The following is a 52,591-nucleotide window of genomic DNA, read 5'->3' as shown; positions in this document are numbered from 1 at the left end:
GATTCTGCCACCAAATGAGTCCCTTGTCAATGACAATTCCTAATATAAACAAACAAGTTCTGGGCTGCCATAAAACTCAGACAGAACATAAATGACTGCAGCTAACGTGCATCGGTCCCTGGAACTGGGTTTGACTGGAGGAAGGTTTAGCTTCTCTCTAGTGTAACCCTGTCACAGTGAGAACTCCTGATGGGAGACACTCGAGTCCTGTGACAAACAGAACAGAACACGCTATTTATTCAAGAGGCTGAAGCAGCCGGGGTGAACAAAGGGGGCAAGAGAAAATCAGACTCTCAAAAAAAAATGGCATTGGATGGCTGAGAATAGATAGATGGCCGATTTGTTCTTATGGGAGCAGAATGAAAAGAGCTTCCTCAGAAAGGGCCGAATCTCCCCCACGCTGAGCCCAGCCAGCACCCTCCTTGGCTGGGTGCCCCTGCCCCATTCATGTGGGCCGTATGGGAAGAAGCAGGCCCCGTTCTCAGCCACTCACGTTTCCTGTCTACCAGGGATCCTGTGTACGCTGATGGGAACCGGGTCTTTATCAGCATCAGTTTTTCAGAATTCCTCACACAGATGCAAACTCAGAGGGGGAACACAAAGAGTCCCCGGGAGGTTTGCTCTCGTGACTCACTGGGCCCCCCTTACTCCCTCAGGAACCCCACTCCCATACAGAGGTCCTATTGATGCCAGGCCCCTGTCAGAGGCAGAGGCCAGAAAGGAAACGATCAGTGGGAGCCTTTCACGTTGGGCTCACCAGACAAGCTCTGTGGCAGGCACAGGTCAGAGCCACTCAGCTCTGGAGAAGCAGCAAGAAAAAGAGGCCTCTGTTCAGATCCACGGGAGCTGCGGGGGTTCTGGCCAGGACGGGGTGCCAGGGGAAAGGGCAGCAAGGCTCTTCAGGGGATTGGGTGAGCATGCATCCAGCCTCTTCGTGGTGGGAACTCTAAGTATGTGCAGCTCACGCCGCTGCTGCAGGCACGAAACGTTGCCATTCTGGTTTTGTTTGCTCCTGGATTCCAGGCCACGTGAGCACAGGGCACACACGACAGTTCTGACTGCGTGCTTCCAAGGCAGAGGATGGAGGAATGGCCAGGACGGACCTGAGGGGCCACACAAGGCAAGGCCAGGGACAAGGAAGGGACCCGGTTGACAGGTCACTGAGTCAGGAGCATGACTGACCAGGAGTACTGAGGAAGGGGTTGGCACAGGGGGCCAAGACATTTTCTTTAGAGCTGCTGAGACTTCGGAGTCGATGAGCGCATCATAGTCTAACACCATCTCTCCAGTGCGTCCTGAAGAGGCGGGAGCGTGACTGGTTCAGTCTGTGTTCTCCTCCCCCGGTACTTCTGTCATACTTAGAGAAGAGCCGCGGTGCCCCGAGCAGAGGGCTGAGTTGCCTCCCAAAGCTCAAAACCTTCTAAGTGCTAGTCTAGGATCTGGCAACGGGAAAACTCAGTTCTATCAACCGAAGTCCTGACTCTCTCTGTACATTCTAAATAATGATACTATATTGTGCAGAGTTTCTATCGCCATGGGCATGTCTTAAGGGCTCTTGGGCGCTCTCTCTCTCTCTCTCTCTCTCTCTCTCTCTCTCTCTCTCTCTCTCTCTCTCTCTCTCTCTCTCTCTCTCTCGCCAGGAAGATGAGGCTAGTAGCCTTGAACTCATGATCCTTCTATCCATGCTTTATGATGCTAGGATCATAAAAATGTACATTATCATGCCCGGTCTCTCTCCCTTTAAAAATGCTCCAAATGAGTAAACAGTAATAAGGTAGGATAAACCAGAGAAAAGGAGGCATGGTGACAGGAAGTTAGAGGCACTCACTGTGTTCGTGAGTAGCTTGATTAGAAGCACACAGGCACTATGTCCTTTTCTTTAAGCCTTATACCCCTCAAGGAGCCGCACCATTTAGTGGAAAGGAAAAAAGAAAAAAAAGCAAGCATGTCTCCTCTGACCTTGTCTGTATGCCTACAGCACAAGTGCACTCTGGGAAGTAGGCCAGGACATCTTACAGGAATGACAGGTGCATCTTGGGGGCGGAGGGCTCTCTTGACAAGCTGACACCCCTGGGCACCAGACATGTTTACAAAGTCCACTGCATCTCAAGGATGGCCCCTGTCCCAAAGGGGTGTCTGACCAAGCCCTCCTTTGCAGAAGGATGCCCAGGCATCTGTGAGCAGACCTACCTGCTTTTTTCTATGTATGTGGTACTGAGGAATTGAACCTGGTCTGGCAAGCACTCTACTACTAGGCCAAACTCCCCCCCCCCCTTTTTTTGAAGATAGACTCTTACTTTTTTCCCCTAAGGCTAGCCTGGCCTGGCATCCACCTATGGCCTGGAACGATAGCTGTGTGCCAACATGCTCAGCGTTTTGATTCTTCCTTGCCCTACCTCTGCCTCCCAAGTAGCTGTGGCTACAGGCACAGGCTTCTGTGCCTGGTCTCCAAGGAGATCTTTAAGAAGAGAAAGGAGAAAGCAAATCTCCCAAAAGCTCCACCTTAGAGACATTTTTTTTTGTTTTATAGTATAACAAGATGTATTTTTTGTAAAATTAATTATGAATCAGTAATACATTTAAACATAAAACTTTAACATTCTGCACAAAGAACTTACAGACCACATTTACTTAATAACAAATTTCCAGCTATCTAATAAAATAGTCTTAAGAAGTACAATTTAATTTCCAAAACAAAGAGAACATTATGACAGAAATATTTATGCAATTGGCAGATTTTTGTGCTAACAGCAGACCTTAAGCCAAAACTTCAGGGGTTTATATGAAACAGGAACTTTTGGGCATCAGAATTTAAACAAACCTCCTCAAGTATTAGTAGTATGCTTTTGGTATCAGCCTTTTCCCCTTTTGATAATTTAGCATCCTTCTACTAATCAACTTTGTAATAATTGGTAATTCGGAGTGGGGGAAGCAAGGCAGTCCTGGGTTTGAGCTCGGGGCATGCTCTCTTGCATACTAGCTGGAGTGCTACCATTTGAGCCACATTTCTGAGATGTGGTCTGGTTTCTTGCCACAGTCTACTTTAGACTTCACACTGTTGCTGGAATCACAGGGGGCCCCGAGTCCAATTTCCCTCCATGGAGATGCAATCTCACAGACTTTTCTACCTGAGTTGACCTGAAATCATAGCTCCCCCAGTCTCAATCATCCATGCAGTTTGGTATTACAGGTACCTGCCATGTCTAAAAATGTGCTGAGGGGTCCCACAAACACTGTGCCAGTAAATGGGGGCTGTGTATCATTTGTGCCTGGCTCTGGTACATTTCTCAAATTACCATGTCAACCTTCACATGCTGATCCTGTTATCATTTCTTTTTTTCCTCCCAGTAAGCCTTGGGAAGTGAGTACACGGAGACGTGCTATAGTAAACACTGGTGTGATAGCTCATTCATGACTCAGGAAGTTTTTATTGAAAACCTCCTATAGACACAACCCTTTCCTCTAGAGAGCTCACAGGACAGGAGGTTAAGCACTGACTCGGAATCTCTAGAGGTATTATTCATCATCCACGATACACTACAGGTACTGATACTCCTTTGAATGGCAAATAAAATCTTCCATTATGTATTTGATTCTTTAGGTTCTAATAACTTATTTTGAAACTGATAGACTGACAAGGTCCATGGTTCACTTTCTCTGCTATTTATTTAGGATTGTCGAGCATTTTGTTATCTGTTTTCTCCAACATGCACTATTTTGTTACTGTGAGTTGACAAAAACAAAACAAAACAAAATTGTTTTTTTCTGTATACATGGTGTGAATTTCCTGCTCCTCTTCCCTGTTACTTTCCCTTCTTGTCAAAGCTTGGCCGCCTTCTGTTCCCTGGCTTCTTATCGCCATGGATGAGCACATCCATGCGTGCTTGCCAGGCGCAGTGGCTCAGGCCTGTAATCCAGCTACTCAGGAGGCTGAGATCCGAGGATTCACGTTCAAAGTCAGCCCGGGTCCTGCAAAGTCTGTGAGACTCATATCTCCAATTAATCATTAGAAAACCAGAAATGGTGCTGTGGCCCAAGGGGTGAGCTGCAGAGCTCCGGGACAGTGCCCAGGCCCAGAGTTCAAGTCCCATGACCCACCAAAAAAAAAAAAAAACAGTTGAGTACTCAATAAGTGTAACTCACTATCCTTTCCAATGAGGCTACACTGTACCTTTCATGTTGTCACTATAACAACACTCTCTTAAGTTTTTTGTCTTAAAAGTTATCAAAAGAGGGGCCGGGAGTTTGGCCTAGTGGTAGAGTGCTTGACTAGCACGCACGAAGACACGGGTTTGATTCCTCGGTACCACATGCATAGAAAAAAGCCAGAAGTGGTGCTGAGGCTCAAGTGGTAGAGCTCTACCCTTGAGAAAACCCAAGGACAGTGCTCAGGCCCTGAGCTCAAGCCCAGGACTGGCAAAAAAAAAAAAAAAAAAAAGTTATCAAAAGATTAGCCAGAGTTTGGCCTAGTGGTAGCGTGCTTGACTAGCACGCACGAAGACCCGGGTTCCATTCCTTAGTACCACATACACAGGAAAACAAAACAAAACAAAACAAGAAATGGTGCTATGTGGCTCAAGTGGTAGAGCACTTGTCTTGAGAAAGCTCAAAGACAGTACCCAAGCCCAGAGTTTAAGCCTCAGGACTGGCTGAAAAAAAAAAAAAAAACTAAGCAAAGAAGGCTTTTAAATTTCCACCAAGACAAATACTAGATTTGAGAGATCATTTTGGTATCAGACATCAATTTATATACTCAATGGTTTGATCAAAATACTCCATTTTTGATTTGATACTAAAATGACACAAGACACTTAATCATAACTGATGGAAGCCTGACACCTACTCAGTGAAAATTATCTTCATAATAAAGTATATATTTAAAAATCAAACTATGTGTACAAATCAGATGGTAGCAAACAATCACCTGCCATCCAAATCCATTTACTTTTAAAAATCAAGGACAAATAAATGTTAAGATTCATTACAATTTTAATGAATTTTAATCCAAGTGCTCTCAGAAAGAATGGTCCACCAATCATCCTCCATCTGAAACACAATGCTGGATGATCCATTTGCCTCCAATGAACTCTGGCCTTTTAAGGTGGCAATCCAATGACCTTCTGCAGTGGTGGTACCCTCGGTCCATAGGCACTCCTCTTCACAGGAAGAGCAACGAGAAAGGACTGCGTCACCTTTCATTGCTTTTTGACTCCTGGGTGTTTTCAGTGTATGCCCAATGCTTGATTTCAATTTTATAACAGCAAAATATACCCGTCCTTATTCTCAAAAGCAACTGTATGTTCCAAGTAGCTGACATTAACAACTTCCAACACCATTCCTAGGAATAATTCGAAGTTCTGAACCACGCTTTAGGAAAACATTTCCAGCTGTCTGTGCAGGAATTATTCCTAGTCCACCATTAGTAATAATTGCACTTGTGGCTGCAGGAACTTTAAATTCTTCTGCTGCAAACATTAAGACTGCTGTGAAAGGTGTACTTTCAGGAACAGAGTACTTTGTAAGGCGGCGTGATTTTAAACGAAACCTTCGACATAGTGGAGGGGGCCTGGGACCCAATCCTGGCGCCAAGTTCCCCGGACAGCCCACTTCCTCCGAAAACCCCTTAGAGACTTTTTGTGAAAGGGAACAGTAAGAAAACGTGGGATGTATTTAGGCCACAGCCCTGTCCACGTGGGAGGGACGCCTTGCCTCCTCCTTACTCATCCACAGGGTTCCTAGACTAAAGGCTAAAAGCAAGCCGTATTAACTATCTCCTAACTGGAATACTTTCAAGGCAGCCTTGCGCTCCAGGCTAAGCTCTTCATCAAGGCAGTGTGTGCTGGGTCACAGGGAGCCCAGGCCTTCCCCACAGCCCTCACAGGTATGCGCTGCCCTATTAAAAGTAACACCCGCCCTCACCTGCCCGGCGTTCCAGCTCTCAGCACACCCACTTCCCTTCTTTCTAAGAAATTTCTTAGATAGTCCACTTAGGTTAGTTACAAGCACTGTCTTTTGTCCAAGTTGCAAGAAGAAAGGAGAAAGGTCACTCTTCTCCTTAATCCCGTGCTATTTTTGGACCTCAGCCTTCTCTTAAGATTTTTTTTTTCCCCTTTCAGATGAAAAACATGAAAAGCCAGGCACTGTGGCTCACGCCTGTAATCCCAGCTGCTCAGGAGGCTGAGCTCTGAGGATGGAGGTTCAGAGCCAGCCCAGGCAGACAAATCCAAGAGATTCTTAAAATTGAGACTGATTATCTGCCCCAGGGGAGGGGCAGGGGCCTGGCTTGAACACCCCCCTACCCCCCCCACACCTTCTCACGACTCACTGAGCATGAAGGCGAGGACTGCGTCCACAGAGAAGACACGAACAGCAAAGAAACAGGCTTACACAAAAGGGTTTATTTGAATACTGACTACATTGCCAGGCTACACAAATGCTCTGAGAATGCATTTTTTTTTTTCCAGTCCTGGGCTTGAGCTCAGGGCCTGAGCACTGTCCTTGGACTGAAGGGTAGAGCTCTACCACTTGAGCCTCAGCACCATTTCCGTCTTTTTTCTAAGTATGTGGTACCAAGGAATCGAACCCAGGTCTTCGTGCATGCTAGGCAAGCACTTTAACCACTAGGCCAAACTCCCAGCCCTGAGAATGCAATTCTTTTGGATAACACTGGAGCAAGGCAAATGCCATTTCTAAAATGGAGACAAATAGTTACACTTAAAGAATTCCCTTATCTGACATGTTACAGTTTAGCTGAAACTTACTTAAGTCTAAGTATTTAGAATAGTTCAAAAGTAAGCAACCCATTTATAAAAATAGATGCAGCATATTACAATTAAATAACTTTAATGAAAACAGTGCCTGGCAAGGTTAAGGTTTTGCTTTAAAAAAAAACCCCTCAAACTAGTATTTATATCAGGGATCAAAGTGTTGTTTTTATTTCTAACATAAGCCATCTGACACATTTATTGTGTGTGTGTGTGTGCACATGTATGCGCACGCGCGCGCGCGCATGTGCCAGTCTTGGGTCTTGAACTCAGGGTCTGGGCTTTGTCCCTGAGCTTCCTTGCCCAAGGCTAGCACTCTACCACTTGAGCCATAGCTCCACTTCCAGCTTTTTGGTGGGTAGCTGGAGGTAGGAGTCTCCCAGGAGATAAGAATCTCATTTTCCTGTCTGGGTTGGCTTCAAATTCTAATCCTCAGATCTCAGCCTCCTGAGTAGCCAAGCCTCCAGGCACGAGCCACCCGCACCCAGCGAACACATTTATCTTTTAAGTTTGCCCACGGCGGGCCAGAGGTTGCCAGGGATATAGCCCTCCGTCCTCAGCCCCCCTGGAGGGTCACAACAGCAGCAGGACAAGTCTCAGGATCATCAAGAAGCTGAAGTAAACAAAGACAAAGGAGGTCACTCCGATACCTGGGGGGGGGGGGCAGGGGTAGGGGCGAGGGGCACACACACTACACTACGAGGTGTACGTGGGTATATGAGATCAGGTAGTACCAGGGTAAAAAAGTACAGCCGAGCCAGGTGTGCAGGCTCAGGTCCATCACTAAACTGCGTGGGAGGCTGAGAATAGGAGGATCACAGGTTGTGAGGCCAGCTGGCCAGAAACATTCATGAGATCCCATCTTCCCCTGCAGCTGGGCGCGTCTCGAGCTGCAGGGCAGGCTGAGAACAGGCTGTGCTGTATCAGAGAGGCTGGCTGTGGCCGTACAGCCCGTGATCCCAGCCACCACAGAAAGCCAAAAGTGGGCTGACTGTGGCCCAGGGGTGCTCAAGGGCAGGAAGGCAAGACCAACTGCTAAAAAGAACCATGAAAAACAGCCAGGGAAGCCTGGCTCCAATGGCAGAGTGCCAGCCCAGCAAGCACAGGTTCTGAGTTCAGACCCAAGCCCTCCCCCACCGCCAAATAAAGTACACCTAATAAAAACGATGGCAACACCAAAGTCAGATGAGACCATGGCAGTTTCTGGGGTTGACAGTCAGACTGGCGGGATCTTTTGAATGAGAAACTAACTCTTGGCAAACTGTCAGCACTTCAGAGGGTGGGAGAGGAAAGTCTCAGTCAAAGCAGTTCTCACCTTAAACCCGCCATCAGCCCGGCGGGCTTTATCCTCTTGGACCTCTTGAATCTCGTGCCCATCAGGGTGGCCAGGAAAAACGCCGCGTCTGAAACCAAGTCCCAACACCGTCAGGGCTTGTTTCTGGAAAGAACTGAACATGGCTTCAAAGCTCTCATTATTAAAACTCCACAGGCCAGGTGGTGATGGCTCACGCCAGTGCCAGCCAAACCAAGAAGACAAGGCCGTGCTCTCCCCACTGGAGCCATCCCGGCAGCTCCCGCTTCGGTGGAGTCCTGGATGGGAGGTGAGAGTCTCACCGACTCTGCCAGGGCTGGCTTCAAACGTTAGAGTTCTCAGCCTCCAGAGTCTAGGATTAGTTTACCACATATTGTTTTCCAGATAGACAAAGGTGGCCATGAATCCTAGACATAAATATGGAGGTGTCCACTGTCTTTCCTCTGTGGACATTCTCTTTGGCTTAATGGGCAAAAAGCTAAACTTGGGTCGGCTCTGGTTTTCTCAATCAAGACTTAATGCAGAGTAGAGTGCTAAAGCTGTGTGTAAATTAAATAACTCAAGGCTGTCTCTTTTTCAGATATGTTCATAGCAGATTTTAAAAAAATTATACTAAATGTGCATTTGAGAGAGGTAATAGAAAATCTAGGAATGATTCTTAAGCATTTTGCCATTTCTAATTTAATCTATTTTTTCCAATAACAAGAAATTGAACTAGAAGGCTTTATAGTAGTACTGTAATTTTTTTATCTGAGCTAAAAAGGAGCAAGAGTTGTTCTCACCCAATACTGGCACAAAGCCACTTAACAGCGGGCAGCACATTTTTTGGTAAACCTACTGTGAAGTGTCAAGAGGCTTATCTGCTACCAGGCAAGACAGATGCCTTACTTACACAGCGACAGCTTAATGTCTCGCTGGTCCCTGGAGATGCGATAAGCACCATAGGCAGACAAAATTCCAAAAAAGAGACCGGCAATCAGAAACACAACACCACCTAGGGAGAGAGGAAAAGGAGAAAGTTCACACAAAGAGAACCCCCAAACAAAAGAAATCCACCCCACTGCTTCAAGTACCCCCTACACACACCTTCAAATGGACTCTGAGCTGGGTATCTTCACTGGACAAAGACATTAAGCCCTAGAGCACACTTTCATTCTTGGCCCCATGTCACCAGCTTCCTCCCATGAATCCCTTCTGCCAGTTCCCTAGCTCTCTGACAAGACGGCCCCCTTACAGACCCCTCACAGGGGACCCACCCTCTCCCCTCTAAGTGCTTCCATGGATGTCTGCCTCAGGCTTACCTTTCCGCCTATAACTCCAAATGCTTTCTAGTATCACCACAGCTGCAAAACCAAACCCAATCAGATCCATTGGTGAGGGCACAGTTCTAAAGGAACAGGGAAGAACACAGGCCAGAATAAAGGAGCGAAGGGGAGCAAACCTACAACCTAGACCCAGATAGCTTAGCTCTCCAGCCCAGTGAAGAGAAGGTTCAAGCCTTACCACTCTCAGCACTGAGCTCTTTCTCAGCCCGCCGTGCCCCATCAACCTCAATGAGCTGGAGAGGAGGCGGGGCACCTCAGTGGCTTCTCCTTTCTCCTCCCTCAGCAGTGCAGTTTGCCCATGCTGTCTGTTGCTCTGGGCCGCCGGGTCCTGTAACACTATTGTACACTGCAGGACTCAGCCGTGGCCGATATGGCCACTTTGCAATCTCCTCCCTTCCACCCACACAACCCTGCGGCCCAGCCTCCGACCCCACCAGCTTTCTCCTCCTCAAGTAGCTGCCCTGGCCTCCAGCAGGCTCTACAGAAAATGGCTTCTGCTTCCTCTGGATTCCTGCCTGGACGTTAGCAACTGTCTTGTAATCTTTCATTTTTGTGCTAATATTCATCCTTCCATTCTTCCCACATTGAAGGACAGAAAAGGAAGAAAATGACTGCTTGGCGACTGAAGGTGTTGCTTACTTTGTGTGTGTGTGTGTGTGCGCACACGTGCAGAGACGAGCACTGGGCAAAGCTGGGGCTTCACCTCAGGGCCAGCGCTCTCCCTTAGCCTTCTCACTCAAGCCTGCTGCTCCACCACGTGAACAAACCCCCGCTCCTGGCTTTCTGATGCCTACCTGCAGACAAGAGTCTCACGGACTCTTCTGCCAGGACTGGCTTTGAACCTCCCATCCTCAGATCTCAGCCTCCAGGTAGTTAAGAGTCCACATGATGGTTGCATTCCCTATGTAGTCCAGGCTGTCCTAGAACTTGTGATCCTCCTGCCTCTGCCTCTTGAGCACTGGATTACCCCCAGCCAGGCTCTCTGTAAACGTTTACCTTGTCACTAGTTTCAGAGAGAGACAGCTCTTCTGTGCTGGCAGAGATCGTCACAATTAAATAAACAACACAGTGGAGCAGGGCAGTTGAGGGCCTGGTGAGAAAGCCGGGTTGCACAGCCCACATAAGCCACGAAGGGGAAGAGGACAGAGTGGTGGAGACTCTGGCAGGTGAAGTGGCAGAAAGTGCCAGGAAGGAAAGCCGGGAGGGGATGGAGGCAGACATCATCCTCACCACCCCAGCTGTACAGGGGGTTCTGGGGACAGGCTCTGTACCACCACAGCTCTACAGGGGTCTGGGGACAGGCTCTGCACCACTCCAGCTGTACAGAGGGTCTGGGGGCAGGCTGTACACCACCCCAGCTCTACAGGGGGGTCTAGGGACAGGCTCTGCACCACCCCAGCTGTACAGGGGGTCTAGGGACAGGCCGTGCACCACTCCAGCTCTACAGGGGGGTCTAGGGACAGGCTCTGCACCACCCCAGCTGTGCAGGGGCTCTGGGGACAGGCTGTGCACCACTCCAGCTCTACAGGGGGTCTAGGGACAGGCTGTGCACCACTCCAGCTCTACAGGGGGGTCTGGGGGACAGGCTGTGCACCACCCCAGCTGTACAGGGGGTCTGGGGACAGGCTCTGCACCACTCCAGCTGTACAGGGGGTCTGGGGACAGGCTCTGCACCACCCCAGCTCTACAGGGGGTCTGGGGACAGGCTCTGCACCACCCCAGCTGTACAGGGGGGTCTGGGGGCAGGCTGTGTACCACCCCAGCTGTACAGGAGGTCTGGGGACAGGCTCTGTACCACCCCAGCTGTACAGGGGGTCTGGGGACAGGCTCTGCACCACTCCAGCTGTACAGGGGGTCTGGGGACAGGCTCTGCACCACCCCAGCTGTACAAGGGGTCTGGGGACAGGCTCTGCACCACCCCAGCTGTACAGGGGGGTCTGGGGACAGGCTTTGCACCACCCCAGCTGTACAGGGGGTCTGGGGACAGGCTCTGCACCACCCCAGCTGTACAGGGGCTCTGGGGACAGGCTCTGCACCACCCCAGCTCTACAGGGGGTCTAGGGACAGGCTGTGCACCACTCCAGCTCTACAGAGGGTCTAGGGACAGGCTCTGCACCACCCCAGCTGTACAGGAGGGTCTGGGGACAGGCTCTGCACCACCCCAGCTGTACAGGGGTCTGGGGACAGGCTCTGCACCACCCCAGCTCTACAGGGGGTCTGGGGACAGGCTCTGCACCACCCCAGCTGTACAGGGGGATCTGGGGGACAGGCTCTGCACCACCCCAGCTGTACAGGGGGTCTGGGGACAGGCTCTGCACCACCCCAGCTGTACAGGGGGATCTGGGGGACAGGCTCTGCACCACCCCAGCTGTACAGGGGGGTCTGGGGACAGGCTCTGCACCACCCCAGCTGTGCAGGGGCTCTGGGGACAGGCTCTGCACCACCCCAGCTGTGCAGGGGCTCTGGGGACAGGCTCTGCACCACCCCAGCTGTGCAGGGGCTCTGGGGACAGGCTGTGCACCCCCCCAGCTGTGCAGGGGCTCTGGGGACAGGCTCTGTACCACCCCAGCTGTGCAGGAGGTCTGGGGACAGGCTGTGCACCACCCCAGCTCTACAGGGGCTCTGGGGACAGGCTCTGCACCCCCCCAGCTGTACAGGAGGGTCTGGGGACAGGCTCTGCACCACCCCAGCTGTGCAGGGGGTCTGGGGACAGGCTCTGCACAACCTCGCCCCGGCCAGGCCCTGCCCCGCTCCGGAGCCTCGGCGCTTCTTATTCCTCGCCTTTGCAGGACGCTACCGTGTAGGGAAGGAAATCCGTGCGGCGCGGAAGCTCACCTGCAGCCCGGCAGGGAGGCGGAAGGGAGGACCTGATCCCGGAAGCGAGGACCAGGTCCCGGAAGTGGGCTCCGCGCAGCTGCGTGGAGCTCCACAAACGGTCCCGGCAGAGTAGGGCTGCGCAGAAGCACGGGTGCGCATCCCCGCCCTCCAGGGCCCCGCCCCTCGCGTTCCCGGCCCCGCCCCTAGTGCCAGGCCCCGCCCCTCGCGCCTCGGCCCCGTCCCTAGTACGCAGTACCCTTGACGTCTCTGGCCCGCCCCTCGCGCCCAGGCCCCGCCCCTGGCTCCAGGCCCCGCCCCTCGCGTCCAGCCCCCGCCCCTCGCGCCTGGCCCCGCCCCTCGCGCCCCCGGCCCCGCCCCTAGTGCGCAGTACCCTTGACGTCTCGGGCCCGCCTCGCGCCCAGGCCCCGCCCCTCGCGTCTACCCCCGCGCCTGGCCCCGCCCCTCGCATCCCCGGCCCCGCCCCTAGTGCGCAGTACCCTTGACGCCTCAGGCCCGCCTCTCGCGCCTAGGCCCCGCCCCACACGCCCAGGCCCCGCCCCTCGCGTTCAGTCTCCCTGATGCACCGGGCTCGCCCCTCAAGCCAAAGCCCCGCCCCTCGCGCCCAGGCCCCGCCCCTCACGGCCCGACCGCCACCCCTCGCTCCCCGGGCCCGGCCCTCGCACTCTGGCCCTGTTTCCTAATGTCCGGTACCCTTGATACCCCGGGCCCGCCCCTCGCGCCCAGGCCCCGCCCCTCGCTCCCGGGACCCGACCGAAGGTTGCGGAGCCCGGGCACAGCGACCCCAGGCGCCAGGTCCAGCCCGCGGCAGCTCCCGGCTGCGGTCGCCGCGCACTTGGCCGGGACCCGCAGCCGTCTCCTGGCTCCCGGGGTGACCGCCCCGCGGACACGGGAAAACGCGTGGGCGCTGAGACTGCGCCGAGGCCCGCGACGGAGGGGCCGCGGCGGGGCGGGCGCGGGAGCGGCTCGGGCCGCCGGGTCCAGACCCTGCCGGACCCCCCCCCGGCCGGGGTGGAGTCGGACGGCCCGCGCGGGACCCGGGACGCGTGGTGGGCGCGCCTGCCTCCGTGACCCTCCTTCCCCTGCGCACACCCAGACCGCCCGACCGCGTCGCGGGCGTCCCCGGAGAGTCGAGCCACGCCAGGCGCACGCGCCTTGTGAGGAGGGTTTAATCCCAGGAGGAGGCCGTTAGGGAAGCCGGGGATGGGGAGGGGCGGGCGTGCGCGCGTCCCGGGCGGGGCAGCCGGAGGAGGCACGGCTGCGCGGCCGCACGGAAGCTGGCGAAGCCGACGGTTCCCGAGGAGCCGGGATGCACCCGGCGGACGCTGCGCTGGGCCAGAGCGGCTCAGAACAGGAAGATCTTCCTGGCCCTGGCCACGGCTTCCTCGTCCACGGGAGGCTGCCTCTGGCTGCCCGGCTGCAGGAACTTCTTCACCGAGGGGAGCTGGCTGATCCTGGTCTTCAGAGCCTGCCACGCACACAACAGCCTCAGGGCGGCGCCCGAGACCCCACCAGCCACACCCAGCCCTCCCCGCCGGCGGAAGCCCGCGCAGGACGCCCCGCGCGGCAGCGCCGCTCTCCCGAGGGAGGCTGACCGACCCTGGAGCAGCAGCACATGTTCATGCGCAGAACCTGTGTGTGTGCATGTGTGTGTGCGTGTGTGTGCATGTGTGTGTGCGCGTATCTGTGTGTGTGCGTGTCTGTGTGTGCGTGCATGTGTGTGTGCATGTGTGTGTGTGCGCGCGTGTGTGTGTGCATGTGTGTGTGCATGTGCCTTTACTGCAGCTTGAACTTAGGACTTGGGTACTGTCACTTGAGCCACAGCTCCACTTCGGTTGTTGTTGGGTTTTTTTCTGCTTAGGGGGGGTAAGAGTCTCACAGAATTTCCTGTCTAGGACGGTTTTGAACCACGATTCTCAGGTGTTAGCCTCCTAGGCAGCTAAGACTACAGGTGTGATGTACCTGTGCCCGGCCCATGATCTCTTTTTTTCATTATTATTATTATTATTATTATTATTATTATTTTGTAGGTCATGGGGCTTGAGCTCAGCCTGGGCACTGTTCCTGAGCTCTTCAGCTCAAGGCTACCGCCCTACCCTTGAGCCAAGCTCCACTTCCAGTTTTCTAGAGGTTAATTGGAAATAAGACTCTCGGGTCCTTTTGTACCCAGGCTGGCTTTGAACCTTGATCCTTAGATCTCAGCCTCCTGAGTAGTTACGGTTCCGGGGGTAAGCCACCACACCCAGCTCCATGATTTCTTTTAAAGCCTCAGAACAAGTGCCAGAAAGCTCAATTTTGGAGTCCCAGGGATGGGCTGTGCACACCTGGGGAAGACAAGGCAGAAGGCTCCAGCCCAGAAGTTCCCATCAGATTCAGGACGGGATAGCTGGCCTGGCTCGGGGGAGTGAGATAGGCTGGGTACCTGCAGCAGAGGGAACCCCGCGAGGATATTGGGGTCCAGCTCCTCCATGTTGTAGATCATCTCCACCAGGTGAATGTCAGCCTTACTCAGCCTGTTGCCAACGAGGTAGTCTTGTCCATGGCTCTTGAACACCTGTAGCATTGAAGAGACAAGACTGTGAACACACACACACACAGAGCCAGACTGGGGACCCTACTTCTCCCTGAGGCTCCCTATCCTGTTCTTCCTCCTCCCCTACCTCTGGACAGGTTAGAGTTGCAGACATTGCTCCAGACCCCGACTCACGAGGGCCAGTGAGGAGCACTGAGCTCTTCTCTCTCTCCCATTGAAGCCTCCCTGTGATATCGCCTCACTCATCCCATCTGCACCTTTAGAACTGCCAAGGCTGCATCCTCTTTCCATCTGCCAATCAACTGAAAAGGCGTGGCCCTAACCGTTCAGGCACAGCCTGTCTCCCTCCCTGTCTTCTCCGACATTAATTTTGCCTGTTGACACACCATGCCAGGGTCTCTCTGATTTCCTGGTTGTCTAGAATCTGAGGTAAACATGGGTGAACTTGAGCTTTGTCCTCCCCTTGGCAGCCCTGGCGCTGCCTGGTGACTTACACCGTGTAGAATCTGTACGATTTGTAGATTCCAGGGTTGCTCCTGTTTTAACACCTACTCTTCAATGCATGAAAGGCATATCTGCCTTATAGAGAGGGGTGGAAAAACACGCATATGATAAAGCTAGGAAATCGGAGTGGTAATTTACCGAGCAATGCAGAGTTCTTGCATGTTCATTAACTATTTCAACCTTTCTGAAAGTATAGAATTTTATGTAACAAAACTGAGAGCAGCTAGATACTAGTGGCTCACGCCTGTAATCCTACCTGCTCAGGAGGCTGAGATCTGAGGATCAAGGTTTGAAGCTAGCCTAGGCAGGAAAATCCATGAGACTCAGCTCTAATTTACCACCAGAAAATGGGAAGTGGCTTGTGGTAGAGTTCTAGTCTTGAGTGAAAGAATGCAGGAACAGTGCCCAGGCCCTGAGTTCAAGCTCTATGACTGACACAAAAAACAAAACAAAACAACCCAGCCAACCCACGAAACAAACAGCAACAAAAAAAGAGGGCAATTTGTGCTTTTTATTAAACTATCAAAATAATATTTTAGTTTTAAATAATTAGTAGAAAATGCACACAGGGCAGTGCCAATTGAAGGAAATGTTTTGAAAGATACTATCTTATGCTAATGAAAGGCCCCCAGAGAGCGCCTGGACCTACCTACCCCGGGGAGGAAGTGACTGGGCTGACCTTGAACCTGCAATCCTTCTGCCTCATTTTCCCAAATTTTGGGATTACTGGTGTGTGCCACCGTGCCCAGCTCTCTCTAAACATTGTTTTCCTTCATAATAATGAGATAGGAGCTAGGGACATGGCTGAGTGGTAGAGTGCTTGCCTAGCATGCCCGAAGACCCTGGTTCCATTCCGCAACACCACATACATAGAAAAAGCCAGAAGTGGTGTTATGGCTCAAGTGATAGAGCTCTACCCCAAGGAAAGTGCTCAGGTTCTGAATTCAAGCTCCAGAACTGGCAAATAATAATAATAATAATGAGACAGCTTCCACTTTCCTTTTTTTTTTTCTTTTTCTTTTTTGTCAGTCCTAGGGCTTGAGCTCAGGGCCTGAGCACTGTCCTTGAGCTTTCTCAAGGCTAGAGCTCTACCACTTGAGCCACAGCATCCTATCTTGCCATATATATATATGTGATACCAAGGAATTGAACCTGGGTCTTTGTGCATGCTAAGCAAGCACTCTACCACTAGGTCACACTCCTGGCCCCCCCACTCACCTTTTCTTTTCCTTTCTTTTTTCTTTTTTGTCAGTCGTGCAGCTTGAACTCAGGGCTTGGACGCTGTCCTAGAGCTCTTCAGCTCAAGGCTACCGCCCTATCCCTGGAGCCACAGACCCACTTCCTGTTTTGTAGTGATTAATTGGAAATAAGAGTCTCACTATCTTTAGGGCCCAGGCAGGCTTTGAACCGAGATCCTCAGTTCTCAGCCTCCTGTGTAGCTGAGATTACAGGTGTGAGCCACCATATCCAACTCCCACTTACCTTCTCAAAGGCAGGAAAATACCGGGTTTTTGCTTTCTCTATCATCTGGGCAATGCTTTCTTCTTTTTTGCCAGGTGGATGAAATGGGTACATAATAAACAGCTCGTTCAAATCCGCCAAACCCTCAGAATACATATCAATCCTGAAAGGCAAAAACAGCCCAGCTATCAACGGCCTTCTCTATCGGGATGGGGTTCATTGTATGCCAGCCATTGTGCTAGGGTCTTTGTGAATATGTTAGCATGCTTCTTAGTGCAACCTACAGAGGACTTATGTCTCAGTTTATTGATACGTACATGACCAAAAACAATACAAAGTACATCCATGTCCCATCAGAGAGTCCCTGGGAGAACTTGGTAGAATCACTGCATGTAACTGCAAATATTAGAAATAGAGTTTGAGGTACTATAATCTTCTGTAGTAGTGTGTGTGTGTGTGTGTGCGCGCGCAAGTGCGCGCGCTGCTACTGGGGCTTGAACTCAGGGCCTTATACTCTCACTTAGCTTCTTTGCACAAAGCTTTTACTCCACCACTTGAATCATACCTCCACTTCCAGCTATTTGGGGTTAATTGCAGATAAGAGTCTCAGAGAATTTTCTTTCCAGGGTTGACCTCAAACCCCAGTCCTCAGATCTCAGCCTCCGGGGTCTCTAGAATTACTGGAGTCAGCTAGGCATGCCCAGCCTCTCCTACTTGCACAGTCCTGCTCAGGCTGTTTGGGGAGAGTTCCCGGCCTCTCCGACGTGGCTCCCGTTTTCAGTGCTAGAGATTGTCCCAATTCTTTCCCAGCAGGCACGGCTCACGACGCTCCCGTGTGCCGCTGTCTTCATTCACGTCTGCAGTCCTCGGATGCTACTGAAAATGGCTCTGGTGAGAGGCAGTTCCTTACCGTCTCCCGCTGTGTCTGGCACACGTCACCTTCATGTCTTTTGTTCCAGGCTGGGCTTCACAGAAGACTAAATGTAACAACTATATTGCTGTGTGTTCACACACCCAGTTTCAATCATTTAAAGCAGGGCATTCAGGGATTGACCCCCCAAAATTGCAGAATTTGGCAAGTATCAGCAGGTTCTAATCCCTGAAATTTTTTTTCACCTCAAAATGAAGGGGCTGAGAGTGTGGCCTAGTGGTAGAGTGCTTGCCTTGCATGCACGAAGACCTGGGTTTGATTCCTTGGTACCACATACATAGAAAAAGCCAGAAATGATGCTGTGGCCTCAAGTGGTAGGGTTCTAGCCTTGAGAAAAATCCAGGAAAAGTGCTCAAGCCCAGGACTGGCAAAACAAAAACAAAAATCATCCGTGCTTCTGAATGCTCAGCTCCTGTGTAGCCGGAACCCACCACTGATCTGCTGTGTGATTCTTTCCCATCAGAAGGGCTCTGTTGCACCTGGCCCTCTGTGCTTGGCTACTTCTCTGTCACACAGTACTTCCAAACATCCATCCAAGCTGTCGCACCCTCCATGTCATCATCCTCTTCATGGCCACCAGCACTTGAGTGCACAGCTGCAGACCATTTTGTGACGGATGAATTCTGAACATGGGAAGTTCTTCCTCTTAGCCCATGCCATCTCTGTGCCCATTAACCCCTGTCCTGTGCACTGTCACTCCTCCATCCCACGAGCTCTTTCCAGGCTCAAGTGATTCCTTCTTTCCCTGAGATGGTTGTGAGCTTCCCCCTGGGACTCTCCCGCTGGTCCTTCACTGCAGAGCAGAGTCCTGCGTTGTGTGAAGTAAGCCAAGGGAAGGACCAGCAGGCATTGCACACTTGTTTCCCTTCTTCCTCGGGCCATTAGGTATCTCCATGCTCTTCATCAACGTAGCCACTTCCTCACTGTACTCTGAGACTGCCTGAAACTTCCCAGCAAAGGAGCTGCTGTTTCTTCCCTGTTGTGGTCCCATGGTGTGCAGAGAAGCCATCTTGCTCTGATCTCCCCACAGACGTTTCTGCACCGGCATTAGTGGGGTACACTTCATTGCTTGGGTGCACACAAGGTCGTGGGATTGAAGGGTCGTTGGGGACTCTGTGTTTCACTTCAGTCCATCTACCAACAGAGCAGATGGCCAGCTTTGGGTGGGGGTGGATTCGGTCTGGTCGCCCTACATGTCCTGCATGAGTGGATTCGGGGACAGGCCACCTGATTATCTAGTACGTGAAGGTGCTGGTCATCCGTTTCACAATTTCAGAGAGCCTCCTGTCCTCACGCCTTCATCTCCGGACATCGAATCTTGCAAGCAGTAGGCTGCAGTCCAGCCTGGAGCTTGTGATCCGCCTGTCTTCCTAAGTCAAGGCTGAGCAGTGTCTGCTGTGAGTGCCTGTGCAGTGTGTCTGACCATCCTCAGCTACAATCCTACGCCTGGATCCACCCTAGTTTCGTCTTTCCTCATACCACAGGACTCCGTCATGAGGAGCCTTGGTGTGCATGCCGAGTCCAGCCTGACGCTGGCTCTGACCCCCCCCACACACACACCAAGATCCCGCTCATTCAGTGAGTGAGCTCTCACATCGACCTTACAGCGCTCTCTCCTTCGGGTCTTTCCCATAGAGGTTGTGTTTGCTGGAGAAGTAGTTGAGAATGGCTCTGGTTTGCACTAGCTTCATGCCATCCACCTCCACCATTGGCACCTGCTGGAACATCAGGACCCCATCTTTTGGGAGAAAGAAAGAGAAAAGGAAGCAGAATGTCAGTGGGTTGAAAACAGTCAAAACGCTGAGCCTATAAAAGGAAATACAGTTATCTGATAACATCTGTAATAAAGTTAACTATTAATATTTTTTGTCTTTGCTGAGTTTTTTTCCTTTTGTTAACTGTTTGATTTCTAATTCTAGTCCCCATCCACAGTCAGGCTCGGGAACTTACATTTCTCTGTGCTGCCTTATCTTCACAGTTACCTCAGGAGGAAACTGGGAGAGACGGCAACAAGGGCTCATAGCATTCCTGACATGAAAATCAGTTCTAAGAGAAGATTCTATGTAGAGCCCGAAAGCACTAGAACGGCACACAAGGCAGGCAGGAGCCCCTTTCCTCAGGTCGGCCGTGACTGAGGCTGCCCCCAAATGCAATGCCATCTCATTCTCACTCCACAACCTTGCTGAATCACCTCCGTCAACCTAGCACAGAGGAACCCAAGGTGAGGCCAAGTCCTCTTGTCACCTCCTGCGTGTCTCTGCAAGTCCTTGCAAGAAGCAGTCTGGGATCCTAGGCCGACTGTAGTCTGGTACCGTGCAGAAAGCATGAGGGGACATGCTCAGGGTTCTGGGGACAGCTCCTGAACAGTGTCCAACTCTCCTGCCCCTGAAAGAGTCTCTAGGCTCCCATGCAAAAGCCCTTGTACATTAGCCACCACCAGCCTCTCCACCCTCGTGGTTTAACCTTCTACCAGACTCCCTTATCTGGGATATCCATAAATTTTCCCTTACCATGTCTTAACTTTTCCAAGTCTGCATTGGTGTGGATAAACTTCTCTTCAAACTGGAAGACAGAAAGAGTTAAGTGAGCTGCTGGCTTACCCCTTAGCGTGTGGGCTTTCCAACTGGTCATCTCTTTGGTACCTAGTGTGACACGGGGAAGACGTTTGAGTGTGGTGGTGTGCACAGAAGAATGGGGTCATGGGGGCTGGGAGTTTTGCCTAGTGGTAAAATGCTTGCCTAGCATGCACAAAGACCCAGGTTCGATTCCTCAGTACCATATACATAGAAAAAAAAGCCGGAAGTGGTGCTGAGGCTCAAGTGGTAGAGCTCTAGCCTTGAGAAAATCCAAGGACAGTGCTCAGGCCCTGAGCTCAAGCCCAGGACTGGCAAAAAAAAAAAAAAGAAAAAAAGAAAAAAAAGAAGAACGGGGTCATGGCCATTTGGTAATTTCCATTAGAGCCGTCAAGTAGACGTCATGAGTCAGTTTGTCCCTGCTGGGTTTTAATCTCACTCCACTTGGACTCTGCCCCTCACCGACAGCTATGGTTAGACAACGATTTGGGAGAAATTTCTCTGCAGTGCAAGGAAGGGACTGTGAGACGCTGGTGATAGCGTGATAGTGTCTCAGGAAGCCTGTGTCTTCAGGGCGCCTGGAAGAGATTGTGTGTCCTCAGCATGGGACATGCCCTGGGCCCACAGCCATGGCATTCTCTGTGAACAGGGAATCTCAGCTGCACTTTACATCACTCTGGTCCCTGGCTGAATTGTGTCCTGGGTGTTATATAGCTTCAGTTCTTGTAATTAGAATTCCCACTGTTCTCTGGTATAATGGGTGGCAAGGTAGTATCTCCCGATGAAGGAACGTTTACAAAGAAGGTTATAGGACTCAGGTTTAACGTAAACTTCATAATCTTGTGTGATCATGAGAGTTCCTACATAAAGTTTCACCAAAATATGAGGTACCGGTTTGCCTGTCTGCAGACAAACAGCTGAAGAAGAGGAGGCATAGGTGCTGTGGCTTGTACATTTCAATGGGGGTAGATGTTTGTTGGGAGCCGGAGTGTGGAGTTACACTGACCCATGAATCTGCATAACTCAGCAAGATAACCACACTAAGATTTGAGCTATAATGTATAGCGCCATGCCTAGAAACTTTTGAGCTACATTATCTGTATTGTGAGCTCCCTGACCTTATCAATTTATTGCTTTATTGCTTCATGGCCTTGTCCTGCTCAACTGATCTGAGATTTATCCCTTTGTAAAAATGTAACCCCTGGCAGTTCCCTAGTTTCAAGAAAGTATATAAGACTTGATTTGGAAATAAACCGGAGCTACAGTCTTAAGCTCACAGCCTTCTTGGGCTGTAGTCCTCCCGACCCCATCTGTTTGTCTCTTTTCTGTTTTTTCCAAGTCCCTGCCCCCTATTTCAGGAATCCAAGTTCTCTGCCGCTGCCACCTGCTGACCCGGCAGATGTTTCCATTATGAAGGAGTCAGATGATCTATTTCAAGGGGAAAAACCCAATAGCCAAGAAAGGTGCTATGGTTCTATGTGTGTGTGTGTGTTTCTTTTTTAATGTTTTTGTCATTCATGGGGCTTGAATCCAGGGCATGGACCCTGTCCCTGATTTCTCTTGCTGGCGCTCTACCACAGCACAGCTTCTGGTTTTTAGCAATCCTGAGTAGCTAGGATGACAGGCTTGAACCACCAGCACCTGACCTCTGTGTGCCTTGGAAATCGAGAGTCTCAGGCATTTTTAAGGCAGTGGAGGAAACTCTCATCCATGGGTGAGGCCGCCCTGGGGCTATGAAGCTAAGGAGTCTCTAGCAGACGCTTCAACCTTCTCTTCTGCGCCCACCTGAGAGCCCGTATTCCCTTCTTCTGGGAACTGGTCACCTCACCCCGCTCCACTGCTCACCAGAGGTAGCCAGGGCTTCCCATCCACATCCCAGGCCACTCCACATCGGGCAGCGTGTGTCACATATCTCACGCTGCAGTACTTTCTCTACCACATACTCATTGTTTCAGGGGGGAAACGCGCACGATACATTTCTCATCTAAAACAGTAATGCTTTAATGTCACCAAATAATTTTTCTAGTTCTTATACAATGCCATACATTATTACTTTACTTTGGGACCTCATCCAAATTAGGTGTGCACTTTGTGACTGCTTCCTTTGTAATTTACTGACCGTGCTCAGTGAAATTTTATTCAAAACTCAAAAACATTTTTCAAAGTTTTGTATTCAAACTGTTTGTGTATATCTTGACACTAAAAGATTTTATGTAAGGAGTGGTTCTCTTTTGGTCTGGTTTTATTCATATTTTTGAGACAGGCTCTGCCTATGTAGCCCAGGCTAACTTTGGACTCAGGAGGCTGAGATCTGAAGGCTGTAGTTCAAAGCCAGTCTGGGCACTAAAGTCCCTGAGACTCCTATCTCCAATTAACCACCAGAAAACTGAAAGTGGCACTGTGGCTCAAGGGGTAGGGCAGTAGCCTTGAGCTGAAGAGCTCAGGGGCAGTGCCCAGGCCCAGAGTTCAAGTCCCACGACCAACAAAAACAAAATCAAAAACAGTTGCGACCATGACCTGACACCTCCGCTCCAGCTGAGAACCCACCTCTGCTCCACCTGAGAACCCACCTCCACTCCAGCTCAGAACCCACCTCCACTCCAGCTCAGAACCCACCTCCACTCCAGCTGCGGCCAGGAGCCAGCGGATGGACTCCATTCTGCCCCGGACCTGTTCGTAGTGAAACAACGGCTTCCCAGACATGTCTGTAGGATCACTAAACCGGAAGGAACAAATGAATAAATGAATGAATGAATGAGGCCACAAGAGCAAAATGTCCTTTGAGATTATGGCTCATCACTGCTCATAGAGAAAGGATCCTGGGGAGGAATGAGGGTTCTCAGGAGGCTCACACTCCCAGGCACCCAGAGTGACCCACTCAGCTCCACACTGCAGCCATCCTCACGTGTGCACACCACAGCTCCCGTCCATCTACACTGCAGCCATCTTCATGTGATGATATGAACATCGTAGCTTGTCCCCAAGGACCTGGGGAGCTGGATGTGGATGCAGGGGGGCAATGATGGGAAGAGGGGTGCAGACAGAACCCCAGCTCCTGAGCTGCCGTGTTCAGGAGCTTTCAGTGTGGGTCAGTCTCACCCCTGACCAGAGCCCTCACCTGACCTCTCCCCACAGGCAAAGCTAGTCTATTTGAATTCTATTTTTTTTATGGTTGGGTTAAGTTTTATTAAACTGTCTACCAAAAAGAAATGTACATGAACTATAAATTGCAAGCAAGTAACATATACTTAATGTCTACCACATAATGAGCAGTGTCTCATTTTTGTCCTTATCCAACCATCATAAAATTTACTTGGTAGAAAATCTTTATTGCTCAAGTTTTACAGGTGAGTACACAGCTGGCTGTCCAGGCCACCCTGGAAGTAAATCGGGCAACCAAACTCACTTTTGTGTGAGTCTACACTCTTGGAGCATCCCAGACTTTGAGGAACTGGTCCCCGACTTGTTTTTTGTTTCTTGTCATATCAGCAGTATGCGTTCTGAGTAGCACCCTTAAGTTCCAGTATCCCAGAAACTATCCAAGTGCGTCGTAGGTGGTAAAAACAAGCACTGTAAGGAGAGAATCGCAGTCCATGCGGCGCGTATCGCGTGACTGTGCTCGGGGTTGGTAGAGAATGTACAAAATACACCCGACCAAGACCTGCAAACGTTTGACAGCTTTTTGTTCCTGAACCACTGTTTCTTCACTACTGACATTTCGGCTGGGTGATTCTTCCTTCTGGGAGCCTGCCCTGAGCAGGGCAGTGTATTTACTAAGCTGCCCCCAGAGCTACTCTTCATCCTGCTGCCATGACAACCAGGAACAGGTTACTTAGCAGTGGGTTAGGCTGTCGGCTTCTTGTAAAACAAGGACTGGATTACCCGGGTTTAGGGAGCGGTCCTGACTCCACCTCTACTCAGGCCTCCCACTGGGAAGTAGTATTTCTGTAAACTTTCGTGCTTGTTCAATTTTTAGCCCAGGTGTATTTTTTTGTGTACAGAATATATATATATATATATATATATATATATATATATAAAAGGTTGAACTGTCAGGGGAACATTTATTTTGTGTGTGCGATGATTTCATTCTGCTTTCTATGTAAATGAAAATCTCTTTTGGAAACATTCCATTGTATCTTGAACAGATTCCGTGTCAGGTCATGGCCGCAACTGTTTTTGATTTTGTTTTTGTTCGTCATGGGACTTGAACTCTGGGCCTGGGCACTGCCCCTGAGCTCTTCAGCTCAAGGCTACTGCCCTACCCCTTGAGCCACAGTGCCACTTTCAGTTTTCTGGTGGTTAATTGGAGATAGGCGTCTCAGGGACTTTAGTGCCCAGACTGGCTTTGAACTACAGCCTTCAGATCTCAGCCTCCTGAGTAGCTAGGATTACAGGCGTGAGCCCAGCTAACCACAAGGGTTAGAGACTACATTTCTGCCTATATCTCTGACTAATGGGGTTTAGAACAAGTCAGGCCCTCAGGCCCATGGAGCTCTGGCAGAACAGAATGTGACCTGCAGAGTTACACTTCAGAGGTTCCTGAGATTTCAACCTAACTGTCTTCATCATCTTAGCCAGGTAAGGCGGAGCCCTGCAAAAGAGAATGAAGCAGAGAAGAGAATGAAGGACCTGCCCGTTCTGCCCTGGGGGCTCCTATCAGCCACGCTACTTTTCTTTGGTCAGATGGGGTTGATCCTTCTGGTCTCCAAACCTAGCATGCCAGTAGTTCCCTGGGGCTCCGTGCTTTGTTATTTATGAATTCCAGTTCACCCTGCCCAGGCCCTCCTCCATGTGGCTTTTCACCGGGCCTCTTAAAATTCTGAGGGTTTTCTGTATAAGCCCTTGGCTTCATTCTTTTTGTACTGGCAATTCTTCCAGGGCACTTCTGGTTCTCATTAGCACTGATGTATCTGGATCTTTCCTCAAGATTTTGCAAGAACAGAGCTAGCATGGATTTAAAGTTGACCCAGCCTCCAGATTTCTAATGAAGCATATGGATTGCTGGAGAGACAGAGACAGTGCTTTTTACCACTCTAGGTAGTGACTTGTAACAAACGCTTTTTTTCCCTGACATGTCACTAAGTTTTCACAGCTTGTAAAAGTTCCAAAGCTAAAGGAGCTACTTTTGTTTGTTCTTCTGCTGGGCATAGATAATTCTAGCTATTCAGGAAGCTTAGAGTAGAGGACCTTGGTTTAAACCAAGGCATGAAAGTCTGTGAGACTTGTCTCCAAATAAGACCTCAAAGCTAGAAGTGGAGCCATGACTCAAGCGGTAGTGCACCAGCCTTAAGAAAAGCAAACCAGGGGCCGGGAGTTTGGCCTAGTGGTAGAGTGCTTGCGTAGCATGCACGAAGACCCGGGTTTGATTAGACCCGGGTTTGATTCCTCGGTACCACATACATAGAAAAAAGCTGGAAGTGGTGCTGAGGCTCAAGTGGTAGAGCTCTAGCCTTGAGAAAGTCCAAGGACAGTGCTCAGGCCCTGAGCTCAAGCCCAGTACTGGCAAAAAAAAAAAAAAAGAAAAGAAAAGCAAACCAACTAAGGGACAGTGTCCAGGCCCGAGTCCAAATCATAGTACTGGCATACAAAAAAATATATATAGCAAGCACTTAAATTAGGATTGTGGTGATAATGAGTGATGGCTACGTGACTTTGAAACCTACTATTTGGCTATTTTTAGTAGAATTATCAAAACAATGGAAGTCTCCCACGTAATAGAAACCAATTGGGCTAAAAAGTTAAAGACAAAAAAGTATGGATCCATGCTCCAGGAGACAGCCCAAGGGCAGTGTTTAACTTGGCACGTAGAAGTGATTTGTGGTTCTGAGAACAGAGTCCAAGGGAGGAAGGGTGAGACTGTTCCTGACCTGAGGCAAGAGGGCAACGAGCTCATAGGAACATGAAGCAAATGGGTGTCAAATCAATTGCACCAATGGAGACGGAGATTCTCATGGGCGGAGGTTTTGACTGGTTTCCAGATGTTGCACTCAACTCCAGGAGGGAGGAGAAACAACAGTGACCTAGATGCATGCTCTCTTCACCAGCGCTCATTCAAAGCCAGTGTAATTGTGTGTGAACTGGTGTGTGAACCACAGCCACACATCCGTGCAAGCGTCTCCATAACGGTGAGGGCACTGCCATAGCCATGTTTTAGAGAACTGACTTTTTCTCATACCTTCACATTCTCTGCTGTCCTGGTTCTAAGTTCTTGGCTATTCTTGTTCCTTAAGGAACTAATAATGCGTGCATAGCGTCCAGAAATAAGACAATCTCCTGCGGGAAGAATTACCTCCTCCACACAGTCCTGGCCAAGCCACTGTCCTGCTCTGCCAGGGCCTGACTGACTCCCTCGCAGAATGTGATGGTCAGCTAGTTAAGTTAGTGGCACAGACTGAATGCGAATCCAGCACTCCTGACACATGGACTAATACATTTCTATTTACAAGTGAATTTTCCCAGCCTAACTAGTATTTACAGTATCACAATGCCCAACAATTGCTGATTATTTCCACAGCAGCACTAACTTTGTGCAGAACTCCTACAACCCTCTTCAGGGGTTACAATCTCATTTTATACAAATGTGTCTCTCTTCTTTCTCTTCTCCCCTGCTCCCCCCTTTTCTCACTTCATCTCTTGAAAGTGGAGAACAAAGAGTTAAGATACTAGTTAACAGTGGTTAAGGGGTGGGGGTGGGGGAATGGACAAAATAGTGGCTTCAGACCAAACTTGCTAGAATGTAAATGTAACCACCAGAGGCCCTAAGAAAACAAAGCCTCAAAGCTTTTTATTTTTTGGGGGGGGGAACTCTACCAAGAAAGTGAAAGTAACTGCCACATCTGATCTGAGCCAAATACCGACCGATGGAGGGGACTCTGCTTAGGACAGCAAGGCTGAGATGAACTGGGCGGGGTGTGTGATGGGCCCTGAACCCTCCTCTGCCTACAAGAGGCCAGGGGGCTGCACCCTGGAGAGTGAGGGGTGCAAACGCAAACATGCCACCTGCTTTCAGGACAGCCCCGAGAGTTTCCGGTCCTCCTCCCTCTTCCCTGTCCCGTGTTATTCCTCAGTATCAATGTCTCTGCCTATTTTTTCTAGAGGAAAAAGGTCACAAGAACCCACAGGTCTGTGAGTGTAAAGCTCTTTTTTGGGGGGGGGGGGCGTGGGTACTGTCCTTGTGCTTTCTCAAGGCTAGCACTCTACTACTTGAGTCACAGCACCATGTCTGGCTTTTTCTGCATATATGATTCTGAGGGATCAAACCCAGGGCTTTGTGCAGGCGAGGCAAGCACTCTATCACTAAGCCACACTCTCGGCCGCAGCTCCTCCTTCTAAGAATTCTGTAATGGGGCATCCGCAAGAAGCTGCGTCAGCAATCCCAAAAGACTCGTCCGTGCACACTGGAGGAAAAAGACCAAGCTAGGAGTGAAACGCTTTCTCTTATGCTCAAGACAGACTCCAAAGCATGCCTCTGGGTTGAGGGGGACCAGGGTTTGGCCCAGTACTCACCTACTCTCCTCCTGAGCGGCTCCCTCTGTCTGTCTTGAGTCCCCCACACTGCCACCACCGGCCTTTAAAGCTACTTATTTCTGGAAATCCCTGCCGTTTCTTGATGGGGAGGAGTCCAGCTAGGACAAAGCTTCCTTTGATGGGGAGGAGTCCAGCGAGGACAAAGCTTCCTCTGATGGGGAGGAGTCCAGCTAGGACAAAGCTTCCTCCACTGCCAGGGGCTGAGGGCTCCTTGATAGATTAGGAGGAAAATGCAAAGTCATCCTCAATTGTAAAGCAACTGGTTAATATGTTGCTTTTCAAGGTCACCATGGAGCTACCCACAGACTATCTCAGATATTTTTCTTGCCTTGGCCAGGGAGCAAACTGCATATTGGGCACCACAGGAGAACAGGGGAAGCCAGGAAACCTGGGCGGGAGGCTGGCCACCCACACAAGGACACCCACACACGGACAGTTTAGGGCCTGTACAGTGGATTTGCCAACAGGACCTGGGGCTCTGTAGGGACCCCCCGCCCCCCGCCACATCAAGGTTAAACGGGGCTTCTGTAAAAGAAAGAATGGCAGTGCACACAGCTTCTAGAAGTGAAGACTGAGGAAGATTCCAGGCAAACCAGCCGCTCATGTTTGTAAGCCTGTGCGAGTGTCCAGGCCAAGAGGCAAAATGGCCCGTATTTTGGTAATTCTCCAACTTGGTGTTGTTAGATGCTGCACCATTATTCCCTGTGGGATCATTTACTGCGAGGTGTATGTGTGTTAGTTTAAGGTTTCTCTGAGGCCTCAGAGAAGCAGTGTTAGTCCCCTGTGGCCATTTTGAGTTCTGTGCTCTGACTTCTCTTTTGCCATCGACTGTCTGCAGCAGAGACCACCAGATGAACTTACCTCCACAGGCCATGTTTCTGTTGCCTTCCCCTCTGTCCTTGTACAATTTCCCCATTTGGGCATTCGTGTGATCATTCTTAGGAGCACTTGGCTCAAGTCTGTGCCTTTGTAGTTCAGCTCCTCTGGGCTCACGGATGACTCAGATGTCCCGATAGCACTTCACTTTTGAAAAATGTTTTCCCATGGAATGTAACATCTCAACCTGAGTTTAATGCTTCTTTGGGCCTCCACGGATCCTTCAGAAAGTTAATTTGAGGCCAAAAATATTTTAGAATTTGCTCTTGGGAAGCTTGCCAAATATTAACCGTTTAAAACCACCAGGTCACGTGCGTGCTAGGCAAGCCCTCTACCACGAGGCAAAACTCCCGGCCCCATAGCCATTATTATTTTTACTGATTCTCAGAGTTTGTTATGCATTGAAACCCACCGGTGAAATTTTACCTATCATGATGCAACATCAGATTCTACACAATTAAATCCGAATGTCTGGAGTAGAAATCAACTTCAGTTTTTCCAGAGAGGCACATAACACCATGTCTCAACCCTAAAGCTTCAGGACTATTAGGCTTAATTGTCTTACTCCCAAGTCTATAATTAAGTTATATTCACAAATAGCAAAAGATCCAAATGAATCTCCCTCTCTTCTTCCCATCACTCTGCTATTTCCTGTTTAATGCACTTCCTGAAATCCTGGGAACAGGGAAGTTGTCTAATTGCTAATCCCACAGGCAAACACTTCAGTGGCTCCATCAGTCACATTGTAATATTTTCTCACCTCACAAAATGTTACCTTGGAGTTATAATAGTCTCAAGCTCTTCGTGGATCTATTTAGAACACATTGTCGTTTTTTTAAAAATCTGCTTTAAAAACACTAGACACACACGAAAAAAGTTCATGAAGAATAAAGCATCAAGCTCTCTTTTCTATACCATTGTCAAGAGCCCAAACACCCCAAGGATTGTAGTTCCGAACCTTAGTGCTTCATTTGAATGAAAACGGGTGGGGCTTGAGGGGAGGGGGAGTCTTGTCACTGTTGGTCATTATTGTTGTTACTGGTACAAAAATTATAGTTCATACTTAGAATTATGAAACCATTGAGGTGTCCAAAACAACAAAATCATACATTCCTTCCACATTGATTCTCATTTTCAGATTTATTCAAGACCTCAGTAAACACAGGTTTTCTCATTTCTTATCTCTACCCTCATTCTAAGTTGTGGTATTCAGTGGTAATGGTGGATAAAACATTGTTAATATGTAAGAAAAACATCCTTTATGCACTATTTGTCTTCTAATGATGATTAATGCTGCTACTCCAGTGCTCAATTGAATTTATGAATTTTCAACATTTGTTATTAAACAGCCACAGAGGCCACCATTGTAAAACTGCACCCATACAGTTAGCAAGAAGTTCTAGGGCTTTGGAGCTCAATAGATGACCAGGTGTCTACAGATATATGTACATACATGTTTCAAGACTTTAACTCTTAAAATGTGTATAGACAAATGTGAGCCTGGCTATTTATCTCTAAGTATTTTTGATTAAATAAATGACATGGTTATGTTAATGCTGCATTTAGACTTTCTAAACATAATATTCCTCTCATTTTAGCTAAAATATATTTCCTTACAGCTCCAATTCAAACCCATTTGAGATTTTGGAACACAGCCAAGAATTTTAATGAAAATCACTTTTTTTTTTCAAGTCCTAAGATATTTTAGACCTAGCATTCTAATGTGTAATTAATGCCACCAACAACCCATTAATCACATATACGGCTGTTGTATAAGTAATTCTTCTGCAAATATAGCTTAAAGATTATGATTGAAGTCAGAATGCCCTGCTTTATCAGCTTATTGATATTCTTGATGAATTAATTCAGTCCTGTGCTTCCATGTATTTGGAATTGGTTTCACAAAATAAATTATGTCATTTTTCATTAAAAAAAAACACCAGGTCAAAATGGGATCTTAGGTCATTTATTTAATCATGGTCATTTATTTAATTAGTCAGGTCATTTATTTAATTAGTTATTTAAACACAGCGATAAAGTATTCAATAACTAGCGAGCCAGATTTAACTAGCTAATAAGTAATCAAGACTTTAAAAAGTACTATAACTCAAGGCTAACTCAAAAAGTAATCAAAACTAAACGGACATTTAAAACATAGAATGAGTTTGACAAAGCATGAAATCTTGGCAGTACAGGTGTATAAAAGAAAGCCATTGTAACGTTCTCCTCAAGAGAAAGTCAGGTCAAAGGCCCAACCTGGTCAGCTAGTTCTGAGGGACAGAGGCTACGTGATGCTTAGGGAGAGGGAAGGCCTATGTAATTGTCTGGCTACACAGAATTATCTGCATACAAGATAAATTGGGGGTAAATTAATTAAGAATCTCAAGCCTTTGGCATAAACACCCAGTGTGGGCCCTGGGAGACTTAGCTGGAGGAAACTAGAACCCCACTGTGTGACAGTCACCAGGTATGTGGAAACTGAAAAACAGCGAAGGCAGGCGCTGAGAAGGCAGTTGAAAAATTAAAAAGGAGATACTTAGAATTAAAAAACAAAACTCTAATGTAATTAGAGATTCCCTCCTTGAACAATTGTTTGTTAAACTTGTCATTTAAAATATGATGTAAACATAAGCCATATAATTAATGATTGTTGTTCTTAAGGCACTATGTTATCTCTCATCACTTCTACTGTCCCTTGGTTATCTCATATTGTTACACTATCTCACTTTGTTACCTGATATATCGGATATAATTGTATTTGGTTATCAGAAATTGGATAGGGAAGGGGGAAAACAAGATGAGGAGTGGGGGAGGGGGGAAGGGAAATGGGGACCACGACATGTGAAAGGGTATCAATGTGTGGGAATTAATGCACCATTTATCTGGCAAATATCATGTAACCCTTCTATTAATTACAATAAAAAATATATTTAAAAAAACCCCAAAACTCTAAAAAGATGGCTCAATACCCAAACAAAAAAGAATAATTTTGGGCTTTTGAACTTAATACCTAAAACAAGATAAAACCCTTTTCAAGTTAAGAAGGAAGTAGGCCTCCCAGACTAGGCCCGAAAATGGCTACCAGGACTGGCTCCAACATGGCGGGGAGGGGAGGCGGGGGGGGGGGGGGGGGGGGGGGGGGGGGGGGGGATTGTTGTAAGGTGAGGAAGCAGAGAAGCCAGGTTTTGAGAGGCCAAATCTTGGAGTCTTTATTAAAGACTGGTGAACTCCTGCCTCAAAGACCAGCAAGCCAGCAAACACCCGTAACACCCTTGGGAAACTGAGCCATGAAGGCCAGAGGGGAAAGAAAGAACAAAAAACATACCAGCCAGCCAGTTAGCTCCGACGGAGAGCTGAGGTGGGACGTGGTGACAGGAGGAGGGACAGGAGGCCTGGGCCGGTCCAGGCCTGCACGGGGCGGGGAGGGGGGGAAGGGGGGAGGGGATTGGCCTGGCCAGACCCGATCGCCCCGTTCTACAGTGACCCAGAGCCCACTGCCCTGGGCTCATGTCTAGTCACGGTTCTGCAGCCTATCCCCGGCCCTGTACCCAGCCCTGTCCCCGGGGACAAGGCCGGGGACCCCCAGAACAGGGCCTGGCCGGCCCAGTCGTCAGTCCTTTAAACCTGGCCTGTATGTTTAAACACCTCTGTCTGTCTGTCTGTCTGCCTTCCCCCCCTGCTCTGTTTACACACCTGGTTATCCACAATGGAACACAAGAATGAAGCATGGAGTTGGGTTCTAACTTAGCCACTCCCACTCCACCACAGCCTTCTGAGCAGCAGGGACCACAGGGATGTGGCATCTGCCTGACTACGCCACATTGTTTGTGTCCAAATTCCTCCCATCGCCACTTTCTTTACACCCGAGTGTGAAACTGGTTCAGCCATCTCAAGCCTGGAGTTGCTGGAAGCTCACTTGGGGCCACACGGGGTGAGCTCGGAGTGGCACACCCGGGCCCCTCTCCTCCCGGCTGCCAGCCACCTTGGAGGACAGGGCGTTGAACTTTCTCAGCATCACTTTTTCTTGTTGCTGCTTTCTTTCTTGAACATGTGTTATAACCACTCTATTTTCTTCTTGCAATACATCATTTTTTATTTTTTTCTTTGGAAATTTCCTGATTCTCACTCATACTCCTTTTTATTTTTTTTCCTCCCCCCCCCCCTTATTCTTCAAAGGATTCTTTCCTTTTCCCCTTTGCATTGGATGTTTTTTTATTCCTCCTTTGGAAAGTTTATTTTATGTATTTATTTATTTTGTTTCCCAATTTGCTCTGTATTCACTTTGGCCCTTTCTATTTGTTGTTGGAGTATGCTTTTTACTTTACTTCTTTGCTTTGTTTTGCTGTTATGATTGCTGTTTGCCTTCTTTTTTTCCCTGTGCCATGTTGTGGACTAAAATTCACACCTCGTATACCTGCATATGCATCCAATTTGCAAGGCTTTATTATCTCAACATAGCAGATTCAACATGGAACACACACTGCAGAAGGTTCACTTAGCAGCTTCTTCAATGCCAGCTTTGTTAAAACATGAAGATCTTCCTGGCTTCTTCTAGAGCTTTCTCGTCCATGGGGGGCTTCCTCTGGCTGCCAGGCTGCAGGAACTTCTTCACGGTGGGGAGGTTGCTGATTCTGGTCTTCAAGGCCTGCAACACCAGAAGCAGAGCTCAGCCAGCAGCCCAAAGCCCTCTCCAGCCATTAACACCACCCAGGAAAGGGGAAGCCATCTGGGCGCAAGCCCAGGTGACTCCCTCCAGCCAGTTCAGGGTGTGCGAGGACCAGGGGCCCAGGACAGGAGGCCTGAGAGCAGAGCGCAGAGCTCAACAGCGCAGTCCTCAAAGACCCATCTAAAGCCGCACCTGCTCAACTCTGCCCTGTGAATTCATGATCTCGACTGAAAACAAGAATGCTGTGTCTTTCAGGTGTGGAGAGATGTGGGGTGAGAAGAGGGAGAGGGGGTATCCCAACAAATATTCGTGAGCACAGCGATGCCAAATGGAAATGAGGGCAGAATAGGTAAGTCTAACCGCAGGCCGGTGACAGCCAGTTTTGAAGGCGAGAGACTGTGTGTGGGAATGGGCTATGGAAATGTTGAAGTAGAAATGAGAGCAGAGGGAAGGAAACCAGAGGCCTGGCAGAGGCACTGAGAAGGAAAGTCTAGATACATGAGAGGAAAGACTTCCCAGAGAAGCCAGGAAGACACTCTAGGGCCAGAGTTGCTCCACCCGGGTCCTCCTTGCTGTTTCTCGGGTGGCATTCTCCTTCCACTTCCTTGTGTAAAAATTGTCTTTGTGGGGCCAGGAGTTTGGCCTGGTGGTAGAGTGCTTGCCTAGCATATGCACAAAGACCTGGGTTCGATTCCTCGGTACCACATACATAGAAAAAGCCGAAAGTGGTGCTGAGGCGCAAGTAGTAGAGCTCTAACCTTGAGGAAGTCCAAGGACAGTGCTCAGGCCCTGAGCTCAAACCATAGTACTGGGAAAAAAAAGAAGAATTATCTTTCTGCCTCCAATGCAGGACATGGAAGCTGAACTTGAAGGGCTGAGGTGGTGCTGGACCATGCTGGCTTGAGAAGGCAAATCTCATATTCATGGAGGGAGGCGCGGGGCTGCCTGGCCGGGGGCTCTGGGAGGCCCTGGATACACCACCTGCAGCAGAGGGAAGCCGGCCAGCAGGCTGGGGTCCAGCTCCTCGATGTAGTAGAGAAGTTCCACCACGTGGACGTCAGCCTTGCTCAGCCTGTTTCCCACCAGGTAGTCTTGTCCATGGCCCTTCAGCACCTGCGGAATCGGAGCAGTCAGAATGGGAGCTCACACACACACACACACACACACACACACACACACGCACACACACACACACACGCACACACACGGTCAGGCTGGGGCCCTTGCCTGTTCCCCAACTCTCTCTTCTGTGCAGCCTCTGTGGGCAGGTCCCAGCCTCGGCCTTCCGAGAGAGAGAGAAGTGTGAGCTGTTCGCTTCTGGGTTGAAGGCCAGGTCTCCTTATCACACACTTTTGTATTACTCCATACCACTCTCGTGCTACTTCCTCCCTGTTTCGTTCGGTCGCCTGCCTTAGAAGCGGGCAGCGCTGAGACATCAGGAAGGGCCTGGCCCTGGGCTCTCCCTCAGCACTCAGCACCTTGAAGTACAGAGAGGGATTTGAGGACCTAAGCGCCTCTCAACATCTGCACTGCTCTCGCTGGCCAGAGTCAGCAGTGAAGCCATTTTTGTTAGAGTGTGATCGTTTATAAGAGGCAATCTGAAAGGTCCTCTCCCTGGTTATTGTGAAGATATTGCACTGCCGGTGGTATCCTTTGGCATCTTGTACTTAGTGTAAGTACAAGGACTTTGAAATGTTTTCAGTTTACCTTCAACGGTGAATCCTTACTAAGGCAGGTTCTCCTTTATAAGAACAGACTTTTGCTTCTTAGCTTGCTTGACTTTCCTCTAAGGTCCCAGAGACACAACCTCAAATCATAGGTATTAATGGGTTTAAAAAATGTTCCTAGACTGAATCCCGGAGCTTACGATTGTAAGTTTGCTTGAGTGGCTGGCACTCTGCCAGTGGAGTCACGCCTCCACACCTGTGACTTGTTGCGTTTTGGGAGATGGAATCTAGCCGAGCTTTCTCTGAGCTTGCTTTCGTCTTCAAGTCTCCTGATCTCTGCTTCCTGAGTTGCTATGATTACAGGTGTAGTTTTTCTTGTCACCTATTCACCCAGCCCCTCCTGCTTATTCTCACAATCTCCTGCTCCTGGTTAGACCCTCTCATCCTTTCTTGAAGCACTGACGTATACGCCACGCCTCTGCCTCTCGACATGAACTACTGGAATACTTTGTGTTGCACGGTTGTCACCCCTGGTTCTTGAGTTCAAGGCTGTGGCGATCTGCAGGACCTCGTCCAACCTCAGGCGTGGCCCACGCTTTCTGCAGATCAGGTTTAGTTAGGACTAGATTAAATCAGTACTCTGTGGAGCGCTGAGGACCAGACTGGGGTATAGCAAAGGGAAGTTGTATAGAAAAACTATAACTTTGGCAGAACCACGCAATCCTTTTGTGGCCCACGCTGCTGAATGCCTGAAGTTCATGGTGCCGAACTCATGTTCAGGAAAACTCACTGAAAATGAGCTTAGAGAATGTTCTAGAATGTTTCAGCACAGCCCAGCCACTGCCTCCCTCTCCTCCTCTGGCCTCAGTGCCCCACGTGTTGTGCAGCCACACTCACTTTTTCAAAGGCAGGCAGGTAGCGGTTTTTGGCCCGGTCTCTGATCAAGGCCATCTTGTCTTTCCTCTGTTCCGGAGGGGTCACTGGGAGAGTAATGATCAATTCGCCCAGATCTGCCACGCCTTCTGTGTACATGTCAATCCTGAAAGGCAAATGTCCACACGCCAGTGTTTTCCACACCCCAAAGTATCCTGTCCCGTAGGTCATCCATGTGCTAGCAATTGTCCTGGCAAGTTTATGGTGTCTTAACATGGATTTCTGAGGATAACCTATCGGGATAGCTAGATGTTCAGATTTTTTGATACACCAGTGGCTGAGTGGCCCATCCAGAGTGGCAGCCATGAGAGAATATGGTAGAGATACGTCCTGTTTCCACCAGTCATACAAATAGGATTTGTTTGTTCTACAGTGCTTTGTTGTTTGCACAAACATGATGTAATTCTAATGACTAAAGAATTCTGGGGGCCAGGAGTTTGGCCTAGAGGTAGAGTGCTTGCCTAGCATGCACGAAGGCCCGGGTTTAATTCCTAGGTGCCACATATATAGAAAAAGCCAGAAGTGGTTCTGTGGCTCAAGTGGTAGAGCTCTAGCCTTGAGAAAGCCCAAGGACAGGGCTCAGGACTTGAGTTCAAGACCCAGGACTGGCAAAAAATAAAACAAAACAATTACATCCTTTGAAAATTCAAGACAGAGCCCCTGATTGTTACATATCTCTCTTCTCATCACATCTCTTTTCTCATTACATACCCTGACTCAATCTCCCATCCAGGGTGAGAAGCTCTGCCAACTATTTCTCGCAAAACACATTCTTTTCCAGGACAGTGTGAAGTGCTGCCATACTCCCGCAACTTTTTATTCAGTTATAAATTCTGTACATTCGAGCAGGCGCAGGTTCCTATATTGTTTTGAATTGCGTTCCCCACCATTTTTTGATAAAATAAACAACTTTATTATCTTTACAAGATAATACCCAGTATTTGAGTGCATTGACAGAATTATGCAAACACTAACCCATTTGTGGAGTTTTTTTCCTTCCAGCTTTCAAAACATAAAGTTTTTGGAAGTCACCAGGGCTCATGGCTACCACTCTGTATGTGGTCAGCATTTCTACAGCTTTCTGTGAGCCAGTTCTTTCAACAGAGTAGAGACCTGAGGGCACAGGGTCAGTTCAGCTGCTTGAGTCTTGCTAGGAAATGCTCCCGATAACCCTGTTCTCCTACCTACCATCCTCTGGAACCCTCATCAGGCTGGCAAGGACATTCATTTAGGCAGTAGTTGGAGTTCCTGGCTGGCGTTATTCTCATTTCTAGAACTTGGGAACTCATGCCACTGGATTCTTACTTCCTAAGAACTCACTGTCTTGATCCTCAAGCTTTGTATCTCTTCTCCCAGGCTGATGGCTGAGGTCCCAACTCCAAGTTCCTGGGTACCTGGAGCCAGTCTACCTCAGCTAATTCATGGGGACACTCTGTCCTTATGCTGTCACAGAGAGCTTCACTGTTGGCCATAATCACCCGAAGCACATCTACTCTTCCCTCGCCTCCACAGCACTCTTCCAGGACCATCTAAGTGCATGCACCAGGGCCAGCATGCCGCTGGCTAGGACTGCCCTGCTCATGCAGGAAAAGGAAAACACCGAGTCCTTCCTGTGTTATCACTGATGTCAAAACAGAAAGTGCAGCCAGGCACTGGTAGGTCACGCCTGTAATCTCTGCTTCTTATTAGGAGTCTGGGATCGGAGGTTCTCACTTTGAAGCCAACCTAGGCAGGAAAGTCCATGAGACTCTTATCTCCAATCAACTATCAGAAAACTGGACATGGGGCTGTGGTTCAAAGTGGTAGAGCACTAGCTCAGGGACAGTGCCCAGGCCTTAAGTTCAAGCCCTGCAACCACCACCACCAACAAAAAGAGCAGGAAGTTCACCGTACAGCGCTCTCTCCTTGGCGTCTTTCCCGTAGAGGTTGTATTTGGTGGCGATGTAGTTGAGAATGGCTCTGGACTGCACCAGCTTCATGCCGTCAATCTCCACCATTGGCACCTGCTGGAACATCAGGCTCCCGTCTTTTGAAAGAAGGAAAGAGAAAAGGAGGGAAATGTTGACCCATTGTATCTTTGACCATAAAATGTTGATTGAAGAGACTAAAGAAATGAGGGTTGTGCTCAGCAATCTTGGAAGTCAATGATGTTATACTTTCAGCTTCCTGTTTCTTCTTTTGCTCCTCTGTCTTCCTTCAGCTATTTCACCTGATCACTTGTCTTTTATGTCAGACACATACTAGACCTCTTCTGGGTTTTATGCTTAAATAACCTTCATTGATACCTTAGAACTGCTCAGACTGCATGCCACCAGCCAACCAAGCAACTGTCATTATGTAAGAAATTTCCAAAGTAAGTCACCCGGTGTTCAAGTGGGTGGTGGGTTCTGAGAAATGGTTCAATGTAAAAGGCCCTACTGTGTGCTCCTCCAAGCTTGCGCTGCTGGTGGGAGAGGGAAGTCACCACAGGCATAAATGCAGCGCAGGAGACAACCTACTGTCTTCTTTGTCCCCCATGTGTCTGGAGGGAAGGCACAGTGGGATCCTACTCGGACTGGAGCTCCTTAGGGCACCCAAAGCATGAGAAAGCAAGGAGAGAACACTCCTGGGTGCTGGAGGGGTGCAGGGCACTCACCAACGAGCAGGCAGGCCAAGCCAGCCAGCTGGCTTCCTGGGGAGCCCTGCTCACTTCTACCACTGCCTGCCTGACCCTTGGCCCTGACCCCAGCTGCCCTCACCCAGAGCACGTAGATTGTTGTTCTTACCATTTCTTAACCTTTTCAAGTCTTCCGCAGACGTTAAAAACTTCTCTTCAAACTGGGAGCAGAAAAAGTTAGCAGAAAACGTTAGCTCGTTCCATAATGTTCTGGTCTTTTAAATGCTAGCAGTGCCTGGTATCTAGCCAACATCCAAGCTTCTAATTGCTGTGGAAGTACCAAACTTACGTTATGGTTTGTTTAAAGCCATCTAAGTTCTATCCAATGGTATAATTTGTTTCTTTTCTTTTTTTCTTAAAAATGCCTTCTAATGGTATGTGTGCGGCTTGATGAACAAACTGCTAAACATTTCATTTGCATCTACCCTGAGCATCATAACCCAGGATATGATAAGGACACCTGCTCAGCTATGTTCATCTCTGCACTATTCACAATAGCCAGGCGATGGAAACAATCCAGAAGCCCTACTGCAGATGAAAGGATACAAAAAATGTGGTACAATGGGATTCTACATAGCCAACAGACAAGATAAAATAATGGCATTTAATGGGAAGTGGGTGGAACTAGAGAAAATCAAGTTGAGTTAGATAAGCCAAGACCAAAGGAACAAAAAGGCACATGATATCCTTGATATGTGGATATTAAATCCAAACAGTACAAGAGTGATGACTCAATACTCAGGTACTAAAGGTCATTGACATGAATTTAGAGATATAAATATATCTATATAGACATATAAGTCTGTAATGGGATAAATCTTCTATAGACATATATTGATATATTACATAGATCAATATGTATCTATGACATACAAAAACTCAGCTTAATTTTAATTATGTTCTTAAATTTATGTGCCAGTGATTGCATATTCCTTTCTTGAATACTTGTTTGTAGAACATGACATTTGAAATATGATGTAAAAATTCAGTGTTAATTTAAAAAAAAAAAGGGTTTGGTTTTTTTCTTGTTGACCATAGGACTTGAACTGTGGGCCTGGGTGCTGTCCCTGAGCTCTTCAGCTCAAGGTTACTGCCCTACCTCTGGACCACAGTGCCACTTCCAATTTTCTGATGGTTAATTGGAGATAAGATAAGAGGCTCAGGACTTTAGTTCCTAGGCTGGCTTTGAACGGAGATCCTCAGATCTCAGCCTCCTGAGTAGCTAGAATTACAGGCATGAGCCACTGCACCTAGCAATAAAAACTTTTAATAAAAAAGTTTCATTTGGTCAAATGCATCCACTTCTTTCTTAATAACTGCAGATAAACTTAAAAATTGTTATTATAAAGGTGATGTACAGATACATTTCGTTAAGCAAAACTAGTTGTTGGTTACGTACTATGGAAATCTCCTGTTAGGAGAGTTTTTGGAGAGTCAGTTCCGGGTCCAGCTGAGGATGCTCCATCTCAGAACCTACCTGCACTCCGGCGGCTGCCAGGAGCCAGCGCGTGGCCTCCATCCGGCCGCGGGCATTGCAGTAGTGCAGCACAGGCTTTCCCGCCATGGCTCCAGCCGCTCTGTGTCCCTAAGGAAGAAAAGGAGGAAGGAAGAAAGAGGAAAGGGAGAAAGAGAGAGAAAGGAAGACAAGAAAGAGGAAGGAAGAGGAGAGAAAGGAAAAAAGAAGGAAAGAAAGGAAGAAAGAAGGAAAGAAAGAAGAGAAAGGAAGAGAGAAGGCAGGGTAAAGAAAAAGAATAGAAAGCAAGGAGGAAAGAAGGAAAGAAAGAGATGGAGAAAAAAGAAGGACGAGAAAGAATGAATGGATGCAAATGAAGAAAAAGGCATTGGTTGGTAAAGTAACCACCCCGGGATGCCTGCCAGGTGACTTTTATTTCACTGTTCATGCAATGCAGAGGAGCGTCTTTAACTTCATATTGGAAGCAAAGGAACCTGTGCCTGTGTCTTCTACATGGCAGGCAATTTCTCATTGCGTCTTTAGTTCATCACCATGAGAAGCCCTTAGTGAAAGGCTCTGCTTTCTGAGTTCATGGGTGAGAATGAATACTAGTCATTATGCAGGTTACATGCCATCCCGTGCGTGTTTCTTCCATGCCCCACTCTTACATACACTGTCCTGGTGCCGTACGAGGTAAAAATGAGTAAACTTTGGTGACACAGTCATTCTAGGGCCATTAATGTGCTACGTGTGGCTGTGTGACTGTATGTACGCGGTGAGTGGGAGGTGTGACAAGTCCTTCTAGATTAGCCACTCGTGGTTGATAGCCCCTTGTTGTGGCGTTCCAAGATCCCCCTGCGCTATGATGCCTGGAGCTGAGCGATTCTCCATTCTAGGAGAACAGAGACCTGGGCAAGAGCCCGGCGACCTCCGCTGGTGTGCCATGTCCACCCTGGGCCCTGACAGTTAAGAGCACCTTTACATTTCACCGTCTGTCCTCTGTGGGGTGACCAACCCTGGCTGGGTGCCACGGCTTCGGGAAAGCCACATGGAGGAAACCAAGCAGAATCCCTCACACCGGGACCAGCAAGCCCCGCAGTGGGCCAGGCAAGCTATGTCTAAAGTGAAAAAGCCCAGGATTCACAAGTAGTAAGCGTTCAATTGCTGCTGTGTAGACAGGGTGATTTAATACTATTTTAAGTCAGAATATCTCTGGTCAGAAAACATATAAAATTGTTTTGGGGGGTCCGATTTTATGATAATTCATTTTTTTAAATTGTTTTGCCAGTCCTGGGGTTTGAACTCAGGGCCTGGCACTGTCTTTGAGCTTTTTCAAGGCTAGTGCTCTACCACTGAACCACAGCACCACTTCTGCCTTTTCTGTAGATGTGGTACCAAGTATTTGCTAGGCAAATACTCTTTGCCACTAGGCCATCCTCCCCTCTCCCTTTTGTTGTTGGCTATGAAGCTTGAACTCAGGGCCTAGGCACTGCCCTTGAACTCTACCACATGAGTCACAGAACCACTTCTGGTTTTCCCGAGTTGGCTTTGAACTGTGATCCTCAGATCTCAGCCTCATGAGTAGCTGGGATCACGGCCACCACCGCTCAGCTGCAGCTGCTTCTCCTCCTCCTCCTCCTCCTCCTCTTCCTCCTCCTCTTCCTCCCCCTCCTCTTCTTCTTCCTTCTCCTGTGTTTCTCTTTATACAATCTTGTGATAGGAAACTCGAACCTTTGCCTTTCAAAATATCTGTTTCTCTCTTTAATGCTCTGTTTCTAGCTTACATGTAAATGTATGCATCGCTGTTTAAAGTTTCATTGCAACCCCCTAGCGCTCCAGAACCAGTTTCTACATGTGAAATGTGGTGGTTTGGTCCATGTGATGCAAGAGTTAAACATCTCTCCTGTACCACACACCCGAGGCCACCAGGCAGAACAGGATGTGCCACACGGTGCACCGATCCCTCAGAATCCTGACATTTCAACCCCTGGTTCCCTTCCTCGAGGCAGAGCCAGGGAAAGCCTGGCAGTGAGGGCTGATGTGCGCAGGGGCTCCAGACCCCGCAGCCTCGTACCCTCGGGTCTGCCTTCCACCCGTGGACTCTGCGTGTCCTCACAGGTATGTGAAAACACTGTTTGCATCTCAAATGCACAATGGAGACATTACATTTCAATACCTTCTCCCACAGGCACCATGATCTGTGTGCACGTGTGTGCGTGCATGTGTGTGAGCGTGTGCATGTGTGCGCGTGCACGTGCCTTCTTTTCCACTTCTCCAGGCACCGTCATGACTATTTTCAGATTGCTGATAGCAACACCACTCTAACTTTCTCTTTCCAATTCCCATTCCCTCCATTTCTCAATTCTACCGATGCTTGACATGAGTCTTCTGAGCACACAAAGAAGGCACAATAAAAAAAAAGTCACACACTAGAAGCCATATTCATCATGAAGCAGACATGAGAACGTTCATGAAGATTGAAAAGGGCAGTACTAACCTAGGAAATGTTGCAGCTTGTGTCTCTGCTCAGCTCCCCGGGGCTGGCTCAGGGTGATGAATACGCTGCTTTAATCCCTCTCTTGGCCTCCAGCGGGGGGTGGGGACTAGTCTGGAACACCCACCATCACAGCGTCCAAGGTCCCAGAGGTCCAGGCCAGAATACCGGGAAGATGCCAAATAACAGGGTTCCAGGCCAAGCTTACCCAGGAATGCACCACAAGGGAACTGAAGATCGTAGCTGTCTACAAAGCCACGGCAATCATTTCCTTTGAATGTTGTTGTTGTTCCTTTGAATTCTCAGAAGTTCTTGAAGTCTCCTGCCAAGTGAAAGGTGGATGGATGTCCCCCGGGGATGGAGGAGAGCCGGGGGCAGCGGTGTCAGGAGAAGTCACTTGGAAGACCACGCTGGGCATTCCAGTCAAGGCCGAATTATGAAACTTGTTGCATAATTCAAAGGTCCAAGACCGCTGGCAGAGTTCTTGCAGCCCCGGTGCAAAGCCCTCAGCTGTGTGTCCATGCTACTAAAGATAAAGTCTGGTGTGTGTATGGGGGGTTGGGGGGCCTGCGCTTGGTCTTTCTCCCTCACCTGGGCCTTTGTACCCTCTGTATCCTCTGCTTGGAGAACTTGGCTCCTGCCCCTGGGCCCCCGGGCCTCCTTTCCTGGTGTGTGTAACATCTGCTTTCCTCTGGGAGCTCTGAGCAACTTGAGGTCAGGACAACACAGCTCCATGGATGTGTCTGCACAATACAGGGCCTTAACAAATACACATGGCTTCCCTCTGGGAAACCTGCCCCATGCGCCACTGCAGGGAGAATGCATGTAGACTGCACTCGAACTGGGTGTGGCACAGGTAGAGGTGACCAGTTCCCCCCTCTGTGTCAGTTTCTCCTTCTGTGACATAGAGGGATAGCTGTATCTATTTCTTAAATCTGTTGTGAGACGAGCTCAGTGCAAGGAGCCTGGGTCAGGCCTGATAGAATACCAAGCAAAGCAATATCATCAGTGTTCCCGGTGAATTCCTGCCTGACCACCGTGCTCCCTAAAGGCAAACTGCTAATCACAACAAGGTGTAGACACTGCAAGGAAAAATGCAGAATTGTAGCATTTGATGCTCGACATGGTTATCCTTGTAGGTTAGAAGTGGGCGGCGCTAGGGAGGGCACGGATATGCCTACGTTGTCTTTCATAAAATATGTGCATAACTATTGTAGCTGTGAGTAAATTCAGAAAAAAAGCTATTGCTATATTTGAGGTAGCCAATGAGTAAAACAATCACAGCAACCAGTTATTTCTTCATCGCGATCGCATGCCGTTGGAACGTAGCTCGAGTGTACAGATTTCACAGAGCTGTTGGTCCTCAGGACTGAAAAAGAAATTTGCCCAGTTACCCTATGACAGTAAATGTATGCCTACACATCACAGACACATGAGCAACACCAGGAGTTCATAAAACAAGAAAAACTAAATAATGTGCGCTGGCGTTGCGATAGTGGGGTAAATTTTCCTTCCAAATATTCAGAAGGAACATCATTTCCTGTCTTGCCGTAATCAAGTATACCGAGGGAAATAGATGTACAGTAGACAGACCCTCCCCACGTAAACGAATGGCGAGGTGGAGACGAACCATGCTAGGCAGGCACTGCTGTCTCCCATCCACATCCGGGCTTCCTGGAGGAGGCCGAGATGAGGAAGGGCTGAGGCTCCCTCAGGCCAATGTGTACTTGCCACATCATGGGTACAAGGAGCCCTGGGTACAAGGCCAGCTCAGGAAGAAAAGTCTCCACTCTCTCCACCTCTGTGGAGTGAAGCAGCACACACACACACACACACACACACACACACACACACACACACACACACACGCCCTGCAAGCGAGACCCTGCCAGTAAAATAATCTGTGAAAACAGGTCAGGAGAAAGGGCCCAGCAGTCCAGCAGTACTGAACCAGCCAGGTAAGCAAGGCCCTGTGTTCAAACCTTCCCATCAGCCAAACAAAGCAAAATGGAACAGCAAAGAATGGAAGAGGAACCAGGAGACTCTCTTTATCCCATGCAGGCCTGTGTGGCCAAGCCACGCCCTGCGCCTCACATTAGACCAGGGCGCCGTGTAAGGTGCCACCCACTGTGCGTTGATCACTTCCACACGTGAGTTCACAGGCCACGCTGTGTAAGGTGCCACCCACTGTGCGTTGATCACTTCCACATGTGAGTTCGCAGGCTACGCTGGACTGGAGCTGCATTCTCTGCATGGCTCGAGGCTGGTCTGTGCTTTCTGAACAGCCTGAGCTGTCCTGAGCCGCTGGACCTTGGTGTGCTCAGCTCAGAGCCCAGCACGGCTCTCACTCACTCACTCATTTCTGCATAGTAGGTCAGTGGCTTAACCTCTCGGAGCCAAGCATCTCACGACTGCAATGGAGACAGTTCCACCCGCCTTACCCGAAGTGACACTCCCGCCAGGTCACATCCATATTAAGGTCACTGCAAGGTGCACTTGGCACTGTGTGGACAGGGGGCCACACAGCTCAGCAGGCCAGGATTTTAGGTCTGGTTGGATGGCAGTGGGTTCAAAGTAGGATTCAAGGTATTCATTAATTTGAAAAGATCCAGTTACGAAAAGTACACCCCAAAGCAAGCACTAGATCAGAGAAGAAAACAAACATTCAAATAAGAAGTGATGTGGGCCTGAGGTCATTTGAGCCCAATAAACAGACCCAGGTTTAGGATTTCACGTGTAACGGGAGGGCAGGGTGTCCATCTTGGGTCCACGCCTGAAGGCCTAGACCTTGGATGTCCTGGCTCAGGAAAAACACTGCCCAGATAAGGCTGGAATGTGGCCCCTGGCATTGTAGCCCACAGCAGTGTTTATACACCAGGGCACATGTCTCCTTGTGCCATGGAGATGGTCTTTGTGATCAAGGACCTGTCATAAAGCGGTCAAAAACATTTCACAGAAGAAAAGAAAAAAACAACAGCCGGATGAACCCTTGGAATAAAAAGGTCTAAGCACCTCCTCTCCGCCTTCTCCTTCTGGCTTATTGGGCCTGTCCAAGTCCTCGGGTCAAAGGGACAGAAGGATCCACAGGAGTCTCTCCCCAGATCCCAGAGCCTGCTTCTCACTGTACCAAAGATGCTTCTAGTTTCAAGGAAAAGCCAGTATGTTTTAGCAAGTAGAAAGATACTAGTTCAACAACCAAAAAGTAGACATCTGACCTAAAATAATAATGATAATAATAATAATAATAATAATAAACAAGCAACAGCAACATGAAACAATACTGAAAAACAAATTACCAGACTGCAAGTTCAGACTCCACACCCGTCCCTGCCCCGTCTGACCCTGGCTGGGGCTTCATCTACAGCCCCCGGTGCTGGTCTTGGGGCTCCCTTACTCCTCACAGCCACCCTGGCCAGACACATGGGGTGCTGGGAGGTGGAGGCATCCCCCAGAATCCCCCAGCCCTGTGTCATTGGCACAAGTCCCTTTCCACACACGTGGTCTCCATTCCCAGTGGAGCGCCGGGAGAGCCAGGCATGCCAGCGCAGCCTCCTGGCCTCCTCCACGGCCCCTGTCTGTGTCTGACGCTGCCTGCTTGCGCTGCTTCTCATTGGTCCTTGGGGTCCGGTCAGTCAGGCAGCCCTGCGGGTGAGGGGCCCACAGACTGGGCCCTGGGCCAGCAGGCCGTCAGTCCCTTTCTGGAAATGGTGGAAGATGGGATCGGGTCTACAAGATGGCTGTCCAGCAAACTTTCAGGTGACCCAGAATTTTGCTTTTCATTGTCTGTTTCTTCTTTGTCGTCTCAGTCACCCCTTGGCATTTTGTTTGTGTTCTAAGCAGATACCTGTGAGGATCTCTGTGGTTTTCGGTCATAATTCATCTTTATGCATATGTTTTCCTCTTGACATCTTTCTTCCCACCAGTTAGGGGCACGAGGAGGCTCATTGTGCCACGACTAAAAAGGCACACAGTGACCCCTGAGCACACTTCCCGCCCTTTCCTCCCGTCCCCTCCCGTCCCCTCCCCAACCCAAACCAATCTTACTGAGCAACACTGGGCCTTTCTCACACTGTTACATAAAGTGTTTCACCCCTCCTCAAGCCTTGTCATTCCCTCCCGAAGGTGTGTTAACTGCTCAAAGAGTTTCCAGGCGGTATTTCAGACATTGCATACACCTTGCTTGAATCGGATTCACCCTCACCTCACCCCTAGTAACTATATTTCAAGGACTTTTAGTGAACTTCATTTGATTCTTAGGGGTGGATTTTATTTTAGGTGGGAGCTTCCAAAGGGAGTCTCATGGTTCATTATGTTTATAGTGGTTTCCCAGAGGGCTTTCTCTGTTGAAGTCCCACTGTGTGCTGTTTCTGTAAAGGTCCCACTGCGTGCACCTCCATGCTTGCACTCCAGGTGCGATGGAAACTCATCCCAAGCCATGACTGAGAGAGCAGGGGATTCGCCCGGTTTCGCTCTCCTCCTGTGGTTCAGTGCCTGTCGCTGTGCCTGCCTGAGTGGAGGCACCATGGTTCCTGAGCTGACTGGCACAGGAGGCGTGAGGACTCCGGAAGCCACTGTCATGGGCAACTGGGGGCTGCTTGGAGCAGTTCGGTCCTGTCTAGCACTGGCCAAGTTGTCAGCTGCTCCAGAAGCCCTGCCTCTCACATTACCCTCCCCGCCCCTCTCCACCCACCATCTATCTTATGTCATCCTGCCCTGAAAAACCTTTTCTTGATAATCGGGGACAGCAGATAGCTGTGCTTACCAGCTTTTAACCTCGCCAGCTCTTCTGCAGATGTTAGGAATTTTTCCTCGAACAGCAGGCAGAAGTAAATTAGTTCATGTCAGGCCTTCCCAGAATTTTATAGTCTCTTAAACTTGAATGATCCTTTTCCAGTAGAAGATATGGAGATGCGATGATTTCTAGTTTGTCAGTCTAAGTACCCTGACCTCACTGGTGCCCATGACTAGTTGTTTTGCTTTGTTTTATGTTTGAATTTAATCGATGCACATCCTGGAGCCATCCAGCTGTGGGATTTAGACAAGAATAAGGAGGGAAGTTTCATTTGGCCAAGTCTGTTACTTTCTGATGAACTGGAAATAATTTTATTTCAGGCAAAGTTAGTCCCAGGTTATATAAAGTGGAAAGTATTATGATAGTACTTTGTGAGGGTCAATCTCAGGTCCAGCTGAGGAGGCCTGAACTCAGAACCTACGTCCATGCCGGCGGCAGCCAGGAGCCAGCGAATGGACCTTGAAGTTGTGGAGCTCAGGCTTTCCGGCCACGTTAACAGCCTCTTGGTTGCCCTCAACATGAACCATTGAACAAACAAGTACAGAGAGGTAAAAGGTATTTTAGCGTTGTGGCTAATGATCCAACCTTAAGGTAAAGCAAAGGACCCAGAGAGGGAGGAAGGGAAGAAGAAAGGAAAGGAATATAACCAAAGAACTAGCTTGCTCTAGGGTCCTGAAACCAAACTAATGTGCATGAAATCAATGGCATATGAAACCAATTATGTCCGTGTAAACTTTTGTGACTGGAGGCAGTGGTCACTGGCGGTGTTCTCCAGAAGCGTGCTCAGGAGATGCTCAGGGTGTAGAGGGCTGGCCTTGTACAGAAGTGCCCAGGCCTTGAGTTCAAACCCTGTGACCCAAGAGATGCCTACTGAGCCAGCCCAGCAGGGTGGACTCCAGGTCAGTCCTGACAACAAGAAACCATGGAGAAGAGTAAGAGGGGATGCTCTTACATCCTAAATGAAGCCACTCTGTGCTTGCCTTTTCAAAATTAACCAGAGCCAGGAGAATGAGACAGTTAACGAGCATGCTCATCTAATGTCCTGTCAATTTTATCCCTGTCTATTTTATAATTGGGCAGGAACTTACACCCCTCGACCGTCATCTGGGACAGTGAATAATAAAAGCTAGGGCTGTCAAATGAAATTCCAACCCCCTGTATCTGCTCAAAGTCCTAACTGGCAGAAATTCTGGGTTGGCACCAGCCACATAATTTTATAAGAAGTTGTAGACCTGAAACCATGTCTCTGTCGAGGTCTGTGTGGGCTTGCACAGGTAATTTTGGCATCGCTAGGATAGCGAGAGGTCAGTTTTGTCAGGAAACCTCTGAGTTTGCTAAAAAGATAAATATTGTATGTACTTTCTGGTTAAAACTTCTTTAACCAGTCTGTGTCGAAATTTGCAGATAACTCAAGTAGGAGGTGTGCAATCAGTCAGTCCATTGCAGAGGACCACGCCCAGCCAGGACCATGCCTTCACGTCTCCTAAGCGCCCTCAGTCCTCTGGGAAGGCAGGACATGCCAACCACCCCCTCCCACAGACTCTCACCAAGCGCCTTGAGTTACATCTAGTCTGGTTGAGCGTTTACCCTTGGTTCCTTTTTATCTGCACGTTCTGCAAAAAGTCTCTAATGCCCGGCCCTTTCAAAGCCACCTTTGCCTCGCATTCAGGCCTCAGACTCCCCTTTACCTTCCCTGACGTTCCTTCCTTCAGCCCCCAGGCCTTCCACTTTGCCTTCTCAGCCCTGCAGAAATGTCGGAGACCTGGCAAATATTCCGAATGAAGCAAGCTGGAAAACATTTGTGAAGATTGTGAAAGCCAGTCCTAATCTAATGAATGTGCAGGCTGTGTCTCTCCTGTGCTCAGCTCCTCAGGGTCAGGGTCAGATGACTTCTAACATCCAGAGCAGAGACCTTCACAAGGACGCTGCTGCCTGGCTCAGCCCCAATTCTGGGAACCGTGGGGACCCACTGGGGACACCCTCCCCTTGGAAACATCCCCTGTGCTGAGCCAGAGTTCCTGGATGTTCCGTCAAGGCTGGATCCATATTTGCAGAGGGCTAAGAAGCCAGCTGTCTTCCCACCCGTTCCCGAGATGCCTGGAAAGATCACCAGAACACAGCCCCACTCCTGTACCGGGAACGACAAGATAGGAGCATTATGGTTCTAAGCCAGCCCGGGCCAGAAGGCCCACAAGACTCTCACCTCCAATGAGCCACCAAAAAGACTGGAGTGGAGCTGTGGCCCAAAGTGCCCAAGTGGCAGAGCACCAGCTTGGAGTGGAAACGCTACAGGATAGTGCCTGGGCCCCGAGTTCGAGCTGACTGACTACTCACGTTTTCTCAGTGTCCGCTCTATCTTTGGGTCAAAGACCAAAGATGAGAACTCGGGAAATGAGTTTGGTTTGAGATGATGTGGGTCCAATCAATAAACACACCCAGGTTTAGGGAGGCCCTGTTCTCTACCGGCCAGGGGTCGTGTTGCCGTGCTGGGTCAGGGTTTTAAAGGCATAGGCTGATGCCACACCCTCAGAGTCCTGGTCTCAAATGAAAAAGAGAGAGGAAGAAAGAAAGAAAGAAAGAGAGAAAGAAAGAAAGAGAGAGAGAGAGGGGGGGGGGGAGTAGGAGAGCAGCGTCCCAGCCCTCCCTGGTCTGTGGTCCTCGGCAGCAGTGTGTTTTGCAGTAGTTTAGATGAACCGGGTCGGGAGCTCCACACCCCCACACCCCCCGCCTGTGGCTCTCCTTCCTTACCGAGGGTACATCGGGAAAGAGCGAACACACGTCAGGAAGACACAGATGAAGCACAGACATTCACAGTGCTATGCTGAGTTAGCGTCACCATCAAACGTTTGCCTGCGTCGTCCCTGCCTCCTGGCACAGATGTGGGTAACACACGTGACGTTTTCTAAGCATCAAGGAGCTGAGTGTGGCCTGGAATCGGGTCCACATTCCCTCACCAAGTCACCCGTCATGTCTGCCGAGTTTCCTCCGTGGTTTTGGACTTTCCTTCCTTTTCTGTCCACCGGACCCACCCCAACCTCTGCTCCTCTGCATCCTCCACGGAGCTGCTGCAGCCGTAAGAGAATGACAGCTCCTCTCCGGGAATGAGTCACCAGGCAATGCAGCCTGTCATCCAGTGCCCTCCTCCCCACCCCTGCGGGTGCCAGGGTTAATCCTTATTAAGGCCTATATAAACTCACCCCAAAATCCAGTCCCTCACACAGCCTCCAAACCCCTGAGAAGGTCTGTAATAAACAGTCCTGCCTGCTGCTGACAGAGTCTGGCCTCCTCCTTTTCCACTCTCCTCCTTCTGGTGTCTGGTTGTCCATGCGGGTTCACCCTGGGCCTTCTTCAAGCAGAGGGCGCCACAGCTGGCATGCTGCTCTGCCTTCCGGCTCTCCTTGTCCCTGTTAGATCACGATTTTCTTTCTACAGTGGCTCTTCCCTCTCCTGAGCGCCAAGCTCATCTTGATTCTGGTATTATGGGTCGGTCTGGAGTTCTCCAGTGTCGATCCAGTGGTCGCAGCATGAGCTTTGGATGACTTGGTTTAGCGGGAAAGAAGAAAAAGTCCAAGGAGGTCTGACGAGAAATTATGGTAGACACAGTGATGACGCCAAGCATGTGGGAGCATGCTTACAATCTCAGCAATTCAGCAGGCAGAGGTAGGAAGAGCCTACTCTCAGACGAACCACAGAAAACGAATGGGAGACCCTATCTGAAGAAAGAGAAAGAGTGGAAGTGAGCAAGTCCTGGTGGGAAGGTGGCTCAAGTGCTGGAGAACATGCCTAGCAAGAACAAAGAACTGAGTTCCATCCCAGTATTATATTTTCTTTTCTTTTTGCCAGTGCTAGGACTTGAACTCAGGGCCTGAGCACTGTCCTTGGACTTTCTCAAGGCTAGAGCTCTACCACTTGAGCCTCAGCACCACTTCTGGCTTTTTCTGTGTATGTTGTCATGAGGAATCGAACCTGGGGCTTTGTGCATGTTTGGCAAGCATTCTACCACCAGGCCACGCTCTCGGTCCAGATTTCCAGTATTATAAAAGGAGGGAGGGAGAAATGGATAAATGAAGGAAAGGAGGGCGAGAGAAAGGGAAGTGTGTTGGGGGGACAGTCAGCAGGTGAGAGCAAGGCTTCGTGGGTTCGGGACGTGGCCACAGGGAGCCTGCCATCCCACTGGACCGTCCTGACCAGATGGGAGACTGGGGTCTGAGGCAGGGACCAGGCAGTCCATTCATTTGGCAGGGATCAGGGAGAGCACTGGAAAGAACGTCTTCAGCTCCTGTTGAGAAAATTCAAGCCATTTGTCCACCCAGTTCACAGGTGGGATCTGAGTCTGATCTCCCGAACACATCACACTGCTTCCCAATGTTAATAAGAACCCAGGGGCTGCGAGCTGGTAATGGAGATTCGTGGACCCATCCCTTTCCCATCTTTCAGCTGGCTTGGAAAATACTTTTAAAAACAGAAGACAGTAACCAACATGGTGATAGTCATGCAAACCTCCAGACATGAGGTTTCCTTTGTCAAATCGCAGAAAGCCCGGGGAGGGGCCGCGAGTTTGGCTCACTACTTGCCTAGCATGCACAAAGACCTGGGTTCGATTCCTCAGTACCACATACGTAGACAAAAGGCTGGATATGGTGCTGTGACTCAGGTGGTAGAGCTCTAGCCTTGAGAAAGCCTAAGAACAGTGCTTAGGCCCTGAGTTCATGACCCAAGACTGGCAGAAAGAAAGAAAGAAAAGAAAAGAAAGAAATCCCAGGGAACCTGGAACACTCAGCCATCGCAGCAGTGCCAAGACCTGAGCACAGGTTCTTGTGGTGACTCCCAGGCCTGGGGCACAGGCTTTCCAACCCCAGGGAGCCAGGAGGGCCCTACACCAACCTTAGTCTCTGCATGGGAAGCCATCAATACAAATGTAGGTTCATGAATGCCTAAAAATAGCTAGTAGATTTACACAGACAGAGGAGCCTTACCAGAGAGGAAATGATGTGAAAAGATAATCAACTACCGATTTTCACTCGTTTTTTGAGATAAGGAATAATCGAGTCACAAAAGGACAGGAAAACCAGATCTCTGAGCTATGATAGTCAATTCCTGGGTGCTAAATGGAGAAATCAGGGCGGGGCGGGGGGAGGAGAATGTCAGACGAGTAGAAGAGGAGGGTGACTCAGGGACTTTATTTCTTAGCAGTGACTCCAGCCCCATTAGCAGCCTCGGGGTGTCAAGGCCGTTCCTTGTCCTTGGTAGTGGATTGGCACTGTTCCCCAAGGATTTCCAAAGCCA

At 49.3% G+C, this 52,591-nt stretch overlaps 3 protein-coding genes, 1 long non-coding RNA gene and 1 pseudogene across 5 annotated transcripts; 1 reads left to right on the top strand and 4 right to left on the bottom strand.

Moving 5' to 3' along the window:
* Positions 1-4,959: 4,959 nt before the first annotated feature.
* Positions 4,960-6,099, bottom strand: LOC150047575 (ubiquitin-fold modifier 1 pseudogene; annotated as a pseudogene).
* Positions 6,100-7,005: 906 nt separating this feature from the next.
* On the bottom strand, positions 7,006-10,628 carry Tmem14a (transmembrane protein 14A). 2 transcript variants are annotated; one of them, XM_090355494.1, is made up of 6 exons: positions 10,196-10,284; positions 9,580-9,737; positions 9,378-9,463; positions 8,969-9,070; positions 8,080-8,167; positions 7,006-7,377 (listed from the first exon to the last, which is right to left on the bottom strand). In XM_090355494.1, exons 3-6 carry the CDS (start codon positions 9,445-9,447, stop codon positions 7,338-7,340), a joined length of 300 nt encoding a protein of 99 aa, XP_090211620.1. In that variant the 5' UTR covers positions 9,448-9,463; positions 9,580-9,737; positions 10,196-10,284; the 3' UTR covers positions 7,006-7,337. The 2 variants fall into 2 exon arrangements, with proteins under 2 accessions (XP_090211620.1, XP_090211619.1); XM_090355493.1 differs by lacking the exon at positions 9,580-9,737 and having other exon boundaries at positions 10,196-10,628.
* Positions 10,629-13,389: 2,761 nt separating this feature from the next.
* On the bottom strand, positions 13,390-27,855 carry LOC150047572 (glutathione S-transferase A6-like). Its single transcript, XM_090355492.1, has 7 exons — positions 27,749-27,855; positions 22,855-22,960; positions 20,176-20,227; positions 19,271-19,403; positions 16,756-16,897; positions 14,659-14,790; positions 13,390-13,704 (listed from the first exon to the last, which is right to left on the bottom strand). The coding sequence occupies exons 2-7, from the start codon at positions 22,939-22,941 to the stop codon at positions 13,582-13,584; spliced, it is 669 nt and encodes a 222-aa protein (XP_090211618.1). The 5' UTR covers positions 22,942-22,960; positions 27,749-27,855; the 3' UTR covers positions 13,390-13,581.
* On the top strand, positions 17,220-19,208 carry LOC150047573 (uncharacterized). The gene is made up of 3 exons (XR_016539276.1): positions 17,220-17,625; positions 18,551-18,720; positions 18,942-19,208. It is a non-coding gene; the product is annotated as an uncharacterized LOC150047573 (long non-coding RNA).
* A 5,210-nt stretch (positions 27,856-33,065) lies between the features above and the next one.
* Positions 33,066-40,193, bottom strand: Gsta1 (glutathione S-transferase alpha 1). The gene is made up of 6 exons (XM_090355490.1): positions 40,044-40,193; positions 38,676-38,727; positions 37,804-37,936; positions 35,875-36,016; positions 34,292-34,423; positions 33,066-33,289 (listed from the first exon to the last, which is right to left on the bottom strand). Exons 1-6 carry the CDS (start codon positions 40,128-40,130, stop codon positions 33,167-33,169), a joined length of 669 nt encoding a protein of 222 aa, XP_090211616.1. The 5' UTR covers positions 40,131-40,193; the 3' UTR covers positions 33,066-33,166.
* Positions 40,194-52,591: the final 12,398 nt, after the last annotated feature.

Source organism: Megascapheus bottae, chromosome 22 (assembly GCF_031878675.1).
Source record: "Megascapheus bottae isolate mThoBot1 chromosome 22, mThoBot2.hap1, whole genome shotgun sequence".
Lineage (NCBI taxonomy): Eukaryota > Metazoa > Chordata > Mammalia > Rodentia > Geomyidae > Megascapheus > Megascapheus bottae.
Note: the sequence above shows the minus strand (reverse complement) of the source record. Positions and strands in the feature narration are given on the sequence as shown.

Bases quoted from the DNA above. Each gene is read 5' to 3' on its own strand.
- Tmem14a (XM_090355493.1), bottom strand. From the start codon at position 10,299: ATGCAACCATCATGTGGACTCTTAACTACCTGGAGGCTGAGATCTGAG. The intron at 9,071-9,377 runs GTAAGCCTGAGG...CTCTCTCCCTAG, and splicing joins TTGGAGTTATAGGCGGAAAG to GTGGTGTTGTGTTTCTGATT. The intron at 7,378-8,079 runs GTGAGAACTGCT...TGTTTACTTCAG, and splicing joins GGGCTGATGGCGGGTTTAAG to CTTCTTGATGATCCTGAGAC.
- LOC150047572 (XM_090355492.1), bottom strand. From the start codon at position 22,941: ATGTCTGGGAAGCCGTTGTTTCACTACGAACAGGTCCGGGGCAGAATG. The intron at 16,898-19,270 runs GTAAGGTCGATG...TTTGCCTTTCAG, and splicing joins GACCCGAAGGAGAGAGCGCT to GATTGATATGTATTCTGAGG. The intron at 13,705-14,658 runs GTACCCAGCCTA...TGTGCGTGGCAG, and splicing joins CGGGGTTCCCTCTGCTGCAG to GCTCTGAAGACCAGGATCAG.
- Gsta1 (XM_090355490.1), bottom strand. From the start codon at position 40,130: ATGGCGGGAAAGCCTGTGCTGCACTACTGCAATGCCCGCGGCCGGATG. The intron at 37,937-38,675 runs GTAAGAACAACA...TTCTTTCAAAAG, and splicing joins CTTGAAAAGGTTAAGAAATG to ACGGGAGCCTGATGTTCCAG. The intron at 36,017-37,803 runs GTACGGTGAACT...TTTGCCTTTCAG, and splicing joins GACGCCAAGGAGAGAGCGCT to GATTGACATGTACACAGAAG.